Source organism: Puccinia triticina, chromosome 6A, assembly GCF_026914185.1.
Source record: "Puccinia triticina chromosome 6A, complete sequence".
NCBI classification, from domain to species: domain Eukaryota; kingdom Fungi; phylum Basidiomycota; class Pucciniomycetes; order Pucciniales; family Pucciniaceae; genus Puccinia; species Puccinia triticina.
The window spans coordinates 4365147-4436437 of NC_070563.1; the positions used below are offsets into that span (position 1 = coordinate 4365147).

The following is a 71291-nucleotide window of genomic DNA, read 5'->3' on the forward strand; positions in this document are numbered from 1 at the left end:
CCCCTATCCGCCAAAGACATGTATGATTTCTGCTATTGGGCTGGCCAGATTTTTGACTGCCAAGCTGCCCATAAAGTCTGGCAATATACCTGGCAGGCCTCCAAATGTGGCACACAATGCACAACACGCCCTACCCCTACAAGACCAAGAACAAAGTCTCCACCCTCCTGAAATCCTCTGCCTACATAGATGCGGAGCAGGCCTCAAATCCAAAGAAGAAATCCGTTCTCATCAGGTACCTGGTCATGCTCACTTCTGCTTGGATAAAGGGAACCAAGTTCCAGAAGGCACTCCTGGACCTATGCATGGTGGCTTTCTGGGGACTAGGCCGTCTAGGCGAGCTCACATACAACAACAAGTCAAGCCCACTCCGCAAATTGGTGTCAGTCCTATTCAGTGACGCTCAGTTCCAGAACGTCAGTCTCAAGAGAAGAGCCACCCTCACAATCAGAGGGGCCAAGACTTCCTATTGAGGCACTTAGCCGTGCGGGTGCTTGGGCACGTGACTGCGGACCAAACCTAGTTGATGATAGTTCTTAAACCTAACTGCGTTGTATATAGTCCATTCTTGTTTCACTTCATTGTACTCTATTCATCTCAGTTAGTTCTTTGGTCATCAACTCATCATCATTCCTCACTTGGACTTTGCCCGCAGGTATGCCTCTTTCATTTCTCTCATAGCGTTGTACCTGTCTTCTTATCACACCAGTGTTGTCTTCATTAGGTGTGCCTCCACCTGTGCTCAGTCTCTTAGTTTGCGTAGCTCACAGCACCATCACTGTCTCTCCAGGTTAGTATAGTTTTCATCATACTTCGTTGTATTTCATCATTCATCTCAGTTAGTTCTTTGGTCATCAACTCATCATCATTCCTCACTTGGTCTTTGCCCACAGGTGTGCCTCCACCTGTGCTCAGTCTCGTAGTTCGCGTAGCTCACAGCACCATTGCTGTCTCTCCAGGTGTGCCTCCACCTGTTCTCAGTCTCTTAGTTTGCGTAGCTCACAGCACCATTGCTGTCTCTCCAGTGTCCCACAGCTTGTTGTCCATTAGGTTATGAGCCCAGAGGTGTTACCAGTGTGGTGTGCCAAATCTGTTTCAAGTATCAAATTACATAAAGTGATGGTTGAATACATGAGAAGGAGATATATTCTTAGATTTATTATTGCATAATTAGATTCTGAAGGTCATTTAACCCCTAGCCACTCACTTGAACCACTAGGATAGCTCCACTCAGTCAAAAGTTATTTTGGTTAAATGGTTTGTGACAGAACATAATCAAATACTATAGAATTATATTTGGTAGTACATAGTATAGAATCAGGTACAAGTAAATAGTTAGGGTGTAGTTTCTACAGGTGCACACATGTATCCCTGTATGGTCGCATGACATCATCAGTCACATATTGGATCACACGTTTATCAGAAGGCTCACTAGCTAAAATCCCTCAACAGAAGCTTCCATGCAGCAAAAATCCCTCACAGGAGAAGTCACACCAGCATAAATCCCTCAACTGACTTCCTCACCAGCAAAAATCCCTCACATTTTACTATATAAGGAGCCCTTTCTCCCCCCTCATTTGAATTGAGCATGTGAATAGCAGCCACCAAACAACCAGTCACTCATTCATTTAACAGTGTGATCTCAAACCTCCACTCACCCAACACCTGTGATCATAATGAGGTTCTTAAATAGCTTGTGTCATTGCACATCATCTGCATTGTTTGATCTAAGTCTGATAGAGACTACTACACATAGTGATCTCTATCAAGGTTTTGCCACAACAATAAATAAATTTTGTTGTCCGAATTGTTGTGTAGTACAATAGAGGGGCAGGTCCTTCAAACCACCCGTAACATAAATATTGCTTAACTGCAAATATCATATTTGTTATCTCCCCCTCACAGAACTGCCACCCATCCCAAAGGAGTTCTCACACCGGACACTTCACGAATCGCTACTAAACAAATCCTGCAGCATGTCCAAACACAAAAGTGTACTTCAGTCTCTTGAGAGCATCCCATTTCCTACCTGGAAAGTCCAAATGAAAGGGTATCTTCAAGTGCAGGGACTCAAGATGTACATCAACTCAACCATAGTCGCCCCCACCGATGCCACAGCTGCTCTAGCCCACAATCGTGACATGGGAAAGACTGCTGGTTATCTTTCACTCTATCTTGGACAGAAGTACCACACTCAATTTGTTAAACCGGACAACAAAAACAATCCCCGAGCTATCTGGCTCCTCATCAAAGAACACTTTGAGGCCAAAACAGGCAACAATCAAGCCAAGGTTGTACAAGAGTTTTTCTCAATTTCCTTCAAACGCAATGATGTTGACAGCTTCCTCACCGATGTCAACAATCATATCCGCAACATCGAGGCGGTTGGAGTCAAGATAGTTAAGGCTCCCGCAGAGTTCACACTCCACAAAACTTGGATGTCTGAGTTTTTACTTTCCAAACTTCCTACTTCTCTCAACATTCGCGACATTCTCCTCACCAAACGTCCTCTTACAATCGACATCCTCAAGGATCTGCTCAAAGGCAAACGCAGAGATCAAGCTTTGACCTCTCTGTCTTCATCAACTCCAGTCATCAAAAAAGAGTCGGCATTGGCAGCCGCGACTGAAGTTGACTACCCGGTTTGCTCAGATGGGGTCCAAAACCCAGCAACCCAGCATCCTGCGTCAAAGTGTCGTCAGCTCAAGAACAAAAAGAAAAAGCAAACGGCTAAGAAGGCGATGTTGTCCAAACCAGCACAGGAATCCACTCACTCCAATTCTTCATCCATCAGCACAACCAGCAGTGGACTGCTTTGTATCTGTCAAGCTCTCGCAGCGTCCAAGACTGAGGACTTCTGCTTTCTCGACAGCGGGGCAAGTAACCATATGTTCAGTGACAGGTCTCGTTTCACGGACTATTGGCCCAGGTCAACTCTCATATCACTGGCCGATGGGAACACCCTCAAGTCATCCGGCAAAGGCTTTGTTGCGATCATTGCAAATGATGGGACGTCTCTGAAACTGAAAGCTCTCCATGTCCCAGATCTAGCCGGAACACTCATCAGTTTTGGACGACTATTTGAGCGTGGTTGTGATGTGTTCCGGACCGGTCCAAAGACGTTTGATCTAGTCAGAAACAAGGCTGCCATCTTATCAGCTGCTGTCATCAGAGGCGTATGCAACATCAAGCTAGCTCCGGGTTCGCAAGGTCAGTCTTCAACTGCAATCGCTAAACAAGCAACTTCGACTGATATCAACTCACTTCACAGATCCGCAGGCCACCCAAACCTCAAGGCTCTGAAGAAAATGTTCCGGGCATTCATGCATCAAGAATTGATTGCGAGGCGTGTTCACTCTCAAAATCTCATTGGCTTCCCTTTCCCGGTTCACTTCCAGTAGCCTCTCGACCGCTTGAGTACGTCTTCATGGACCTCAGCGGTTGAATCAACCCAAGATCTTTTGGGGGGAAGGAATACTACTTCAAAATCACTGACTATTACACCAGATATCGTCACGTGTATCTACTTTCTGAAGTCCGAAACATTTTCTTTCTTTCTGCAATACTACCATGAAGTGACAAATCACCACTCTGCAAACATCAAGACCGTTATCTTTGACGGTGGGGGAGAATTCAATTTAAAGGAATTTCTTGACTTCCTCAAGAGCAAAGGGATCACTGTACAGGTCACGGCGCTGTACACCCCTCAACAAAACTTGGTTGCTGAAAAAGGTAATCACTCTACCTTGGAGAAAGCTCGATGTATGCTCAAGCAAGCAAAGCTCCCATTGGAGTACTGGGCGGAGGCGGTGTTGACTGCGGTTCTTCTGGAGAACATCACCCCCATGCGCAAGCTAAAGTGGGATACACCCCACAACCGGTGGTTTGGATCTCCATTCAACGTATCCAGACTTAAACCGTTTGGATTTCAAGCCTATGTCAACATACCAAAACAGCTACGTGATGGCAAGTTTGGCGACACAGCCAAGAAAGGTCTTCTTGTGGGGTACCAGCTGGGGACGCACAACTGGCGCGTCCTCCTTCCAGGGGGGAAAGTGGAGCGCTGCCACAATGTAACTTTCAACGTGGCAGAATTCCCAGGAGTCTCCACCTTCTCCCCAGCTGACCCATCCTTTCAGTTTGACCTGCTCACGCCGCCTGAATTCGATAAGATCTTTGAGTCACCATTGGCTTCCAAACCTGCTTCCTGTAACTCCATGCAAGACGTTCTAGACTGGCGGTCAGCCGAGGACGAGCTCGATCTGGATACTCATCTCATCGACACCAACTCTTTCTTCGAAAATTCGGAGAATCATGATCAGCAAGACATCCCAGAGCCGGCCCTAACCTCTTCTTCCAATTTGTCTTGGCCTCGTCCCGGGTATGACATCCTTCTCACTTCTGACAAGGCTCCAAAAGACATCAGCTCGGCAATCGACACATCTCACATACTCCACACCAAAAGAAGGGCCAATCTTGCGATGGCTCTAGCAGCGTCTAACATTCCTCAAACCTACAGAGAGGCTATTTTATCAGCCGATTCTTTGTCCTGGACACTAGCGGTTGAATCCGAACTGGCAGCAATGGAGCATCTCAAGGTCTGGTCCATCGAGGTCATTCCAGGAGACAAATCACTTCTGGGCACGGTCTGGGTTTTCAGAAAGAAGAAGGACTCCGAGGGAGTTGTGGTAAAATTCAAAGCTCGTCTTTGTGCCCAGGGTTCTAAGCAGACTGGCAACTGCGGGTTCACGTATGCCCCCACCGGTTGTTCCACAAGTCTTCGGGCAGCTCTCATTGTCGGTTTGTCCCGCGGGTACGACATCCACCAGATGGACTCCAAGAACGCATTTCTAAATGGTAATCTAAAAGAAGCTGTTTATCTCCGTCCTCCTCCCGGCCTCGAAGTTCCCAAAGGTTACTGTTGTTGAGGTGTAGGTTTGTGTGTTTCTTTCCTTTTCTCCTTTTTTTTCTGCTTCCAACCTGTCATCTCTCTTTCACATTCTGTGACATGTATGTAGTGTAGTCACCTGAGCAGCAGACTCGTGGAAGGCTCTCTTCCTCATCCTTCCACGAACTCACCGCATCTGTGTTCTGCTGTTCAGGTGAGCTTTTTCTTTTCTCTCTTTGTTTTTCTTCCTTTGTTCTTTCCTCTCTTCTGTTTTGTTTCTGAAATGAATCATCCTTCCACGAACTCACCGCATCTGTGTTCTGCTGTTCAGAGGATGATTCATCTCATCAGGTTATGAGTCCCACTGCGCTACAGCTCTAGCACGTAAAATAACAGAAACTTGGTTCGTTACTCTCTCGAAGGATCAACTCAATCGCTCCATTTCTATAAATGTCGACTAGCGATCAAACACCGAAAGCTCCTCCACCACACATGGAGCTCTTTGCCCACCCGGCACTAAAAATCTCGGGCGTCGAAGCCCTCAAAGCCCCAGGAACCAACTCGAACTATCTGGACTGGGCAGTTCTCCTCGAAATCCATTTCAATGTCACTGGCGTCTCCTACATTATCAAGCCGCCCAGGTCTGGCGACAAAAGCCCCCGACGGGCAACTTTCGAGCAAGACAATATGGCAGTCTGCTCTGTCATCTCGCGCACCATTGAATCTGTCAACCTGCGCTACATCCGGTCGTTTATAGAGGATGCGAAAGGGATGTGGGACGCTCTGAAAGAGGCTCACCAGGACTCGTCGTCCGGTGGGCGCATGTACTGGCTTCGCAAGCTCACCACCGCACGAATGGCAAGCGACGACGTAGACGCTCACATCGACGAGCTTCATTCCTACGCCGAGCGCCTGAATGCAATTGTCACTCCGGATAAACCGCTTACCCCAGACGATATCCATGCGACATCCCTTCTCAACTCACTCCCGCCCGACTGGCTTCCCTGTGTATCAGCTATGATGAATGAGAGCCAAGTCTCATCGTTGAGGATTGTTTCAGCCCTTCGTCAAGAGTCTCTCCGTCGTAAAGCTCGTCTTGAAGAGTCCCAACTGGTCGAGTCGGTCGCACGAGCTCAAATTTCCGGCGACCGAAAGCCTCGACCCCCGCACAACCCCTCTCTTTTCTGCACGTTCTGCAATGTGAACGGGCATGAACTCTCGGTATGCGAAAACGCGGCCCGGATCCTGAACGAGCATAAGCAAGGTCGTCGATCTGACTCGTCTAGGTCGTATGACAAACCCAGGCGTCACGGATACCGTCGAGGCCGCCAAGGGTCGAAGCCACAAGCCAAGGCAGGAAAGACCTCGGTTGTCGAATTGGGGGGCGGAGAACAGGAGGAGGATTCTGATTACTCAGGATCCGAGCCTGACGATCACCAACATCCAGCCAGAGCCGGGAATGCGATCGCTCTTGCGGAACACTCAGCGAACTCCAGCACCACTCCGGTACGCGATGCCAACCTGGACTCAGGTTGCACCAACTGTATGACGCCATACCAGTCCGCAGTCTCAGACATACGTCCCGACAGCACTCCTGTGCGCCTCGCCAATCACTCTCTGGTGTCCGCTTCTCACCGCGGAAATGCTAAACTTCCTCTCTCATCTTCGATATCGGTCCCAACCTTGGTAGTCCCGAGTCTCCACGAACCGCTTCTCTCGATAGCGGCAATGTGTGACGCTGGCTTGACCTGTGTCTTCACCAAAGACCAGTGCGACATCTACAGGGCCTCGTCTATCACCACAACAGGGACCGTGGTTGGACAAGGGTATCGCAAAGGAAATCTTTACTACCTCCCATCCAATGAGGTAAAGTCCTCTTCATCCTCCAGTCTAGCGCTGTCCTCCGTTGACAGTTCGCTGCTCGGTTTTCATCGCCGTCTCTCACATATAGGCCTCAAGCCTTTAAAACAACTCCTGAAGACTCTGGACATCAAACCGACCCTGATGAATGAGGTCGATGTTCAACGATGTTCCATCTGCGTGCAATCAAAGATGCACCGCAAGTCCTTCAAATCCCGTTCGGCTTACCGATGCAAAAAACCCAGCCAACTCATACACTCAGACGTCGGTTCCTTTGAGGTCAAGTCACGCAAAGGTTATCATTACTTTGTCACTTTTATCGATGATCACTCCAAGTTTGTCTCTATCTACCCGATGAAATCCAAATCCCAAGTCTTCTCCTGTTTCAAAATCTTTCGCGCGCTTTTTGAGCAAGACGGGACCCACAAGATCTTGGCTTTGCGTTCCGATAACGGGGGAGAGTACCTGTCCAATGAGTTCAGGTCCTATCTGGAACATGCCGGCATCACCCATGAGCCCGGCCCACCGCACTCCCCTGAGTTGAATGGGGTTGCTGAACGTACCAACAGGACTGTAGGAAATCTGGTTAGGTGTTCTCTCCTTACCGCCGGACTCCCGAAGTTCTTCTGGGCCGACGCCCTTCGCCATGTTTCTTTTTCCCTCAACTCTGTGCCCTGTCGCACCCCAGCCGGCTTCAAAGCGCCAAATGAGATACTGGGTAAAACTCTGGTCGACCTTACCAGCCTCCATCCCTTTGGATGTCTGGTCTGGTACAAGGTCCCTGAAGCAAACTGGAAAAAGCTTGACGTGAAGGGACGATCATCCCTCCTCCTATCCTACCTCGGCGACGGAAACGGCTATAGGCTTTGGGACCTGGAAAAGCGGTCCGTTGTCAAGTCTAGAGATGTTCTCTTTGATGAACTATCTTTCCCCTATGGTTCGGAGCTGACAACCAAGCCGTCACCTGTATTGGTAGAACTCCCCTGGCCGCTGACTTTCTCTCCGACTCAGCCTGCCCCTCGTCAGCCGACTCCTTCGATTCTGGGACCATCAGCCTCAATCCCACGTCTCCCCCCGTTGGATATACCTTTGGAGCCACGTTTTGATCGCAGACTGACCGCATCAATACACGCCACTCCAATGACTCCACCCTCTCCGCCACCTCCTTCCCCACTCTCTCTTTCTGTTCCACCTCCGTCTCCCGCTTCCCCTATTTCCCCTCCCCCTGTCCCTCATCCTTCTCCCGTTTCTGCTCCTTCTTCACCCCCTCTGATTCCCCCGCCACCACCGTCCCCAGCTCCACCACCCTCGCGCCTCACAGTGCAATCTCCCGCCCAGGAACCCGACTCCACTGTCGCTCAGCCGCCTGCGTCTTCCAACTCGCCACCAACAGTCACCGCTCGTCCTCCTTCGCCGCCTGCTCGCCGCTCTGGTAGACAAAGACGTGCTCCTGACCGCTACGGATCATGGGCAAAGGCTGCCTGCGAAGATGACGATGTAGACACACCAAAGACCTGGAAACAGCTGCTCCGGTCACCTCACAAGAACCGGTGGCTCAAGGCAGCGGATGAAGAGTACCTGTCACTTCTTGGGATGGAGACCTGGCGCCTCGTCCCCCGGCCCTTAAAGCGGAAGATCATCAAGTCCAAGTGGGTTTTCAAGATAAAACGCCGACCTGACAATACCATTCAGAAGCTCAAGGCAAGACTAGTGGCGATGGGGTACACCCAAATTCAGGGTGTGGACTATGGCGAAGTCTTTGCCCCAACCCTCCGACTCGAAACTCTCCGGCTGATTCTCAGTTTGCTGGCCATCAAGAAATGGAAAGGTCGTCAGGTTGATTTCAAGACGGCTTTCCTCAATGGCCGCCTACAGGAACCTGTCTACATGGAACAACCGCCGGGTTTCGAAGACCCCCACCATCCGGATTGGGTCTGCGAGGTCCAGCGCTCAATCTACGGCCTCAAGCAATCCCCTCGTGAATGGAACATCGAGTTACATCGCGGTCTCCTGGACTCCGGTCTCACACAGTCCAGGTACGATCCAACACTTTACTATGCTGTGAAGAATGGATCTTTGGCGGGTGCTGTCACCGTCCATGTAGATGATCTGGCAATTGTGGGTGAGCCAGATTTCGTCGACCCGCTAATTGCATCTCTCGGAAAGCGTTTCAAGATCGGAGCGGACGAAGAGCTTCAACATTTCCTATCGATGAAGATCGAGCGGGATGTGGAGAAGAGCACACTCTACATCTCGCAGGCCCACTACATCTCTGCTCTACAGCAGCGCTTCATAACTGGAACTCCAATCACGGTCCGCACCCCCACTGACTCGGCATTCAAGGATCTAGTCCCTCGGCATGCGACTGACCCTCCATCGTCGGGCCCGTATCCGCAACTGATAGGAGCACTGCTGTGGGCCTCCCAGTGCACACGTCCTGACATTGCATTTGCAGTGAACAGGCTTTCCCAATTTCTGCGCGACCCCTCGGAGGCTCACTGGCAGGCGGCACTTCGTGTGCTCTTTTACCTGGCCTCAACTAAAGAACTTCGACTCCGTCTAGGCGGCTCCCTGACGTGTGCCGGTTTCTCCGACTCCGACTGGGCAGAGGACAGACATGACAGAAAGTCGACGTCTGCCTACACTTACCGTCTGGGCGATGGGGCCATCTCCTGGAAGTCCCGAAAGCAGGCCACCGTGTCTCTCTCAAGCACGGAGGCCGAATACAAAGCCCTCTCAGATGCGTGCAAGGAGGGCCTGTGGCTGAGGTACGTCCTGTCTGAACTCAAGCTTCGACCTCAGTCGGCCATTCCATTGCACGTCGACAATGCCGGGGCGGAGGCTCTGGCCAAAAACCCGGAACATCACACCCGAACTAAACACATTGACGCCCGGTACCATTTCTCTCGCGAATGCGTCAAGGACGGCAAGATTTCGGTCCTACACGTGTCAACGCGAGACATGTTAGCGGATATGCTCACAAAGCCGCTGTCTAGAGTTCTTCTTGAAGATCACCGGTCCTGTTTTGGCGTAGTCTGAATTTCCTTCTTTCTTTTATCTTCAATCCTCCTTTTTTTCTTTTTGTTTTTCTCTTTTCTTTTTCTCAGGTTCTCAGCAAGGGGGGGTGTTGAGGTGTAGGTTTGTGTGTTTCTTTCCTTTTCTCCTTTTTTTTCTGCTTCCAACCTGTCATCTCTCTTTCACATTCTGTGACATGTATGTAGTGTAGTCACCTGAGCAGCAGACTCGTGGAAGGCTCTCTTCCTCATCCTTCCACGAACTCACCGCATCTGTGTTCTGCTGTTCAGGTGAGCTTTTTCTTTTCTCTCTTTGTTTTTCTTCCTTTGTTCTTTCCTCTCTTCTGTTTTGTTTCTGAAATGAATCATCCTTCCACGAACTCACCGCATCTGTGTTCTGCTGTTCAGAGGATGATTCATCTCATCAACTGTCTCAAGCTCCAGAAGGCGATCTATGGTTTAAAACAAGCTCCCAGGGTATGGTACCCCGAACTCAAAACGTTCTTTGATTCCATCAAGTTTCGTCCAAGTCCGGCAGATCCGTGCCTATTCACATCACAAGTAGATGGCTGGGAGTGCTTTGTGCATGTCTACGTCGACAACATGATCATCATAAGTCATGACGTCAATTGGTTCAAGAAGCTCATCTCCGCGAGGTTCCGCATGGAGGACTTGGGTGAGGCAAAACATATCCTTGGTATCAAAATCACTCAACCGTCAAGAGCCAGCATTCTTCTGAGTCAGGAAGTCTACATGCAGTCAATTCTGGACAACTACGGCTTCAGGGATTGTCGCACTACATCCACTCCCATGCGGCAGAACACTCGTCTTGTCAAATGCTCCGACGCCGAGCATCAATCTTTCCTGCAATTGCAAGTCAACTACCGTGAAGCGCTCGGACTTCTCAACTATCTATCAGTTTCCACTCGACCTGACATTTCTTTCACGGTGTCCCAGTTATTGCAACACCTTGAAAAGCCGGGCATCACTCACTGGAAGGCTGTTCAGCATCTTCTTCGCTATCTAGCCGGAACCAAGTCGCACGGTATTTTGCTTCAAGGGACAAAAAATCTTGATGATATCTTGGTTTACACAGACGCAGACTTTGCTAATTGTACGGACAATCAACGGTCTTATTCAGGCTACATCACTTTACTTGGCGGTAATCTTCTCTCCTGGCGCTCCAAGAAACAGCAAACTGTCTCAACATCAACAACCAAGGCTGAATATCGAGCACTTTTTGAAGGTGTGCAAGAATCAGTCTGGCTCAAGTACCTCTTCTCCAGTCTATCGGTCCCAATCAAAAACAAGTTTGAAATCTTTGTTGACAACCAGAGCGCAATTGCTCTGGCAACAAATCCTATATTTCAACAACGGTCTAAACATATTGACATTATCTACCATTGGCTATGTGAAATACATGACACCGGCCTCATTCACATCAACTACGTATCTACTCACAAAATGAAGGCCGACATGTGCACAAAGGCACTGGGAAGACAAAAGCACAACAGTATCATCGCCAATCTCCGGGTTCAACGGCAATGAGAGAGGGGGGGTATTGAGGCACTTAGCCGTGCAGGTGCTCGGGCACGTGACTGCGGACCAAACCTAGTTGATGATAGTTCTTAAACCTAACTGCGTTGTATATAGTCCATTCTTGTTTCACTTCATTGTACTCTATTCATCTCAGTTAGTTCTTCGGTCATCAACTCATCATCATTCCTCACTTGGTCTTTGCCCGCAGGTATGCCTCTTTAATTTCTCTCATAGTGTTGTACCTGTATTCTTATCACACCAGTGCCGTCTTCATTAGGTGTGCCTCCACCTGTGCTCAGTCTCTTAGTTCGCGTAGCTCACAGCACCATCGCTGTCTCTCCAGGTTAGTATAGTTTTCATCATGCTTTGTTGTATTTCATCATTCATCTCAGTTAGTTCTTCGGTCATCAACTCATCATCATTCGTCACTTGGTCTTTGCCCGCAGGTGTGCCTCCACCTGTGCTCAGTCTCTTAGTTCACGTAGCTCACAGCACCATTGCTGTCTCTCCAGGTGTGCCTCCACCTGTGCTCAGTCTCTTAGTTCGCGTAGCTCACAGCACCATTGCTGTCTCTCCAGTGTCCCACACCTTGTCATCCATTACTTCCAGCCTTGGGGTAACCCAAGAGATCCGTCTATCCTCTGTGAAGTTCATGATATGCCCGATCCTGGCCCTCAAAAGACAAATCCGGGATGCTGCTGGGTAGTACACTTTGCTGTTTGGGTACTGGGACGCCAGGACAAGAGTCCACATCACCAAGTCCGCCGCAAACTGTGCTTTAACCCAGTTCTGGAACAAAAACGGCTGCACCGGGATCTCCGGGCATTCCTTTAGAGTAGGAGGGTCTTTCTTCCACGCAACCAGCGTCCGCAAGGAGGATCTCTGCTGGCTCGGCCGGTGGGAATCAGATTGCTACAAGTTGTACCTCAGAGAGTACTCCGACGAGGAAAACTTGGAGACTAGCAACGTCCTCCGGGAATTTCAGAGATGCTGGGCAACCTGATCTCCCCTCTCTGTTTGAAGCAATCTAATCCCCCCGTCAGCAATCTTGCTGTACCAACCACGCGCCACCAATTGGGTAGGAGCAGAATCCAGTTAGGCACCCCGCTCCAAGATCTCCCAAGCCGGAGTAATGGGTCTAGCGCCTTTACCCTCACACCCTCCGGGGCTTTCTGCTCCAGGAGGATCCGGTCCGCTGCCTTCTCCTCCCTTGGGGACTTCTCCCTGACAAATGATCGGGGATCATTTGATCAATCCTCCCCTGACCCACACACAAGATTCTGGGGAATTCACACCAGGAAAAAAAGTAGTCACTTGATGGCAAGTGAAATGATGCAGCTTTGTTTTCGGCTCCAACACTGCTCCAGTGCTGCTCCTCTCCACCAGCACATCTAGGGATCACATGACAGGTCTCAGGATCAAAGCACTCAATGTGAAAAAAGCAGATGATGCTCAGCTTTGGCCCTGGCCCAGCTGATGCTCAGCTTTTACCCTGACTCAGCTGATGCTCAGTTTTTTACCTGGCCCAGCTGATGCTCAGCTTTGGCACCAGCCACCTGATGCTCAGCTTTGGCACCAGCCACCTGATGATCATCTTTGGTAGAGATGTCCCCGGCAAAACCGTTGCAGGTACCTGCTATCCGCTGGCAGGTACCCGCCACGGCCGGCGGGTACCCGCCAGCGGGTGCGGGTGTCTGAGATTCCGGGAAAAAGTGGGCGGGTACCCGGATAATTCAACCCACACCCGCCCGCACCCGCCCACCGCTTCAACCGGAAGGCCTGATCCCTTCAACCGGAAGGCCTGATCCCTTCCGGTTGCCAAGGTTTTACAGCCTTGGCAGCCAGAAAAACCCACCTGGTCGCCGAGGACACACAACCTCATCTACCAGGAGGGATTCCTTCTGGTCACCGGGGCTGTATCTCGGCGACCAGAAGGAAAAAATCCACCCGGTCGCAGAGGTTACAAAACCTCGGCGACCAGGAGGATACTATCTTGGTCACAAAGTTTGTAAAACCTCGGCGACCAAGAGGAAATAGTCCTGGTCGCAGAGTTTAAATAACCTCAGCGCGCGACCAGCAGGTAACCTCCTGGTTGCAGAGGTTACCTCGCCGACCAGAAGGTAACCTCTTGGTCGCCAAGGTTACCTCGGCAAACAGAAGACAACCTCCTGGTCGCTGTACCTTGGCGACCAGAAGGAAACCTCCTGGTTTTCAAAGTTACCTTGGCAAACAGAAGAAAACCTCCTGGTTGCAGAGGTCTTATTGCAACCATAACAGCTTCCTTTTGGTCGCCGAGGTCATCCCTCTTCGACCGAAAGGGGCCCCTTCCGGTCGCCAAGATGAGTTTCAAGGAGCGGGTATCCGCGGATATCCGCGCAGGTACCCGCCCAGGCTGGCGGGTACCGGCCAACGAGTGCGGATGCGGGTACGGATGTCCGGATCCAGTCAAAACAGGCCGCGGGTACCTGGGTGTGACGGAGCCGTCTCTAATCTTTGGCCCTGGCACAGCTGATGCTCAGCCTTGTCAGTTGCTCAGCTGATGCTCAGCTTTGGCCCTAGCCTAGCTGAATTTCAGCTCTGGTCCTGTCCCAGCTGATTCCCATCTTTTTCCTTGGCCTGGCTCAGCTGATACTCAGCAAGCTGAGAATCAGCTGGCCAGCTGGCCCAGGAATGTTTCAAAGCTGAGCATAAGCTGGGACAGGACTAGGAAAAGGCTGAGCAAGGACTGTTACAAAGATGAGCATCAGCTGAGCCAGGAATATTACAAAGCTGAGCATCACCTGGGCAAGGATTGGTCAAAAGGCTTTATTCCAATTCTGAGAGTGAGATGCGTGAAAAAGCTGAGTATGAGCTGGGCAAAAAAGCTGAGTATGAGCTAGGTACCAAAGCTGAGTATCAGCTGGACAGAACTGAGGATCAGTTGGGCTCATCAAAAACTGAACAGGACCTCCTTGGTAAATTTTGGAAGTTGAGGAGATGGTTGGGAGATTGGGGTAGGTAGTGGATTGATATTGGATAGGTGGTGGGTAGCTGGCTGGAGCTGGTGTGATGTCACTTCTCATCAACTGACTATTTTATTTTCCTGGTGTCACTCCCTGACTTCTGGGGCTCTCTCTATGTGAGCAGTAAAACTGTGACAACTAGACAAAGCCAGGCAGGGACCCTGCGGGACCTGCCGCAGCTGCGGCCTGGCCCACCGCCTGGCGGCGAGGATGCGTGGAGAACCCTTGGGTGAACCCACACAGGCCCCCACAGCGGAGAACCCCTTCTCCTGCTAAACCTCCCCGCGGCGTCTAACTTAACAAAGTCCCTCTATTTGAGGGGGGACGCTGTCCCGCAGGGACCCTCCGAAGGAGGGACTTACACCCAATGTCCAAGTTTGGGCTGACAGAATCAGAATTATGTTGTTTTTCAAGCGTTTCTGGCTTCACCCTTTCCCATTGGGCAGCAAAGGTTTGGGGGAACAAAAGATTCCCAAGATCAAGGAGAATCTCCCCAAATTTTTCTGAATTTTTTGAGGCCTTCAGAACCCCTCAGATCTATTTTTTGTGACTATCTGTGGTCTGCTTCATCCTATATTACAAAGTTCACACCGTACAGAATCCAAAACTCATGATGTTACAAGGGACACTGCACATCAAGAAGACAGGTTGGGGATAGGTGGGTATAGTACATGGATAAAGAAGACTTTGGTCATCATGGAAATCCAAACAATAATGAAATTGGACAGGAAATGGATGGGTGAGAGCAGTTTTAAAGTCCCCACCAAAAAGCCAAATGCTGTCAGCCTGTAAGTCCGTTTAGCGCGTAAGTCCCTCCCTCCGGTCGGTGCAAGTTTTACCACTCCACCTGTAGGAGGGTGGGACTTAGTTAAGTTAGCCGCGGCGTCCAGGTTAAAAATGGACGCGGAAGTGGTTCGTGTCTCCAAGAATGCACGAAGAGCAGCCAGCACGATATTCCACGACCATCAGGGAGTACCCGGGCCCCTCATGCCGAGTGATGTGGATTGCTTTCAATCACTCGATAAAATCGAATAACGAACCTGATCATCGTAGGACATGAAGGGGCGCTGCGGTCAACCAGGCCCTCTAAACACGGGACCTTAATAGGCTTTAAATGGGTTGTCTTTGGCCGTCTTATGATATGCTCAAAAAAAAATTCAAACTTCATCTTGGAAATTGCGAAACGGGTCATCTGTACCACGATACAAAGTGATATTCCTTTGTATTTATGTGAATGTATGCACCCCAAACTGTGATTGATTTGGCCCTTTCAAAGTCAGAAGCTTTCGGATCTTCCCGGCTCTGAAGGGAGCACAGGAGTGGAGATGAGGTGGGCTTTTGGATATCAGCACCTTTGGGGTGTCGATGTACAAATTTGGCAAAAGGATGTTGTCTGAAGAGGTCGCGGGAGATCTCACCTTGTTGCAACAAGGATCAATGCAATCAGCCAGATGTGTGCCGATAAATTTGGCGACAGTTTGGTGAGGCTCACAGAGGCTCACCCCCCCCCCCCCCCCCCTTTAACCCTAATGCCCATATACGGGTTGCCCTTCGTTTCTTATAAGAACCCACATGCGGCATCAGTGCTAATTTGCTTTTCGAAGGCATCAAGTTCAGTAAGCCTTTGTCGATTAGATTGCTTTGAATTTTTGCAGACTTCATTCTTTGGTTGCGAATACCCCGGATACTTAATCGCCATGCAAGCTCAGACTAGACCAACTCGAAAACCCGCATACTCAGCTACGGCAACAGGTTCTGCAGAGCAGTGCTTCAGCTACTCAACGAGAGAATCGCCATTGACTAGTCACTCAGTTTCCACCCTTGCTAAGGATGCCTCTCAGGATAGATTGTCATTCACCCCGTTTTCTCAGCATTCCTGGTTAGATGAAAGCAAGCCACAGGCCGCAAAAGGTGCACATGATTGTCGAGCCGCGCGCCAACCTGTGGAGGCTGAGGAGGTTGCGCCCCCGTCTGACCACACGCAGTCTAAAAGGGCTTTTTCCGTCACGAGCTACGGAGGCAATGACAACTCTACGAGCTTTTTACCGAGGAACTTTCACATCCCCTCTTCGACTAGAACACTTTTTCAAGACCATACGCTAAGCGAAGCGAAGTACGCGACTCAATTCCCGGAGGAAAATCTTCCACCAGACGCAAACTGTAGCCCTTCTTGTCAGGGAAAAACAACCACTGAAGAGACCCGGAGACCAGAGAGACAACGCGTTAAACTTGGTGGCATGTCACTTCTTTCATCTATGTTTGGCTATCCGATCCTCGAACCTACCAAAATCCATACTGTCAACCTCACAGCTCGCAGCCTGGAAAACAGCTTTTGTTTTGGCTCACTACGGTCTAAAATGCTCCAAGACCAGCTAGAAGCAAGTCGCTTTTTATCAAGAGATTTTTCGAAAGCGCACTCTTTGGTGCAGCAAGGCCAAACCATCTGCATGCTCACGTTCGGGTCGATTCAATTCAATACCCTTCCTAGCCTCGACGAACTCAAGCAGGCCTTGCGAGATTTAGACGCGAGCATTCTGGAATGCAATTTCAAGCTAACAAACGAACAACAGTGCTCGGCGTAAGCATCTAATCCCTACTCAGTATCCCTTTCTTCGTAAGGCTGATTACGATTGTTACCCTGTAGAATTTGGACCAGATTAGAAGCGGTCCAAGACCAAGCAATTTCTGTGGTGGATTCCTTACTTGAATTCGGCAAACATCTATCAAAACTTCATTCATGGGTGTGTGAACGCCTAGTCCCAGCCTGTATTCGATTTTACTCGATGGTCCAGGACGTGGATCGCGATCAAGCGGGGAAAGTGAAAGAGAACATCCCAGGTGCCACGGAGTCGGGCTCAGCCTTGCTGCTTCTCAACGATGTCGTCGGAAAAATAACCACCGCCCAACTCTTGGTCACTTTCTACCACAGCTGTATATCGTCGTTTCTGTTATCTCTTGAAGAATTTCTCAACGCTATACCAGAGGGCGAAATGTCGATGGAAGAGCTCGTCACTTGGAGTCGGTTGTGCAGCTTCTCAGTGGGCGATGTCCGCAATGGACTTACCTCGTTCCGAAATATATCCGAAAAAATTGCTTCCGAGATGATGACACCGAGTCAGCCGCAAATCAATTAAATCTTCCTCCCCCAGAAAGAAGACACGACAGCATTTTCTCCTAAAGATCTGTGGATCAGTTCTGTCTGAGCTCCGCTTCCCTAAAATTGCCGATACCAGAAAAACGCATGAACAGGAAGACTACGCACTCCTATATGTTAAATCACCTCACTGTGTAAATGAAACGATCCTTTCTGCTAACTCTGGGACCCCTCCGCCCACATTTCTATTGTTGCAATGTATATATTGCGCATCAAATGTTCATATACGTGAAATCGCTATCTTTATCAGCCTCCTCCACCAGAACGTCAGCATTGGCTTGTTTCATTTTTTATTGTCTGTCATCCACCGCATTTTTTTTTTTTTGATGAACCTCAGATCCTGCATTTCAATGTATATAACCAAGTACTAGTGTAAATAAGACCACTTCAAGTATATTTTTGGTTCATCAATTCCTGTCGTATAATTGTCATTAGGTGTCTGCCAGTACTTATAGTCTTAGCCATCCTGGTCTGAGTGTCTCGGATTTTAGGAATCAAAGTCTTGACAACGGCATGAGTTTGGTATTACAGTGAAATTGTCAAGAAGATCATAATGATATCATACTTCATCTTTGAAAATCAAGAGAAGTTTTGGTATACATATGATCAGGAAAATCCATGTGAATAACAACAAAACACTTCATGAAGAAATCTTCGCATCATTTGTTTGGTAAAATTTGATGTGTACTTGAAAGTGAAGAGCTTCTTACCAAAATCACAAATCAGGAGGGGTGAGACTTGAGAGAATTGAGATTGGCCTGAAATCTATGCCTCCTTTCAAGACTTAAAAAAGACAAAAATGGAGGAAATCAAATTCTATTGAGGTATGATCCCAAATTTCAAAAACAGGGGCTTAAAATGAAAAATTTCAATGAGCAACTGTATCATTCAGGGATAGTGAAGCTGAATATATGTCATTTACTATTGAGCCATCCAGTTTGTATCCCAAACACTGCAAAAATAACTTGGTCAACTGCTTGCAGTTGACATGCAGGATACTCAAGCCATGCTGCCATTGTAACTCCACATGAATGCAGAAGTGGCTTTGTTGGCACAGTCACTGTGCAAGGTGCACAGTGACTGTGCATTGAAGCTTGGGTTGAGTCAAACCTTGAGTAAGACTGGTGTAACACCACAAGCTTCCTCAGAGTTGCCGCATGTCAACTGCTCACAGTTGACACAGTTTTTTTTGCAGTGAAAGAGATCCAAAATTTCCACACTAAGGACCCAATCTTTTTGCAAACCTTAATACATAAACCCAGTGTAATGAGAGAAGTCTCCTTGATTTTGAAAATTTTGTCAGAAAAATTTACCAGTTCAAACATCAACGAATGAATCTCTTGTTCTTGAAACCACATACTGTCAACTGCTTGAGTACCTATTAACCCATGCTCCTTGGTGGACCCATTTTACTATAGGATCATTGGATTATGGGTGAAGAGTACAAGTCTCTATTAATCCATGATTCAATATTTGGTTAATAATGACACCCTATTAAACCATAATATCAATATGAATGAGATGAAATAGAATTGTTTTTTTTTTGTGTACTGCTTTCTCAAACCCCCTTTAATATACCTAAGTTCTTCTAGGGCTTGAAAATAATATTGAAATGCATTCTTACTATAAAATAACAGGGTGATTAAAATATAAAAATTGAACTTTTCCCACTTACACATAATTTTTAAAGTTAGTGTTCACAGCTTTTCTTGAACACCAACTTGCAAAAAACATTTAGGAAGATCTGAGAGGCAAATTATAATGTGGCTTGCGTACACCTTTGAAACTCTGTGTTCAAGATATGACTTGAATTCCAACTTGCAAAAGTGCCTTAGAGATGCCATTTCATTTGTCACCCCTGCCCATCCTTCAGAAGGTACCCGTGTCCCCTTTGAGGTAACCATGGTCAGTGTGGAGCTACTTTCTTGAATTTTAACTAAAATAGAACACCCTGCACCCCACATGGGTACCTGCTGAAGGGCCCCAATGGGTGCCAAATGATCATCTCTAATTAGTGCATGCAACTTGCACCTGTCCCAATTTGAAACCCCCTAATTTGGCAATTACACACATGGTTCAAATCAGGAACCAAAAGATAAGAGGTAAGAATCCAGAATTGAGTTGAAATTTCCAGGTTGACATAATGCTGTGAGTGGTGTTTGTTGAGCAGTAGCAGTCAGGTAAGTGGCTTTGAGGAGGTTTAAATTGACAACACTAAGACATGACAGTTACAAAACAGATATTAAAGGGTACTTGGTCTTTGTTCCATCACAATCAGAAGATTGAGGCAAAGATTTTGTGGTGAAAAAAAAGTAGGACAGCGGTGAAAGCAAATATGTACAGTGGGTCATCTAATGTTTTTGGCATCACTTTTTTCAATGCAGAAGCTCAGGCCACAGACTTCAAGTCATCAAATTGGCTTCAGGGGTGGAAACAAAGTTCCCAAGAATGATTATGAAATAAAAAAAATAAAAATACGGATGTACTTTGCGCACTGCGAAAAACTCGTTGTGCACTGCAGGGGGCGTCCACTCGACATCCCGGCCACAGTGCACAGAAGTTCAAAACGCTTCGCGCACTGAAGAAAATAAACCTTGAAATTCTCATTGTTTTTCTACCAGCTGGCAGAGGGGATTTTTCTTGCCCCTCCTCCATTTTCTTGGGGTATTTGGAGCCCCCAGCATGACATAAAAAAAGGATGATAAAAAATTACAAAAAATAAGCGGAGCGCCTCCCCGGGGCGCACCCCTTGGGGATTTTCAACCTGCCAAAAAGCCATGGATCGTGTACACAGCCCCTTGAAAACAGAGTTCAAGGGGCAGAAGTACATACCCCATGACTTCGCCGTGCGGATGGCCGGCACGGGCTGGTCCCGGAGCAGAGTACATGCACACTCCCCCGATGACCAGCCAGCACGCATGTTGTGAGACTCCAAAAGCGGTTTGCACCTCTTATGGCTGAATTTAGAGAAGTATGTGTGGGGAAACCCCTGCTTCTCTGAAAGACAAAGACTGACAACACCCCCAGCTAGGCTGGAAGCAAGAAGACAGTGGTCTAGTGTAGTTGAATACTTTTCTCACAAGTGGCTCAACAATGGAATGTGTATTTCAAAATATAAAGCTAGTATTTTATTATGTGGCGGAGAGTGTGAGGGTGACAATTTATTTGAATCTTGTGGGGGGAATGATCTCCTTCTTTGGATTCCATTGGGGACAAAGGAGGAGAGAGCCTCTCCTTATATAGAAAAATGTGAGGCATTTATGCTGGTGGTCTATGTACATGAGGGGTTTTGGCTGGTGTGCCTTTACAAATGCTGTGCAAATACAGCTATGTACAGTGTGGCAGTGTAAACATGAGCAAATTTAGCTGGTGATCTAGTTACAAGTGGGGCTTACACAGCCCTCTGGTTGCTATGGAGTCTTCTCAAGTGACCTGCACAGCTTTCTGAATTGCTGTGTAGTCTGCTTGAGTGACTTGCACAGCCCCATGGTTACTATGCCGCTTTATTAATGTGGCTTGTGGTTGCTAGGTTACTGTAATAAGTGGCTTGTGGTTGCTACACAGCTGCATATGAGGCTGGCTGGTTGCTACGCAGCCACATATCTCCAACAGAGATTTCACAAAATTCTTAGAAAATTTCTGCAGCATTTTGCTTATCCCAAGGTTGAGGTACCAATGTGAGCCTTAAGCTCTGGAACCTCATTGGGAATAAACAAATTGGCTCAGGAGTGCCTCTATTTATACCCAAATCCTCACGGCCAATTGCTTTTTGTTCTGTTCCTCGCTTCTCCTTCTGCCTGGCAACAAAGACATCCTCCACTCCCAAAACCGGACTATTTTCTCGATACTGCCCGCCTCTCAGTCATGCAACAACTGAAAATTGTTCCAATACCTAAGTCGGACAAATAAATTTGCCCAAAATTGCGTTGGCTGCGTTATTGTTCCATGTTCCCTATTCTGCGTGCTCAAATTACCTCACCGGACCGCTCTTCCTCCACTCAACCCTGCACTGCAATTCCGCCGCACACTCATGTGACCTAAACCGGTTACACTGAGTACAATTCCAGTAAATGAAAATTGATTTATATTCCGGTTGTATGATCTCAAGGACCATTTTGCTAGCACTACCTGAATTATCTGCTCGGATCGGCCAGTCCGACGAGTCCTTGGACCGGTGTGTCCAAGCAGTTCTCGCACATGGCCTTCCAACAAGCTGTCGAAGAGGCTTGTCCGAGCAGTCACCAGGCGGGCTCTGCTTGGAAAGGGAAGTCCAACCTCTTGTCGGAGAGCCATGTCCAAAAACTGCTCGGACATGCCGGTCTGGGACTTGTTGGAACTGCCGTTCCGAGAATTTAATTGTTGCAGTGTAGCCCAAATTATGAGCCTTAAACGGGCCACACCAAGCCCTATTCCAGTAATTAGAATGGAATCATATCCAAGCTCCATGGTCACCAGTCTCTGTTCCTATTATGTCTATTGTTGTGATCCTGCGATGGCTTGTGATGACACCTTTTCCCTCCGCACTAGCCCACTGAATGAGACTTGCGCCTGTAGGCTGTAGCATTAAGCGACCGCTGCAAACAATATAAACCATAAAACAGATAGTACCTGGCCTAATTCCGGTAACTGAAATCGGATTTCTTATCCCGGTTGTATGGCCATGAGTGTCTTGCCACCAATATATCCAAAGCCGTGCTTTCCATGTTGAGATGGCTTGGGAAAAAATGTTAACTAGAAAAAACCTAATAGCCATTTCCGGCCAATCCACACCCCACACAGTAGTGCGTGTCACACACCCGGCTTCACTGAAACCGACGTCTCCATCGCCTACCAGAAAGAGTATGTATTTATATTTACGGAGGTATGCCTTGCACATCTACATATACCCCTGGTACACTACCCATCTTGTGATGTAACAAACACATTTAAGTAACGTCTCCCCAAGTTTGCTTCATCATATTCGGGGGCATACCTGGTCCACGAATGGCACTCTCATCCCAGGGCTGCGTGTGTAGTTGATGCAAAGCATCTACCATATTTAACACTGTGAGGTTTAGATGAGATCCTAATCCTGTGCCTCGGAGCAACCTTTCCCAATGCTCAATTGTTTCTTGACCCGCGCAGCGGACATCAGATGATGCAGAGCCCAGAGGCGACTCTGGAAATCACCCCAACACCTATATAAAGTCAATTTCCAGATGTTTCCCTTATGTCAGCCTGAGACAAAACCTACAAGATAAAATTTTATAGCTCCTTTCCAACATGACAAGATTGGGACTCTCATGCTCGGTGTTCCTGCCAGACAATTTTCACCCAGGGCAACTCAAGAATTTCAACCCTACGCTCCGGCCTACTCGGAATTCCAAGCCCAAGGAGCCCATTGACATACCAGCCGGTGCAAAAAGTCCCCACCAACTTCTTTATTCACATACACCATGCCCTAACATGTCACCTGATTCTTGATGCTGCTGACATCTACAGCGTCCAGGGCAATGAAATTTTCACTAGAACTTGAAAAAAATCCATAACCTCACCACATGGCCCTGGGTATGGAGGAGGGTGTTCACATTGATTTTTTTTTCTAGTGTAATTTTGCCTTGAGCATTGCACACCATGAATATTCAAGCATCTGAGTAAAGTAGAATAGAGAACAAGAATATTTGCCTTAGAGATATTGATAAAATCAGGAGAGCACGTGGTAACAGTATAGCTAATCAGAGAGAAGTGAGAAAATAGAAAATAGAAAAAATAGAATAAATTAAATAGATAAATGAACAAAAATACAAGAGTTTGCAAGGGATCAGTCCAAGAAATGAAATTGGCCCAACTTCATCATGAATTCAATCATCAGGCTACATCCACCTTAACCAACAAATTACTATTAATAAGAATGTTTGTATTCAAGTAATAACATTTTCATTGTTTGTCCAATACCATTATGATATCAGAGATCATGATCCTCAGTGGCACTGAGTAAAATTTCTTTACTACAGCACAATTGAGGCAGTGAGAAACCCAATGTCCAATTTGCAAATCATCAGACCTTGGCAAAAGTACCCAAAGACATAGTAAAACCTTGGCAACAGTACCCAATGACATAGTACATGGTGTTTTGGCTGACAGAAGAGATTTTTTTGGAGTCCTCAAGAACATTCCTGTGGTCAATGCAGTTTGCTTTTAGCTACCACATGTTTTCATAACACTTAAAGACACTGATTAATGAAGCCTTTGATTTGAGCACCACAGTGCCATGTTGCCTGCTAAGAAATCAGATGTCACAAATCAAACATTGATTGAATCAAAAAACAACCTGAATTTTGCCCTTTTCCAGACATCTTCATGACCCAATCTCCATCTTGTCCATTTCCAGGTACGTCTTTGCATGTTACATCATCTCCAAGCCAGACACATAATGAAATATCACATTGCACAACCATAGTTATGGTGTTCAAAGTTGGTTTGCATAATTTTATGAATGTATAAATCATAAAATCATAAAAACATTTTGGTGAGGAAATTTTGTATCACATAATCAGACAGTCATATCCCCTGCAAAAATGATTTCATGATTTTATGATTTATCCATGCATAAAATTATGCAAACCAACTTTGAACACCATAAGTACTATGTCTACTTTGCCAAACCACAATTTCACATCCCAATTCCCTCTCTAACTAATGTAAAAGTAATGTCTAAAAATTGCAAATCAACAGCCGAGTCTATGTTTTGGGTGTGGTTGGTGAAGTAGCCAAGAAAATTATCTCTCTTGAAGTAAGCCAGCTTTACTCCTTGGCCCAGAGACCTGATATGACTCTGTCTCATAGCCAGAGCTTATTAGCCACACCCAACCTCATTTGCCTGGCATTCAGAACTAATGTAGATTTGACCAGACAAATACTGATAAATTCTCACAAATTGCACCCAATATTAGTACACACAACACTGTGTAATTAAACTACCAGTAATGGTAGCGTAATGGTAACGTAACAATTTTTTGACTATTATCATTACTGTTATCTGTAATGGACAATTTTTACTTTATAATTATCCATTTGCACTATTTTTTTGTTTAAATTACGTTATCCTGTCGGCGGGAGGGGATTTTTTGCCCGCTGCTACGTTACTGAAGTGCAGGAACAGATTAAATTACTTGTAATATTATGGATAATTTAGTTAAAAATAAATATTATTATTGTTTTTGAGGGGAGGATCACCTTCAATGCCTTCCCAGCCTCCACAAATTCCCCAGTCAAAGGGATATCCTCGCGAAGCCACATCAGGCTACTAACACAGTGCGCCATGGTTGAGGGGAGTAGGCTCCCACAGCGACTGCTACAAACATCTGACACTGCCAAGAATAATCTCTCAACAGCGCAGGAGCTCCCAGATAAGCGCAAAGATTTGTGACTAAGGATGTGGCTGGGATTTTTTTGAAGGCAAACAGTTGCCCCTGGACCAATACAATTACTGTGTGTGCTAGAGCTTGCAAAAAATATCATTGGGTTAGGGCTGTTTCACCCCTGGGAATTGAGATAACACATTATCCAGGGGTGAAGTGCTATATAAGCATATTATCCAGGAGCGGAGCACCGTACAGCATCTGCTTCACAGCAATAACGCACTATCCTGGAAAATTATCATTACATTATCTGTTTCAGGATGCAAAAACAAAAACACGCACACAATTATGTTACGGGCGCGTCAGGAAATCACAAATTCCAGATAGCAGTAACGTAGCTGGGCGGCAACTGAAACCATTACATTACTGAGATAACGTGGATAACATAGGGTAACGTATTTACCCAGTGTTGGTACACAGCCATGAAACTATCTTGCCTGTAAAAGTTACATTTTTCATGTCCCTATTTACCATACCTGTGACCTAGGTTTTTGAAATGTACACCCCTTGACAATAACATGTTTGAAACCATTTTTATCTCATCTCCAGAACCATTCCTTTCCAGAAATGATTTTCAATGGGAATGAGGTCCCATTCTAATGCCAAGGTTTTGTTGCACAAGATTATTGATTTGAATGCTTGTCAACAGTTGGGTGGTACTCATCCAGAATCTGTGTTTAGCCAATGACCTTGCCAATTGAACCAAGATGCTAATCCAAGACATTCAACCAAGAGTACTCAAAGTTCTGATCCTGTCAGGTCCAATTTGGATGCTTACCCCAAGTTAAGCTAATACACAAGCCAAGAATTGAATTTGGTTCTGCCTTTTCTCAATTTCAGTTCCCAATAGTTGCTGCATTTGCAATTTCAATTAATAATAGCCAGTGAAACTTGCTTTCAACTGTGGGAGTATCCCTACCAAGGCCAATATTTGCCCACAGGCAATTTTACATTGCTCTGTCCAGATTAACCTTGGTGTTGGAAATGTGTGTGGGAATTGTTACTGATGAAGAGCAAAAGTTCTCAATTTACCCCTGCTCAGGTCATATTTAGAAGACAATAAAATCCATCTGAATTTTGATTGTAATGATTCAGAGGTTTTCTATTTATTTTTTGTTAGAAATCTGTATATCTGCTTTTAATTATGTTGTGTAGTACAGTATAGTTGGTCTTGATTGTTATCTTTATATTTCTGCTGTTTTCATTTGCTCCTCTGATCTACTTCCATGCGGCTTATATTTGTACCATTGCTTGGGCTCAATCCCTTTATCTCAAAAAAATATATTTACATTTGTTTTTTAATTATGGGAGGTTCGAGTGTCATGTTTGATTTTTCTTAGCTTATTTGCCGTGGCGCAGCCACAATTTCCCTAGTATATGTAAAAGCAACGAAGGGTAGTTATGTTACGTTGCATTATCCGCGCAATTTTGGTAACGTAACTACCCCCGTTATCCGGGGCCCCCTGTTACTTTACTAGTAACGGGGTCATTTCAGGCCCCGCGCGTAACGTAACAGGCCTGATTTTTGAGGCCCGTTATCGCGTTATCCCCCGGATAACGCGATAACGGACCATTTAAGGCTTTTTAGCCTCATTTTTTGCCTGTTCTCAAGGGCTCTGCGCGCCCAGATAACGCAACGAGTATAAAAAAAACCGGCTCAGCGTGTTGCGATAACGTAATCGCACTGCCGTTACGCGTAACGCGTAGATAACGACAAAAATTTTGTTACGTTACCGTTATCTACGCGTTACGCATAGCATAACTACCCTTTGTTGGTAAAAGGGTAGTATGTAAGCTATATACATGCAGTTTCGTCGCATTCCTCTTGATGACCGGAACAGTCCCGGTTATTGAGAGGAGTAAACACACCTCTTGATGACCGGAACAGTCCCGGTCATCGAGAGATTAAGCATTCCTCTCGATGACCGGAACAGTCCCGGTCATTGAGAGATTAAGCATTCCTGTTGATGACCGGAACAGTCCCGGTCATCGAGAGGAGTAAACACTGCTCCTCTCAACAACTGGAACAGACCCGGTCATCAAGAGTGTTCCTCCTCTTGATGACCGGGACTGTTCCGGTCATCAAGAGGAATGCTTAATCTCTTGATGGCCGGGAATGTTCCGGTCATCAAGAGGAATGCTTAATCTCTTGATGACCGGGACTGTTCCGGTCATCAAGAGGAATGCTTAATCTCTCGATGACTGGGACTGTTCCGGTCATCAAGAGGAATGCTTAATCTCTTGATGACCGGGACTGTTCCGGTCATCAAGAGGAATGCTTATGTCTTGATGACCGGGACTGTTCCGGTCATCAAACTGAATGCTTAATCTCTTGATTACCGGGACTGTTCCATTCATCGAGATGAATGCTTAATCTCTTGATGACCGGGACTGTTCCGGTCATTGAGAGGTGTGTTTACTCCTCTCAATACCTGGGACCGTTCCGGTCATTGAGAGGAATGCGTAATCCCCTCGATGACTGGTGATTTGCACTCCACGTGCGTGCTAGCCGGTCATTGGGGGAGTGTGCATGTACTCCGCTTCGGGACCAGCCCGTGCCGGCCATCCGCACGGCGAAGTCATGGGGTATGTACTTCTGCCCCTTGAACTCTGTTTTCGAGGGGCTGTGTACCCAATCCATGGCTTTTTAGCAGGTTGAAAATCCCCGGGGGGTGCGCCCTGGGGAGATGCTCCGCTTATTTTTTGTATTTTTTATCATCCTTTTTTTATGTCATGCTGGGGGCTCCAAATGCCCCAAGAAAAGCAAGAAAAATCCCCTCTGCCGGCTGGCAGAAAAAAAAATGAGAATTTGATGGTTTATTTTCTGAAGTGCGCGAAGCGTTTTGAGCTTCCGCGCACTGTGGCCGGGACGTCAAGTGGACGCCCCCTGCATTGCGCGACAAGTTTTTTGCAGTGTGCGAAGTACATCCATAAAAATAAAGAAATGAAAAATGTGGAAAATTTCTAATTTCTTGCCAATTTCTAATCAGAATGTTCATTGCCGTTCAAACCAAGGAGGCAAAATTGGAGAGCACAGTATGGCATGCAACAGCTGCAATGAAAAAAATAAAATAAAATAAAAATAAAAAAATGAAAAATTTTGAAACCATTGCCAATGATTTTTTGGTTGGATGGGTTATCCACCAATTTCAAATTTAACTCAGGGACTGCAGCCCAAATCACCACCAATTGGACTCAATTTATTTGATACAATAAGAATCATTGTCAATGGATTCAAAATTGTTCATTTTTTATCATTCCTGTTGCATGCCATACTGTGCTCTACAATTTCCCCTCTGTGGTTTGAACCGCAATGAAAATTCTGAGAAATTGGCAAGAAATTAGAAATTTTCCACATTTTTCTATTTTTACTTTTTTTATTTCACTAGAGGCCAAGGCGGCTTCGCCGCTGCACTCCCAGGTCCCAGTATTTAAGGTTTATGGAATATTTGTGGTACTCATGGAGTACTCTCTGGATTGTCTATTTATTATGATGCCACAATTATACCCCTAGCCTAAGTCTGAAAATCAAAATCCTCTTCCTCAGGATATACATACATACTTTGGAAAGAGATTAATTGAATTAGACATTGATCTGACCAGATTACTGTTTTCAAAGTTTTTAATCCACAAGGAGGTGGAATATATTTCTATGATTGAGATCCCCAAGTTCTCTTAGGCTGGTCTTTAGGCTGTACAGTTGCACGCAGCATTCCACTGTACAAGGTTTTTGTCTGGTCCCAAATGTTGGGGTCCAAAACCTAAAAAATACAGTTTTTTCACATATTTTTGGGCGGCTGGGACATGGTATGGTGTCCTAGCTATGGTCTTACACCCACCAGATACTCCTCAAAGCACTGCATTACAGTTTCTGCCTTCATGTGTGGATTTAGTGCCCAACCAGAAGGCATAAGTATGGGTTTAGGAGCCCATACATATGTACTTATGCCTGTATTTGGGAGGTGGATCCCAAAATATGGGCTGTGAGCAAGAAAAAATTGGCTGGACCAAATTGGTTGCCACTTTAGATTTGGAATTCACACACTCTTTATACTCTGTTAGAGTGCTGGACCCCCAACCCAGTTGGGGTTTCAATTTTTGCGGGTAGCTCTGTACAGTAGAATGTTGCGCGTAACTGTAGATGTACCTTTGAATTGATATCAAATTAATATTCTCTGAATTAAAAGTAGGATAAGCCTAAATGTACTCCAAACTTGTACTAATTTCTGGTTTTGGGGGAGGTGGGTTAGGAAGATGGTACTCCAAAAATCTGGAGGGCCTATTTTACTCTTAACTCCATGTTTGTTGGAGCACATGCCTTGGCACTCCAAAATACACCAAAATGGGATGCACTCCACCCTGATTTTGGCTTTGCACTCCAGTGTGCAAATATGAACCGGAGTGCCCACAGTAGTCATCTAGCAGGGCACACCCCACTTGATGACCAGTTAATGTGCAAGTCTTCTCAATGAGCAGTACAGACCAGTCATTGAGAGGTGTGAGACCCCTCAATGGCTGGTACAGATCAGTCTTTAGGAGGTGCGAGACCTCAATGGCCGGTCCAACCGGTCATTGGGAGGTGAGAGATCAATGGCCGGCACGCGACCGGTCATTGTACTGCGGAGCCCCCCTGATGACCCCTTAATGGCCGGTCTGACCGGTCATCAAGAGGTGTGAGACCCCTTGATGACCGGTACCAACCGGCCATCAAGAGGTATGAGACCCCTCGATGGCTGGTCCGACGGCTCATTGGGAGGTGAGGGACCCCTTGATGGCCGGCACCGATCTGTCATTGAGGTGTACTGTACTGCGGAGTCCCCTCAATGACCGGTACCGACCGGCCATCGAGAGGTATGAGACCCCTTGATGGCCGGTCCAACCAGTCATTGAGAGATATGAGACCCCTCGATGGCCGGTCCGACCAGTCATCGAGAGGTGTGAGACCCCTCAATGGCCGGTCCAACCGTTCATCGGGAGGTGAGTGACCCCTCAATGACCGGTCGGACCGACCATTGAGGGGTAATGTACTGTGGAGTCCCCTCAATGACCGGTACAGACCGGCCATCGAGAGGTATGAATCTCCTCAATGCCGGGCTGTTCCGGTCATCAAGAGGTGTTACCTCCCTCAATGACCGCACAGACCAGTCATCAAGAGCTATGAATCCTCACAATGACCGGCACAGACCAGTCATTGGAGAGGAGGAGAATCTGCTCAAAGCCGGTCTGCACCGGTCATCGAGGGGACTCCACAGTGCATTACCCCTTGATGGTTGTGTGAATCCCCCCGATACCACTACAGATTGGCATTGAGACGAGATGGAGACCTCGGGGAGGATGCCTCCCCGGCAAGTTTCCTTGGATCCGGGACATGTCTCGATGACCCTGACTGGTCATCTTGAGGATTCAAGCTCTCAAGCTGACCTGTAAACACTCAGATGAGTGTGTAAAGGCCAGCATTGTGTCTGCCCAGGTGCAGGGCCCTGACAACCAAAAGTTTTGGTTTGAAGGATGTCAGGGCCCTGTGAGCTTGGTCGGATACTTAAAGGGCTGGGGGGGAGCTGTTTGTCCCCCCAGGGGATCTGGTTTTGTCCACCCCCTCCCTGAAGGCCCCCTATTTCATTTGAGTAGGCCCCTTCTTGATTTCAAAAAACAAAAATTCCAAACCCAAACAAAACTTTAACAATTTAAACTTTAAACTCACACAAAACAAGAAAATTTAAACTTTGAACTCACACAACACAAAAACATTTAAACTGTGAACTCACACAAAACAAAAACATTTGAACACAATCAAAACACACAAAAACAATAATTATATAAACTCTGTACATACTGAAAAAAAACTTAAACTTTTTAAACTTAAGGAACACAAATTTCAAACTTTTAATTTCTTCTGCCTGCAATTTCAATGAAATGCAGCATGAACCCATGAAGTCAGTTTCTGTGAAACTGTGGTTTTAATAAACTTGGATAATCATTCTTGGGAACTTTGTTTCCACCCCTGAAGCCAATTTCATGACTTGAAGATTGTGGCCTGAGCTTCTGCATTGAAAAATGTGATACCAGAAACATTAGATGACCCACTGTACCAGCTTGTGGACATGGGTATTGGACCAAACGCCATTGGAGAAAGGAAATGCGGCAAGGCTTAGTGAGAAAAGAGAGATGGAAATTTTACACAAGAGACTCCCAAAATAATCACTTTTTCATCAGAAGATTGAATATTGAGACCAAGGTTAGCCAACTAGACTTATTGCATCTTAATTCTCCTAAAGTAACACCTCATGAATTCCATGTTGGGCCTTGGCTGTAGGTGGCTTTGCAGTAACACTACACTTACACATGCAGGCCTCAAAACCCTGGCCACTGCTTACAGCAAATTTTGACAGGTATTTGCTACCTTGAACAGGAAACCACTATCATGGTACCAGCACTGCAGTACCAGAGCTCATAAATATGTGCTACTATACTACCACTTTTTTGAAAGGGGTGTGTACAGTGGGTCATCTAATGTTTTTGGCACCACATTTTTGAATGCAGAAGCTCAGGACACAGCCTTCAAGTCATGAGATTGTCTACAGGGGTGGAAAATAAGTTCCAAAGAATGATTATGAAATAAATAAAAAAGTAAAAATAAAAAAATGAAAAATGTGGAATTTTTTTAATTTCTAGCAAATTTCTCAGAATGCTCATTACTGTTCAAACCAAGGGGGGAAAATTAGAGAGCACAGTATGGCATGCAACAAGAATGATAAAAAATGAAAATTTTTGAAACCATTGCCAATGATTTTTATTGGAGAAAATAAATTGAGTCAAATTAGTGGTGATTTGGGCTACAGTCCCTGAGTTCAAATGAAATTGGTTGATAACCCATCCACCCAAAAAATCATTGAAAATGGTTTCAAATTTTTTCATTTTTTATCATTCTTGTTGTATGCCACACTTAGCTCTCCAATTTTCCCTCCTTGGTTTGAACAGTGGAGGACTTCCCTTTGATTTACACGGTTGTGTAAAGTCAGATCTGGCACTTGTAAAGCCAGATCTGACTCACCTTGTATTTTTTAGCTTTAGAAGCTTTTCCGCAGGCTTGAGATGCCAGAATACCTGCCAGATTTACAACCCCAGCAACTTGGGCCTCATCCCTCATTTGTTAACCCCATTGAGAGTACACAAACCAAGTCTTGATGGCCGGGCACCACCCTCTCAATGTCAGATTTGTGCCGGTTGTCAAGAGGACACAACCCTCTTGATGGCCGGTACAGACCGGTAATTGAGAGTACACAACCCTCTCAATGGCCGGTACAGACCGCTCATTGAGAGTACAGACCCCTCTCAATGGCCGGTACGGACCGGTCATTGAGAGGGTACAGTGTCCTCTCGATGCCCGGTACAGATGTGTCCTCTGTACCAGTCATCAAGAGGACACATGCCTCTCGATGACCGGTGGGTAGGACATCAAGAGGACACAACGCCGGTCATCGAGAGGACTCAAGCCTCTCAATAGCCGGTACAGATGTACCCCCTCGATGACCGGTCTGTGCCGGCCATCAAGAGGGTTGTGTCCTCTTCATGACCAGCACAGATCTGCCAGGGGGTGGTGCCCTCTCTCTCAATGGTTGGTCTGTACCGGCCATTGAGAGGGATGTGTCCTCTCAAGGTACTGGCCGGTCATTGAGTGGGCTATGTCCTCGCAATGACCAGTCTATACCGGCCATTGAGAGGGTTGTATGGCCGGTCTATACCGGGCATTGAGAGGGTTGAATCCTCTCAATGACCGGTACAGACCAGGCATAAAGTTTGCGTACTCTCAATGGCCGGTCTGTACCGGGCATTGGGAGGGTTGAGTTCCCTCAACAATCGGTCTGTACCGGGCATCAAGAGGGTTGTGTACTCTGGATGGCCGGTACAGACCAGCTATCGGGAGGGTTGTGTACTCTTGATGACCGGTCTGTACCGGCCATTGAGAGGGATGTTCTGGTTTGATCTAGCCACTGAAAAGTGCGTGTAAAACCAGGGTGTAAAAATCTGGCTTTACAAGTGCCAAATCTGACTTTACACGGCCGTGTAAATCAAAGGGAAGTCCTCCAATGAACATTCTGAGAAATTTGCAAGAAATTAAAAAAAAAATCCACATTTTTCATTTTTTGATTTTTACTTTTTTTTATTTCATAATCATTCTTAGGAACTTATTTTCCACCCCTGCAGCCAATGTCATGAGACTTAAAGGCTGTGGCCTGAGCTTCTGCATTCAAAAATGTGGTGCCAAAAACATTAGATGACCCACTGTACATAGCACACCAGCCTCTTTTGAGACACTGATACATACCACAACACATCTCACAACATTCACATATAATGGTATTGACATACATACATGCATACACAAATTAAGACTGCAAAAATTTAAGAAAGTCATGTCAATTACCTCGCCCAGAACCTACAATAAAAATGGCACAAACAACAGAACACTTTTTTATGTTGATTTCAATATGTGAAAAGAAGGAATGAATATGTGCACAAGAAAGAGCTAAGCAGGAGAAGGGGACCCAAGTCAAGGAAAGATAGATTGGAATATTCAATGATGTGGAATAGAGATAGGAAATTCTTATCAGAAGTAGTAGTGTACATACACACATGAAACGGGTGTCTATGAAAGTCACACAGGCTGGGTCCTTTCTATCAAGTGTTTTGTTGTGGTAAGCAGAGAAAAAGGAGGTAATGTGAATATATATATCTATGGGTGGATATACATGGATGAATGATACATGTAAGAAAAGTAAAATCAATCAAAGAAAGAGAAGATGCGAATAAACATTGTATATTCCGCTTTGTTGATCTGATCTGCGGCGATGGACGAGGAGGGGGACGAAAGATGGAGATGAGCAACAGGGGCAAGGAATAGCGGGGGGTTTAGCGAGGCAAGTCCTGATAGGATGTGTTATTGGAAGGAAGGTTAGGATGGAGATGGTCGTCGAGGTCGTCGGTAGGCACGGGCTGGAACTGGGCTTCGCGGACGGGCCGACGGGCAGGCGTGGGGGGAGAGGAGGGATGGTGTTTGAGGATGATTTCGTTTTCCTCGGGGAGGTGAGCGAAGTCGCCCTGGCCGTTTCTGCGCAAGCGTCTGCGGACAAAGAAGATGAGGCCGACGACGAGGCCGACGAGGCCGAGGAAGACCATTGCGGAGGAGGCGTTGTAGTAGTTCTCGTCATGCACCGGGCCCTTGGTCGCCGCCAGCCCCGTCCCTGCTCCGCCCTGCGCTAGCTTCGTCTCGTTTAGTAACACCCGGTTCACCGTCGTCGCCGACTCCTTCCCGATCCGACTCGTGATCTGCGCCGCTGGGCCCGCTGCCGTCATCACATCGATCTCCAGGAACCGGACCCTGTTCATCACCCACAGTTTTCTCCCGTCATTAGTCTTTGGACTCTCGGATCACCAGGCTAAGAGATGTCTCTTACAGCATGTCTTGAGTCACATAGGGGACATCGTACGGGGCCATGTGAGACTGGTTTACGAACAAAATGTTTTAGTAATCAGCTCGTGCATGTTGCCCTACATCCTTGCGTGATCATAAAACGAGACCAGAACACTCACTGCATTGGCTACGAGGACATAGGTCAGGTTTCGTTCTTCCCTCCAGAGACCTGCATAGCTTCCATTGACCTTCCACTGCTGATTGCTGGCTTTGTCCTGCCATAGAAATAACATGAAAAGACGGGTCATGCGGCTGGTCAGTTACGGCGGCTCGAGGAATTCCTGCGCGGGATACAGGCAACGGGAGTGGTCACTCAAACGATCCATCCTTGATGTCCACCCCACGTCAAATGATCAATCATTCGCTCGGTACCCGTATGGCAACAAATCCTGGCAAATGAAAAGAAGGGCAGCCAATCAATGCAAGTTTTCGTAGTAATACAAGGATCGAAAGAAAGAGCGGATAAAGCGGAAGGGAAGCGAACAGGTCTTGATCGCCGGAGAACAGCAAGATTTTGATTTTGTCCAAGAGTTTAGGGAACAGGGTGATCGAGGGTTGGGAGGTTTTGGCCCAGAAGTTGTTGCCCACTTTGGCCTCGCATTCGACCCAGTCGGCCGAATGGTCTTGGGCATGGAGCGCCTTCTTGACATCCGTCCGCGAGAGGTAAGGGGTGATGTCCGCGAGATCCGGCGGCCAGGTTAGGCCACATGCTGGATACGTATCCACGAGTCGAACGTCGTACATGTTCAGACACATCTTCTGTGAATTCACACTGGAACCCCTCCACCAAGCAGGCAAAAAACGTCAACGGCGAGGGAGAGAGAGGAGAAGTGAAGAAGAAGACGAGTGGGGACGACATACGTTTGGACGGTGGAGTCGGTGATGGTGCCCAGGATGCCCTCGCACGCCTCGATGTGGATGGGGGTGGTAGTGTTATTAGACTCGATCCATTCGGTGCATTTCTTGTGCTCCGCCTTGACCTGCTCGGCCGCTTTTGAGGACGGGTTGACGAGCCCGACCTTGAAGGCAAAGTCTGGATAGGCCAGGTATTGGTTGATCGGGTCGACCCATCCGTTGCCTATCATGATTCCTTTCAGTGGGGCACTGATGATGTTGGTATCTAGAATCGCTTGAGCTGTTGGTTGGTGGGTCCATAATTACTGCAGATGTGTTAGTGTTAAAAGCTCTTGTGAGTGTGAGATAAAAAACACGGACCGAGGTAAGGGATGTATTGTCCAGCAAAGCTTTCTCCACAGATGTAGAGATCCATTTTCTGATACTCTGGGAAGATTTTGTAGAAGCGGGCGAGAAGGTTGACCAAGTTAGCGGAGCTGACGTCGAGTTCGTGGACGTAGTTAGGTTTAGGGCCGTAGCTGTAGCCCGTGCCGGTAGGCTGGTCGATGAAGAGCATGTTGGCATACTCGTTCCAGGCGGCATCGACCTCCTTGAGGGCCCCTTCGCCCTTGAGGACCATCCGGAGCGGGCCGACCTCCATCAACGAGCCGTCGAAGGACGAGCAGCCTGGCCCGCCGTTCAGCCATACCAACAGCACCGGTCGATTGGCTATGTGCCGCGCCTTGTTGAGGAAGAAGAACCCGTAGGAATCCTTCTCGGGCTCGATCGTCGACTCGGGCGGCGAGAATGAGAGGTGTCCTGCATATAGTATCAGCTGGGAGTCCTTCGGTTGGCCCGGCAGTGACGGCACATAAAAGTCGGAGGCATTGGGCGGTGGCTTCTTGCTCTTTCCGCCGTTTGGATTTGTGTTTGATGAGGAGGAGGATTCTGAGGGGGTTGAGCGGCGCAAGCGGCGGATGAATTGGGATTGGGTTTCAGGTTTCATGTTCCGTCGATGCAGGCCTTCGCGGGTGGATGATGGGCTCGGGGATGAAACCATTCTTTCGCCGGGGAGTACGGCCAATAAGAGCGCTTTCTGGATATAGACAATGCACCGTTCAGCCATCGATTGATTGGGTTGGATGAGCTCACTCACACTTTGAACAGAGGCTCGGCAGTATTGGGATCCAGGTTCGATTGACGCTGCTCGATCGCTTCCGTCGAGGCTGGTAGTTTTCAGGAGAACTGGGGTGACGAGGGCGGCTGTTGTGCTCCTATTGTCTTCCTGTTGACCAAACATCGACAGACCCGGGCTGCCGCACGGTCCACCCCGATTCCCGCGCCCAAATAGAACCCAACAGAGCAACACCCAACAGTCACTGGGTTCCCCCAATCGAGACAACCGAGAGCCACACACGATTATGTACAATTTCTTCGCGCCACTTCAATCGGCCGGCAGCTGGTCCATCAACGAATAACAGCCTTCCATCCACGCTTGCCTCGATGACCCCTGATCAAAACAATCGGACTCCCAAAAAATCCGATCGACCAAACGAGTGATCACACTCCAGATCTGTCTCCGGAACCCCCAAGCTACTCAGCAAAAGGAGTCTCGCTTCATCAGACTCCCGCCGGCAATACATTTGTGCTTACATAATGTGAAAAGGAGTAGATGATGGACTGTGGGAGCTTTGTTGTGCACGTATCTGTGCAGGAAAGCCCTCAAGTTCCAAACCATGGACGAGTTGAGAGGGGAAGCAGTCATCCAGCGGATTGACTTCTCCCCTAGAGGCTACATAGACCTGTGCGCGGTGTCCAGACTCAGTGGAGCTAATTGAACTTTTGCTGAAATCTCATCTCACATACAATTTTTGGGACCATTTGGCATTTTTCGGTTGCCTACTTTCACGAGCGGTTTGCAAGGCCCTACAATGCCGTTTCTTCCCCACCTGATATCTGTGTGTTTCTTTTTAACCTGGCGCATCGTACTGGGAATCATTTGGGATCAATTGGCCCTGCCCTGGAGCACTTTTTTTTTCTTTTGGATCCAGAATTTTGATGAATAGTTCTTTGAAATTTTGCTTTACGCGGACAAAGAAAATGAAAACTGAGTCTATGGACATGAATAGATACAACAGGTGATAATTCAAATATACATAGTTCACAGGAATTAAAACACACAATAACAAGATGAGAGACAGCCTTATTTTCTTTGCGCTGATGGCGCAACAGATCGCCACTTTTGTGTTCTCTTACATAAATAATAAGTTAGGAAGTGTCATCAAGACTTATAAAATGCTGGGGACGAGAGCTGGAAACCGAAGATGCGAGAGAGCGGGTGGAGAATCGCTGCAAGAAGAGACGGCGACGATTTACGCGAGTTTGTTGTCTGATGGAGCACTAAGTTTGGCGGCGTGGGGGGGAGGCGCGACGCGGACGGAGCTGGGCACCTTGTGGTCCTCGAACGAGGGCCCGCAAATCTCGCTGATCAGGTGGACGGCGGAGTCGGGCTTGTAGTCGAATCGGATCCCCAAGGGGTCTTGGCGGATCGCATCGATCATCGTCGCCGATCTCGTCACGATCGCATGGCCACACGGGGTGCAGTACGTCTCCTTCAAAGCACCAGAAGAAAAATCGCCCGTCAGTTCCTTCTTCTCTCGAAGACATCCAGAGATTTTTTTTTTTTTTTTAGAAATGTATTTACCTTCGAAACAGACAGGAAGGCTCGGTCTGCCCGCGTCAGTTTTCCCGCGATCAAGGAGACGACTTCTCCGAGCGTGATTTTCTCGCCGCTTTGCGCCTCCACAGCGCCCAAGACGGAGGGAAGACAGAACGTAGAATTGTGTGTGTATTGAGAGCAAAACATGTCCCTGAGAAAACGGCAGCGGGAAGGGTTAATACGGCGCAGAGTGGGTGGAGGTGGGGGAGGGCAAGCTCACCTGGTGACGTCGTAGTGTGTGAGGATGCTGTACATGGCCACAGCGGCAATCGAGCCTTCTTGCAAATCGCTCGCGCATCCGGTCTTGATCATGTGACTGGCAGCAGCGAGCCCTTCTTTGGAGCAAGGGGCGGACGCACACGCAGCGGAGACCCAATGCTACACGGAGAGGAACAGGGTAAGCGGGAGGCGAGCGCAGGGGGCCGATGTGGATGGGGGTGTTCGGCTTACGTTGATGGGAGAGACGAGGGAGTCCTTGGCCTCGAAGCTCGACACCAGGCCGAGGATGTTGGCGCAGCTGCCGAACTCGCCGCCCAGCAGGCTCGAGGCAGCCATCTGACACGCCGGCGAAAGCTTGGCTGCACTCCGGGCCGCGGCCGTGCCCTGCGGAACCATCGCCCGGGCGGCCGGCGAGCCCGAAGGGTGCCCAATCGTCGCGCGAAAGCTCGTCGCGCACAGCATCATGACCATCGAGATCATCTGGATTGAGAAAGCCATTGAGATAATTTGGTAGGAGGAGGCGCGAGCTCTTGGCTTTGATGGCGCAGTCTGTAAGATCAGGTCGGATGCAACAGCCTAGGCGGGTAGAGTAAGAGCCGCTTTGGGGATGGGACAAAGGTACTCTTTGGTGTGTGAGGTTGAGGGCGATGAACTAGGTATACTGAGAACTATATATGGGGGAAAGCAGTTGCAGAGAATAGAGCGTGTGTGGGATTGATTGGTCCTCCGAGAAGCTGAGCGTAAGATGCTGATGATAAGATAGGTACAAGGAAAGATACACAGAACAGAATGATGAGGTGGAGTGAAGGAGGATGGTCTGGGGCCGTGTTTTATAGGCATGAGGAAAGACGAAGATGGGTTCGAAAGGCGATGGTAGGATGGGGTTGCTGGGTGGGTTGTCGACGTGGGATTGGAGCTGGCCCGGCAGTAAGACCGCCTCGCGTGTTCCGAACCAACCAGCGTGCCAAGGGGGAGAGGCATCTGCAACAGATGCTGATAGCTTTGGACACTCCCCAGTTCTCCATCGGAGACTGAGATGCCGCCACGGTCGAGGAAGAGAACGCCCCCCTCGGCGGGATGCGTTGCGGTCTCGGGGGAACCGGCGTGTTTCGTCGGTCGACTGCTCCTGGGTGGAACCAGTGGCTTGGCCATCGATGGCCTCGAATCCCACCGAGGAGGGTCCGCAACCGCATCAAGGGTCGAGTGACTCGAGGATTGGGTTGGTTGTGTTTTCGCCTTCTTGTTCGGCGATAGTAATACTGTTGCAGGATGTGGTGGACCAAGATCTCTATCGAATGATAGGGGTTCAAGCCAAGCTCCGTATGCCACAATCTTACAAGTCCCATGGACTCCCGGGAGACATCCACACACAACCACCCTCTCACTTTGACACTGGGATTGGCTCCAATTCGTTGGCTGCACAAGGCTCAATAGCGCTGGTTGACTCCAGCCATCTCGCCGGTTTGGGCCTCCATCGCCACAAAGCAAAGACCGCCCGAGGCGCGAGGGAGGAAAGAAGAAAGCGCCCAACGTGGGGCTCGAACCCACGACAATTCGATGTCAACCGGCACGTGACCACGTGCTTGAAGAAACTCTGGTGTAAGAGTCGAATGCTCTACCAACTGAGCTAGCCGGGCGGCCAAAGAGGGGGATGAAAACTGAAGGCGCAGAGCGGCTATATATCCCAACAGCATGATAATGGGAAAAGAGGTGCGGACGGTGCGCGACTGACGCGCGTCGCTGCGCCGCAATTTTTCCACAGCCGACCACTGGCCAGACTGGAACGCCAGTTCCACGTGTCTTAAGGGTGACAAAGCTAGCCGCTGCGACCTTCGGATACTGATTTGTTATCTAAAGACATTCGAACAAAGGTGAGTGAGTACCAGAGCATACTTGATGCGAACCATTGGCAGTTGATTGAAATGAGATCGACCGCATCCTTCCTCTAGGCTCGCCCATCCCAGGACTGCACCGCCATCGCGTTTATACCTATACCTCATATTCCCCCAAACCAGGCCTCGATCTAAAAACAGGTGTGCATGTCTGACTGTCCTTGTTGTTAGGCGCTATCAGTCTAAGTGACGTGTTGGTCCTTCGGCAGCTTTTCAGCTTGTCAATCGTCATCATCATCGCCGGAATCCATCCTTTCTGCCAACGATTCTCCGTCGGAAAACAAACACAAGCGAGACCTACCAACCGGGTAAGCTGTCCGATTCTTTTGTGAATCGATATTTTCGAGTCTAACTATCACATGCTTTTCGCCCGGCCTCGCAGCAAAACGAGCGCGCCGTGATGTCTAAGCTACAAATTACCGAGACGTCCAGCGTGGACGCGATCCAGTCGATCATCAAAGACCCGTCCATCAAGCCATCAGATGAAGCAATCAAGGTGCTCTTCAGCAGTATCTCCTCCTCGAACGGATCGGTGCGTGCCCAGGCTTTGGAGGCACTAGGTTTAGTCTTATCTCGCCAAGAAAGCCACGGAACGGCTTGGTTTGAAAGCGCGCTAAAATCTCTCATGCATTCCACCGAAGCTCTCGAGGTCTGCAACGGCCTCGCTGCTCTTGCCGCTATCTGGTCGATTTCTCAAGACCACGCCCTCCGCTTCATTCAATCCGAAGGCTTTTTTTCGCGTCTCGCCAACTCGGTCGTTAAGCTTGCCGCGCTTGATCAGAGCCGACCAGAAGAGGCCGACGTGAGCAAATTCTTTTCCGAATTTCTTGCGTGTTGCCTAGACCACAAATCACTCTGCGTGAAAATTCAGTCGGAGTGGCCCGAATGTTCGGATTGGTTAACTGGGATCTCTCGAGGCACCAGTCCCACCTCGGTCTCTATTCCTGCCCGCTGTGGCGCAATTCTGGCGTTACTGAAATTGCGAAGATCAACGGATCTCCAATCCGCGCCGAAACCTTCATCTGATCAGCTTGTCGACATTCTGATGATAAGCTTCTTGGGAAACAAGAATCCTCCAAACTCGGCCATCGAAAGTTTGGCGCTTCTCAGCGAGGACGAATCCGTCCGAAAAACCTTGAGAGGGAGGTCCGAAGCTTTCTTTCAAACTGCCAAATCTCTCACACAAAGTGATCGGGATCACGAGGCCGGCCAAATCAAGTTTACACCCTCTCGATCTTTAGCCTTTGGACTAGCGACCGTCGTCCTCCATCTTGTATCTTTCAAGGTGCTTACAAACGAATTTCCAGCTGATGATAAAGCTCGAGAGAAGCAGGAACACAGAAGACACCGTATGCTACTAGCGGAAAGAGATTATTATGGCTTCCATGCCCCCCAGGAGGATAGAGAGAACGAAAAATATGACAGGGGGGTGTTGCCTTGGCTTCGGTCTACACTCGAACGTAATTCCGACTTCATCCAAACCTTGGCTTGGCTTTCGAAGACTGGCGATGCAAGTCCACAACTCAAAGCCACTATTACCAAAGTGTGGCTGAACCTTGTTGAATATGACAACTGCGCGACGCTTGCATCGGAATCTGGGGGCCTAGAGATTGTGTTGGATATCCTCAACACCCCCAAATTCTCTGGTTATCTCTCGCAACAGCAGTCACCTGGCACACCAGCTTCAGAGACGAACGCAATGTCAACTCTCGGCAGTCTTGTCCTTGATCCACACGAGCTCGAGATGATCCAAGTATTGGCCAAATTGAATGCTTTTTACAGTTCAGACGAGGATCACCAGCGAACAATGGTCAAGCTACTCACTATTCTGTTCCTTCACCCGTCTTCGACCAAGTTTCAGACTTACCTGGCTCTTACAGCCCTTTCTAGTGTTATCCGATCTGAGGGTGCAACGGCCGAAGTGCTTGGATGCTCTCAACTTCTGGATCGATTGGACCAACTCGTGGTATCTGAGTTTTCTCGAGAAATTCTTGAAGTCATCGATAGCCTCATCGCCCAACCAGCCTACTTCAAGAGATTTGCGCCGCCGTCGCCAGCAGACTCAAATCAAACCGATATCACCTATATCACTAGGCTTCAAGATTTAATCAGTTTAATCAACCATAAAGAGGTCAAAGTTTCTTGTCAGGCTGCTAGCGTGTTCCACATCCTTGTTCAAGCATCCCCGGAAGTTGGTCAAGCAATCGTATCCGATCACTCTTTGACTGAGAGTTTGTTGAAGACCTTCAAAATTTGGGCTAATGGCGATCGCGATTCGGACGGCTATTACTTGTCGACGAGTGAGAACATGCGTGCAGCATTTCAGGCAATCTACGATAACCTGCCCTGCCCCTCAGAGGGCGATCCTCCTGCGCTCTTTGTCGACGACCGTTTGCATTATGGGCTCATGCAAATCGACGACTTTTGCGATCAGGGCATGGAACACGGAGATTACAAGGATTGTCGGGATCTCCGAGTGGATATCGCAAGCCTCTCCAAATGCATCGTCGAGCAATTTCACTCACGAAAAAAATTCGAACACTTTGATCTACACAAGTGGAAAGAAGAAGGCGATGAAGATGATGAAGATGATGACGACAATGATGAAGATGAAGACGACAATGATGAAGATGAAGACGACAATGATGAAGATGGAGACGACAATGATGAAGATGAAGACAAAGAATAGGAGGACTTTAGACAACGGAGAGAGACATACTGCGGGGAGGACAGCAAGGATGAAGATGAAGCTGAAAGCAGATGAACATGAAAATGATTGGCCGAACCAGAAGACTGATTATCCCACCCCCCCTCCATATTGTCACATCTTGTCTCACCTTTTGTCCCTTTAGTTGACCAAATGTCCATGTTTTGCTTCTCATTTATTTTGCTTTAAAACACATTATGCAATTTTGATCATTTATTTTCCTTGAAAACACATTTGACACATTTACACAACAAAGGTTCGTCATGCTACGAACAACAGCAACACAAGGGTTTCTTGGCCATTATTCTTATAATTATGTGGCAGTGCATTACATTACTGCACCAACATATAAAGAGCAATTTTTTTTATTTTATGGGTGCATGCGGAGCACCAGATAAATAAGTGTAGTTCCTGTCTGCAAGCCCCACAGATGCAGTTTGTAGTGATATTTTTGTTGATGTTCCTAGTGCACAAGTTAGCTTGAGAATCCGGGAAGACAATGGCCAAAGCTTTTTGTAAGGCAGATTCCGGGTCAGTGAGAAAGACTTGTGGTACGTGTTGTAGTTGTCAGATGTGCTTTCGCAAAGCATTCACTGCCCAGAGCCTGAGGTAATTTTCATCATCCTTGTACTTCATAAAGCAGAAGCCGATTGAGAAAGAGCGGTTGCTTGCCGCCTGACCATGTAGAAGAGGAAAGCCGTAGCGGTTGGTCTTGTACACCAAATCCAAGAGAGCAACGTGATGATTGATACAGGCCAAATAAATTGAACCCAGGTGTGCAAAGAAAAGGTGGAGAACGGCACCACTTGAGTTCACCTTTACTTTGTGGGCCCAGTTAGATTCCTTCAGGACAGCCAATAGAGCCTCCATTGGTGTCTGGCCATGTAGATCCTCACGGCAAATCTTCTGAAGGGTGTTGCTAATTATCACGTTGGTTGCATAAGTCTTGTTATCCAAATTTTGCAGTTGTAACAAGGTCTGCACCGGCTTGAGGAGCTTGGGAGAACTTCTGGATCTCCTCAAACTGCTCATGTATTAGCCGTTTGTGTGCGGAATGACTTGAGGCACTGTTTCACAGTCATGGTTGTGTGTTCCATGTTAAACTTTGAGCATCCAAAACTTTTCATTCATCTTCTTACTAGTAGTAATTGAGTCTTTCATGTGAAAAGGAAAGTTTATCTTGGTGGAGGCAGTTTTACAACCAGACTTATTCAAGATTGTGCATCAGAATCAACCGGATCAATCACACTTGATCTAGAAATTTTTCCTGGGTTGCAAGTTAGCTTTGAAAATTGTGTATCCGTGATTCTTTGCCCATGATTGACAGAAGCCAACCAAGTCATCCATGGAGGCAAACTGAGCACAAGGGGGAGCGTCCAATGGCCCTATGTTGACACAATATCAGCACAATAGCCAAATTTAATATCAGATGAGTTCAAAAACACACCACTGGTGGAAAAGTCATACTGTTTAATATCAGTGATGATTTCTGGGACATCAGCATCCAAGACTTATTTGAGTGATGGGAAATTGAGTGTCTCCATCTGAAGCTGAAATGATGGAGTGGTTATCAGCAGGAAGATGTTCATTGTTAACCAGATTGTTGTTGTTGAACTCCTCTTTCTGGACATGCAGTGTGGTAGATGGAAAAGTGGAAAAATGAAAAGTTTCTTCTATGCCACACAATTACTCATACTACAGTTGTGCAAGGCATCCTACCGTACAGCCTTGCCCGCAACAAGACATTTCAAACGTGGGCCGGATCTACGGCTCCACATATGAGCACTATGTCATGTAAATGACATTTTTGAGCTCTTTGGAGGCTGTAGATTCCAGTTCTAGTTTTGAGTAGGATTGTGGACTGTTGTCAAAAAGAACTTCCTAGCAATTGATACGAGATGAGGTTCCAAGTAAAGATGTATCAGGATATTTGGGATTATTTCTCAAAAACCAATATACACTTGCCGCTTTACAAAATCAAGCGGGAAACTCCCGTGGCAAGCGGGGTAGGTTCATCTTTGGGAACAGGCAGTCAATACACGTGTGCAAGCCCTGTTTACCAAGGCAAGCAGACCATCAACCAAACCATCAAAAACTGTCTTTTGAGCATATCATCCAAATGCCCCATCATTATATCAGGGGATGTTTCAACCAGGAGAGCACAGGATCTCAACAACCAGCACTTCTTACAACTGCTTTCTCCATATGGAGCCAGCTCAGTGGTGTAAGAGCAGCTCTCATGAATGTAGAAGTTCATGGGTTCAAATCCCACAATACACAATTCTCTTTACCTGAGTAATTTCAACACACTAGAGTTTAAGGTGGCTACGTCACTTCACTTTCAAGAATGCAGTGCCATCTCTTACTCTCCCTCTCCTTCCCCAAAATACATGTTGTATCTGGTTTGTCTTCCACTGGTTTTGTCATCAATTATGTTTCCTCACTCACTTTCCTTGTCTTCTTTGTTTGTCTTGCAGTGTGTGCTCCATACTTGTTGGCTAACACATATTGCTTGTCTAAAATCAGACATTGTTTCTACCACTGCACCCGGCAGAGACATCACACTTGTTGGCGGGCAGTCTTCTGTCTCCACAGCAACAACAGGAAAAGAAGCAGATGCATGGGCAGCCTTGGAAAATAAAGGGGCCAATGGCAACCCTGCTCTGTGATTTAAAGTTAGCACAGCAAGATGGTTGTTGAGAGAGACCTGGCGTGGATTGGACAACATCCAAGGTTTCATCTTTGGTTCTTGTTCAGGGCCAAATCTTGGGTTGAAGTAGTATCAATATGGGTGGGGTTGTCAACATTTGCGTCAGCCTTAGGTCTTGCAAAAACAGAGCCCAAGACAGCTACAAGCCCACAGGAGACACTTCACCCAGTGGTGGTTGCTCTTTGGTAGCTGTTACAGGCAATGTGATGGCAAGTGCATTGGACACCCCAGTCTGGATAACAAGGCCAAGATGTACAATCCGTGTTTCTCAGGAGAAGAAGGGGAAGGGGTCAAGATGCTGTCAACAATGTGGATAAAAACAAACCAGTGGCTCTTTGAGGCTCTTCTCCATCCTGCCACATGCAAAGCTCCTGGGGTCTAGCGTCCGATGAAACCTGTGTTGTCTCCACAAAACCGCACCCACATCAGCAAAAAAGAGCAAGCAAAGGGTGTGTATAACATGCCCTTGATCATCTTTGTCTCCCGTGTGAGCCCTTGTACTGGCAGCTTGTCTCAGTTGCTCCTCGCCGCAGCCCAACTTGAGGAAAAGGAGGGAGAATGTAAAAAGGTACCCGGTACCGCCCGCACCTGCCCCGCACCCGCCCAGCAGTGCCGGATGCGGTGCTGGGTGCCCTTTTTTTGGCAAAAAGCGGCTCTAACCCTCACCCCAACTCTTAACTTTAACACGCGACATGGTTTGAAATCTTTTTACTTATAGTTTCAACTTCCTAACTTTAAAGTTTAAACTTCATGTTTCAAAAGTTAGGGTTTTATGTTTCAAAGTTCAAATCCAAAAGTACCAGTGTATGTATATATGTGAGTTACTTGGTGCACATGATACATGTTTTCAAATCCGGCCTACCAGCTTGTATTACAAGGTTTAATATAGTGTATATTGTAATGTAGCATCAAACCTGTTGCACTGATGGTGAGAGCGCTGTGGCTGGCAGCAAAGCCGCCCCTCCCGCAGGGAGGGACTTGCGCATTATCCCAAATTTTATGCAGGAGCAGAAAGTTCATTTGGCTGAGAGGTTTTTAAAAATGTTATAGCTACTCCCCCAGCCCCTCCACCAATATGCCCTATCTGTACCCTATGCTACTTTTCTTTCTCTACAATTTGGTCTACTCAGATTTTTTCTATCACAATATGTTGACCTTTTCAAAAGATCAAAAATGCACAAGTCTTCCAAATGAGGCTTCACTTGTTTGGGACTCCAGGAGTTGTTTTTCTGGCTACAAGATAGATAAGTGGCTCAAATTCCTTGCAAGAACAGAACCTACAACTCTGTGTATTCAGTTTTTTTATATTAGTTGGGATTTTTAGTGTAGCTGATCCTTTCTGCTCCTGATTAAATCAAGAAATAACTCATAAGCCTCTTCTGCAGAGAGCCCTCCGGGCAGGGTCCCCCAGACCCTCCGCCCAAGAGGCTTTGTTAAGCTAGGGGTGTGCCATGTCAGCGTTGGCCCTGTCTGGACTAGCCAATGGCTGACATGCGCAGACATGATACATGATGCACGGGCATGATACATGATGCGCGGGCATGATACATGATGTGCGTCATGACACATGATGCGCAGACATGATGCATGATGCGGGGATATGATATGTGATGCATGGATGTGTTAAAAGGTGCGTGCACACACTTTAAAGAGTGCGTGGACATGTAAAAGGTGAGCGGACATGTAAAAGGGTGCGCCGTGCGCGCAAACATTCTAAAGAGTCCATGGACATTGAAAGGGGTCCAAAGGGTGTGCGCGCACATTTTAAAGAGCACACTGACATGAAGCATGATTCAGCACATATGTCAAAGGGTACACAGACATTTAAAAGGGTACGCAGACATGTAAAAGGGTACACAGACATGTAAAAGGGTGGTTGCACATGTTACAGGGTGCACCCACACGTTACAGGGTGCACCCACACGTTACAGGGTGCACCCACACGCTACAGGGTGCACCCACACATTTTAAAGAGTGTGCAAACATGTAAAGTGGTGCACGTACATGTAAAAGGGTGCACACATGTATGTAACATGTCTGTACATCATGTATCATGTCTGTGCACCCTTTAACATTTATGCAGGCGCCCTGCAACATGTCCAAAAATCTTATATCATGTCTGCGCACCCTGCAGCATGTCTGCACATCACATACCACGTGTGATTTGGTGTTGAGATACAACAAAATAGCTGTATCTCAGTGTAATCTGCCTTTGGTGGCTGGTGAGATCGCTGATCCAAGATTTTTGCCAGATTTTTGGGCAACCAAACACTTTTTGGGAATCTCACAAAAATCTCATGTCGCAAGGTTCTGAATCTTGCCAGAATCTCATGTCGCAAGATTCTGAATCTTGCCAGAATCTCAATTTTGCAGGGGACCACAAGTTCAGAGTGAGATTCCGCCACGCGGCCAAACGGGCCTTAATTACCCTTAGAAATGACTGAGTTTTCTCAGCTAGCCACACAATTAATTAAGCCAATAAGGTCTTAGGCCCTGTTTGGAGCCAATATAATTGTGCAATATAATCTGGAATTTTGTGACATCTGGGATGTCAGGCAAAAAACTCACATATTGCCCGGATTATATTGGCTCCAAACAGGGCCTTATTTGTTTTTCAAATCCGGTCAATAGCCCAGAGCCTGGGTGAACATGATCTATCTCTGAGGTCCCTTGCACTACAAGAAAAACTCTAGAAACTGCCAGCAGTTGACATGTGGCATACTCCAGTGTGATTGCCATTGTAACTCCACATAATTACACCACACCCTTTTGTGCACAGTCACTGTGCAATATGCACAGTGACTGTACTGCATTAAACCTTGGTTGAAATAACCTTTGAGAAAAGCTGGAGTATCACCTTAAGGTTCCTTTGCACTTTGGCATCTCAACTGCCAGCAGTTTCTACAGTTTTTCTTGTAGTTTTGGGAGAAAATAAAACTTGCCACCAGGTCTGCATCGAGCAGGGCTGGCAAGCCCTGGCCCTGTTGCAACCCCCCGCCGACCCATTCTCTCCTGCAGAGGGGTGGATAGATTGAGCCAGGGAATACTTCCCACTCATTTTGATGAAAGCAATTTTTTGGGGTCTAATGCTCAGAGTCAGCTGACCATGATTAGAATGTGGCGTAATTGAATCAAGTGTCACAGTTGCAGAAATAGCCCTGCTCATAGCGGGAAATTCAACACACCTAGCTTTCCTGATGCTGATCATAAACTACATAAACAAAAAAAATTAAGATCACACAGAATGGTTGGGGGTGGGGTGGGTTGGATTTTTTATGAAAATTTTGATTATCAGCATCAGTAAGCTTGCGTTGAATGTATGTGAACAGGGCTATATCTGCTGGATGCCCTCTGAAGCCCTAGCTTAGCTAATTCCCTCCTTGGGGGAGCAAAGCAACCTCCGAAGGAGGAAGCCCTATGTGGACCCTGCGGCCTGAGAGAATTATGACTTGGGTCAATCTAAATGCACGCCAATTTTTGACTAGATGCACGCCAAAAAAGTGGCGTGCACGCCTGTACGCCAAAATAAATGGCGTACAGGAGCAGTGCACGCCATTTGTTTGGCGTGCGTAGCCCTGAACGCCAAAAATACTCCTTTTTGGAAGAATTTTGGCGTGCACAAACCCTCCACGCCATTTTTTTTGGCGTACAGGCGTTGCACGCCACTTTTTTGGCGTGCATATAGTCAAAAGTTGGCGTGCACCGTTTTACATGCAGTTTTTTTGGCGGCACAGTTGGCCACTGCGCCCCAGCGGCATGATGAATAGTGCCTCCGCCACTATGAATAGTGCCAGGATGAATAGTTTTCATAGTGGCCGAGCTTGGCGGAGTCACTATTTATAGTGGCGGGGCTTGGCAGAGGCACTATTCATAGTGGTGGAGCTTGGCGGAGGCACTATTCATAGTGGTGGAGCTTGGCGGAGGCACTATTCATAGTGGTGGAGCTTGGCGGAGGCACTATTCATTGGCGGAGCTTGGCAGAGGCACTGTTCATAGTGCAGAGCTTGGCGCAGGCACTATTCATAGTGCAGAGCTTGGCGGAGGCACTATGAATAGTACATGAAATATGTCATTGGGCCGCAGTGGTCACACCCTATTTTGTTGTGCGCAACTGTTCCTGCCAAAAAAATTGCATTCAACATGGTGCACGCCACTTTTTGACTAGATGCACGCCAAAAAAGTGGCGTGCAAAGCCTGTACGCCAAAAAAATGGCGTGGAGGGTTTGTGCACGCCAAAATTCTTCCAAAAAAGAGTATTTTTGGCGTTCAGGGCTACGCACGCCAAACAAATGGCGTGCACTGCTCCTGCACGCCATTTATTTTGGCGTACAGGCGCGCACGCCACTTTTTTGGCGTGCATCTAGTCAAAAAGTGGCGTGCATTTAGATTGACCCTTATGACTTTTGGTGGGGACTTTTTTAGAATCACTCTCCCTCATGAGCCTCTGCACCATTTTTGAAATTGTTTACATTTCTGGCATGGCCCAAGCTGTCCCTATCTTTCTACTATTTTTTCCCATCCTCAGAACCTCTTGTTGAGCTGTAATCAGAGTTGTAACATTATGGATTACAGATTCTGTACAGTGCAACATGTGTGATACGGGATATAGCCAACTAGATGAAGTTGCAAAAAAAGGCATTTGAATGTCATTACATATCCCTAAAAACAGGACAATAGGTGGAAAGATTCTCCTTGATGTTCTGCATCTTTTGTTCCCCTACAACTCAATCACATAATGTGATGTGATGAAGCTACACCGGATTGAAAAAGGCCAAGTTCCTGATTCTCTCAGGCTGCGGGGTCCACTTAGTGTATAAGTCCCTCCTTCGGAGGGTCCCTGCGGGACGGCGTCCCCCCTCCACAAGGAGAGGGACTTAGTTAAGTTAGTCTGAAGCCACTTTGTTGTGGAAAAGGGACACCGGACGCACTGGCCAGTCAAGCACAGTCCGCTGCTGTGACCGGCGGTAAGCCGATGACCAGCCGCCGGCGGAATGAAAAACTGGAAGCCATGTATCAGATTTTTTCAGTGACAGATGGCAGGATATCCGAGCTGTCGACTCCGGGGCCATTTCAGTCGCGAACGTCCCCGGCGAAGCCTCAGGCGAGGCAGTTCGCGTCATAGTACCACACATCATAAAGCAATGCTTCCTTAGTCACTCCCTCGGGCCTCATCACAATCTCCAACACCAGTACACTCCACCCAAAACGTTGCTCTGCAGTAATGATTATGGTAATCAAAAGAGACAAGTAAACAAAACGCGAGACGACGATTTTGCGAGACCGATTAAATCAGAGACTTTTTTTTTCCGTGGTAGAAACAACAACAGCAGCAGAGCAATCTATGAAAATGATGAGGAAGAGAGAGATGGATGCTGTATATACATTGCAGTCCCTAGCAGAACCAACCGTACAAAAAAAAAGGAAAAAAAAAGAAACAGAAACAGAAAATCTGAAGATGGTACACAAGAGTCTACCACGAAGCACTCTATACACCAACACTAAATCCGAGTATTTATCCCCTAGAAAGCGCAAAGAACGGAGCGAAGAAAGGATGAAGTCAGGACCGCCAAGCAGAGGAAGCAAGAGAAGAGTGGGGGGGATGACGGACAGATAATCCAGCGGCTCGCCGGTGCCGCGCAACAAGACCCGTCTCCATTCGAGGACCAATCGGAACATGTATGCGGCCTACAGGGACCGACCAACAAAGCCCAATGATTAATTGGCCGGAAACAAAAGGAGCTGAAAGAGGCAAGAACGTACCATATCCGTCCGTCGCCAATGTTCGGCAGCCCAGCGTTTTCCCTGGGTCGCGATCTTCTCGGCCAGATGGTCGTGGCCTTTAGATGTCCCAACGGGCGCCCTCCGTGCCCGGTCCGTCCGGGCCTCCCTCGTCGTCCGACTGTGCTGCGGGATCCGCGGACCGTCGGGCTTCGTTGGCGGGGGGGATGGGCCGGCATTCTCCTCGTCGTCGTCACCTTTAAAGAAGACCATCACATCGTACAGACTTTTCTTCCCACCCAGCCAGCACCCTCATCAGCAGCCGGGACATAAAAGGCGATTGGAGAACTGGTGACGTACTCCGAGTAGTCCACTTTAATCGGAACATAACTACAAAAAGAAAAGGCATTTCAAGATCCGACTTGAAACAGGGGAGAGTGGAGAGACGCACTGGACCCAGGGCTGAATCCTGTCCGAATACCATTCGGGAAAGATCGTCGACTTGAGCACGAGGGACTTCGTGGACATCAGTCGATGGTAGCGGCCTGACCATCCATTCTGCATACCAAACACACACCAAAAAGACCCCTATCAACTATCACACAGTCAAGAGAAAGAGAGTGGGCTCTTACGCCGTCCACATCGATCAAATATTTGTACTAAATAAAAAAAGAACATCAGAAAACGCGACAAAAAAGCAAGGACAGGGCAGGATGGAGGGGAAAGCGCGGACCTGATAGCTTTCGTCCAAGCCCATCGTGCCCGCGAACTTGAGGTTCTTAGCCATGTATTCGCAAGTGGTGGGGTCGCATTGAACGGGACCACCGGAGAGAGAGACGTCGAGGAGCTTCTCATTAAGCTTGCCTATGTCTTTAGTAGCCACGCGAGTGAGCGAGTCGTCGGGGGAGAGGATGTGGACGGGGTGGTTGGCCTCGTGGGCCATGATGTGCAGCCGGGCCCGTTGGCTGTCTTTCCAGTTCACATCCGTCCGGAACTCCGCCCCCGTCGTCGACCCTCGCCATAGCAGCTTGGCGATCTTCTTCTGCGCCCAATCCGGGTCGTTGCCGATGTACGTGTCGCTGTATTGCTCCAACGGGGTCACCAACACATCGCTCTGCGTCCTGTATTGAGGGCCACCACCTGTGTTCAGCGGCCTGAGCTCATGTACATATCTGTGTGGGATGCAGAGCACTGACGTGGTCTTTGCAAACGTGAACAGCGGCACCAGTTCCACGTTGTCCGTCCCCGCCGCACTCGTGAATCCATGCAACTTCATGCTCTCCGGATGCGCGCAGATCTCCATGGCTTTTGGATGGTCGAAGATGAACGACTTTCCCCCACCCGCGCTGCTCATCCGGGCCTCGGCAGCATCGAGCGGGGGGAGACCTGACTCGTTCCTGTATAGCGCCGAGCTCGGCGGACACGCGTTCGCCCAATTACTCAGCTTCGGATTCGTCGGTCTGATGTAATCCGACGGCGAGAAATCTGCAACCAAGACCCCGCCTCAGGTTCCTAAGTTAGCACAAACAAAAAGACCTGTGTTTGTGTACTCACATTCGCCCGCATCGGCCATCTCGATCATTTTCTGTTTCCGAGCCCAGGTCATTTGGACCGCGGGTTGGTCGTGTTTAGTGAAGGTGAGATTGAAGATATTAGCGGGGTCGGAGGAGGAGGGGGGGAGGAGGTGGGCAAAGAGGTTGATGAGTTTAGCGAGGTCTTTAGCGCGGGCGAGATGGCCTTCTTTTCCGGAGATTTGGACGGGGTTGGTCGAGTTGATAGTGAGGGTGAACGTTTCGGGGCGTTCGTTAGCCATGACCCAGGCGCGATGATGGAGGTCGGAGGGCTCGATGGCCAGGAAAGGCTTGATGTCGCTCGCGATCTGGTCGTATTCGTCCTTCAAGATCACGCCCTCCTTGGCCGCATATTCCCACCACTTCTCGAAGCCGAACGGCGGGGGCTGGTGGTATCGTCTGCGGTATTCGGCCACCGCCTCGGCCAGACTCTGCGAGCTTCCGGCCAGCTTCTTGGCCCACGCCTTCTCGCCATTCTCGATCAGATTGAGGATTGGATGGCGCTCGAATGGCGGGGGCTGGTTGAGATAGTAGAGCCCGTTGGGATGGTAGTTCGAGAGTGGCTGGGCAGCTTGGCCGGACGGATGGCTACTGATGGTCTGCGCAGACTGGTTGAGATGGGGCTGCTGTTGGTGGGTGGGGATGAGACTGTCTTCGAGTCGGACGGCGTCAGAGGTGGCCCAGTTGGACCACTTGAATGGCTTGGGCACGTAGGTCTTGAGAGTCTCCCGGTTGGGCAGGTATCCCTTGAGTCCGTTCTGGATCCTGTCCTGGATGGCGAGCGATGCGTTGTTGGGAGTGGTGGTGGTCGAGTAGAAGATGAGGAGGGTGGTGAGGGAGAGGAGGAGGATGGTAAACAGCAGCAGTCGTCGCAGCCCAGCCATCGTCGTTCGCGCTCGAGATGGCCAGTCGCACCACTCTGACGTCATCGCCTGCAGTACCTTCCCCCGGGCCCCGAACACTCTACCGGGGGAAATCACAAGATGTATGAGGTGTTTTGCATTTCATTCAACACATATTTAGGTACAAACATAGATCTTCACAGCCAAATAAATAGATAGGCCAAGCAAACTAACCCAAGAATTGGCCATTACACAACTCGCAAAACCACCAAGATAGGAGAGTGGATGTGTGTGCAAATATATTACGCAGATGAAGGAGGCCATCAGTCCAGAAAGAAAACGGAGGAATATTGCTGAGTGTGTTTCAAGATATGTGTATGAGTGTATGCAGGCTGATCACAGCTGTCAAAGCTGCTGGGACTGGTGTTGGTGCAACAACTGAATAATCAACATGATCCTGAAACCCCCTGCAATATTACAGAGTGTGCTTTGGCACACTCCTGATAACAGTGTCACCCTATGTGATGCCAAGGGCTGTAACCTTCTAGCTACACGTGGTGCAAAGCAAGATATTAGAGTATCAAACTCTAAGACAAAAGTGCAAGGGATAATTCCAATGTAAATATTGGGAATTATGGTGTAGAAATAGGGCAAAAAGGGCCAATTATATGACTAAAATTAATATAATTAATTTTAAGAGGGGCCTGGTAAATCAAGGGTGTTTAATCCCTCAAAGGTATTGTGTCAAAGCAGAGGATTTAGCTACCTGGTACACACTGGGGCCTGCAAACAGGGATGGTTTAAATCCCAGCAAGAAATTGTGGAGAATCTCAAGAAAAGGGGCTTAAATTAACGGAATTACTTCATGCACTGTGAAAAACACTTCGCGCACTGCACAGTGTGCGGATTCCCCAACACTTTGTGCACTGCGGGTAAAATATGCAACTCTTTGAAGAGTTTTTGTGACCAATCAATAGAAAGGCTTCCCATTGGCCTCTCTGAATTGTTTGGGAGTTTTTCAAAGCATTCTTCTATGTTAAAGAAATCATTAAAACCAAGAAGAAATGTAGGATTTGGGCACCTAAAAAACAAGGTTCTCATAGCCCCAAAATTCCAAATCATTTATTGAGTAATGAAACATGTAAGAACACCTACTTCAGAAGCTTTTAGCCACTTTTTGCAAGGATACAGGTCTGAAAAATGAGGATAATTTAGATGCAATGTGCTAATATGTGGTGAAGTTTCTTATTTTTCAGACCTGTGTGCTTGCAAAAAGGTCTGAAAATTTTTGAAGTAGCTATTCTTACATGTTTTATTGCTCAATAAATTATTTAAAATTTTTGATGGGAAACTTGTTTATTAGGCACCAAATCCTACATTTCTTCTGGTTTTTAATGATTTTTTCAAACATAGAAGAATACTTTGAAAAACTCCCAAAATATTCAGAGAGGCCATTGGGAAGCCTGTCTATTGATTGGTCAAGAAAAATTTTCAAAAAGTTGTGTATCCCCAAGTGCGCGAAGTGTTTGGGAATCCGTGCACTGTGCAGTGTGTGAAGTGTTTTTTGCAGTGCACAAAGTAAGTCCGTAAAAATAAAGTGGAAACTAATAGTAATTTTCAGTGTTGTAGTTGTAGTCCATATCATCTTGAAAATCACTTCCAGTATTGCCATAATCACCAGATTCAGATTGTTGATAGTTGTATTGATTGTTGGCTGGGGCATCTTGATGATTATCAAGATCAGAATTGTAATCTTCAGAGTGGTCAGAGTTATTGTCTTCATGATAGTGTTCAGGGTGATCTTGTTGAAAATTATCAGGTTGATGATTTTGATCAGAGTGATTGTTGACTACATCTGGATTTTCTGGTTGGGGAAGAGGTGGTGGCAGATAATGATGGGGAAAAGGGTAGATTGGGATTGGGAAAGATGGAGATGGAGGAGCGTTTGGCCGGGATTCTGAGACATGCTGGTGTGAGATTTCAGTTGGCTGATAGATATTGTGACAATACAGGTGAGGAAATGGAGCATGCTGGTAGGGAATCAGCATGGGGTGAAATAGAATTGGAACAGGCGGAGAAGTGATTTGAGCTGGCTGGTATGGAATTGAATTCAACTTTATCATAGTTCTGGTGTTGGTAGTGGCAGTGGTATCAATAAGATTGGAACGGTTGCTGTTGTTTATATCATCTTGCGCACAATCTAAGGAAGTAGTTTTGGGGTCTGACAGTGTTGTTGGTGTGAGGTTTGGTTGAAAGTGAGTTGTATCAACAAGTTCAGATTCATTGATGTTGAAGTAATCACTTTCATCTTGATTGGTAGCGTACAAAACAGAGGGTTCTTCAGCATCAGAACGAGTGTTTTCAACAAAATTAGACTGGATATCCTCATTGTTTTTTTCAATACATGACTGAGCTGGATATAATTTGAGTTCCATCGGTGCCATGAACATTGAGATTGGATTATCACTTGCTGGGCCTAGAATCAGATCAACGTCCAAATCTGAGCCACAACCTTTGTCCTGAGATTCCTCCGGCAAGCAATGGTCATGTTTGCAAGGGTCTTTGACAGCGGGATGTAGATCAATACCATCAAGTCTATGATTGAAATTGGGCTGGCATTGCTTCACCAAGGGAGCAGACAACGGGGTCGGATGAGTATTTTGGGATCTGCGTGGACGGGGTTTTGAGTGTGTTTCCTTCCATGATTGTGAACAAAGAGTTGGTTGCTTGCGCAATTGGTGCTCATTGAAAACACCAAGGTGGAAATTTTCAGACATTCTTGCTTGATTGAAAGTCAGAGCGGGCCTGTAGGGGTACAGAGGCGTCAAACTTCCCAGAACACAATTCAAGTCGGTCATGAAAAGTTGAATCCAACCATGAGCGCCGTACCAATAGGGATCCATTGGGAGGCAATGAAGTTTTGCAGGGAGAATAAAAAATTCAATAACAGTTCGGTATTTTTGTCAGGATTGAAATAAGAGGGTGAAAAAGCCGGTATTCTTCATTGGGATTGAAATAAGAGGGTTAAAAAGCCGGTATTCTTCGTTGGGAAGATTTTTCTTCAGCTGCTGGCTGGTATTGGGGGCGAGACACCCTTAAGGGCTCATAACCTGTTGTGATGTGAGCAATGGATAGAGTTATAGTATTCCACTGGTGCCCAGTCGGAGGGGAAGTTCCTTCTCCTCCGGGCTGAGCCGCAGCTGAGTAGGCTATGTGACATATGTCACAACAGTCCCTACTTCAGAAGGTCCCTGCAGGACGGTGTCCCCCCTTCAATAGAGGGACTTAGTTAAGGTAGGCTAAATATACTCCTTTAAAAGTTGTAACCACAACTCGCTACCAGTTTCATCATCTTCCTCCGGCCAAAGGCTAGCCGCAGAGCGTCTACAGTTATCATTTTCATTATAACTTTGTCTGCTTTAGCTCCATTATCATCTAGATCTTTGCAATATTATCTTTCCTTGACACTCAACCTGGCTAGTCGTGGGGCGTTTACATTTATCACTTTCTTTATAGACGTGACCGCTCGATAGGGAGCAATACAGAACAATTTCTAATTTGGGAATAGAGGGAAACTTCCAACCAAACTAACTTGGCCGTTTCGCAGTTGACTCGAGAAAAAGAGATGGTCATCACCTCGGGCTATGAGAGTTAATCAGACTTGAATGTTGGGGAAACATTGTTCAAAAGTGTTTTTGACATGTTTGTTTGATGCGTGGTCCCGGAGCACCGTTGGCATCGTCGCAATAAATTGTCCCTTGCAAATGTTACATTGAGCTTTAGGCTTTTCAGGCTTCTTGGGGATTCCTTTGTGGAAGTGAGTTCAAGTAGATGCCGGGAACGCTTTGAGTTAGCCACGACAGGGATTTCGATGAATGTTTATGATAGGGATGAGAATCGTACCTCCGGCATTGGTCTCTACTTTTGTTCCAGCCTGCACAATATTTGATGATGTGAGCAAGGAATCAGATTTTGACGACGCAATAAGCAGAAGGTTACTGACCAGTTCTTTTTTCCTAGATTCTTGCGATCGCAGCTAGAATCGTTAGATCCGTGGAGGAAGTCAGTTCGGGCAATCACCTACTCCAAGAAGAGCTAAATTTCCATACCGTTTTCTTCGAAGCAGGCCTATTATGCGCAAATTAATGGAGGTCAGCTTGTTGGTTTGAAGGAAGTTGAAAGTCACCAGCGGAACCTTACATATTGAGGTTGGACAATCAGAGAGACGGGTAAATGAGGAACGAAGGTTATAGGACCAAGTCGATGCTATCCGGTTTTCTTTCTGATGAAGCCCAGTGGTTCGGTGGAGGTGGTCGGGATCTACGATTCAGGATGGGGATGAGGCAGACGAGGAATTGCGCGAGGTGTTTTCCGGCTTTGACGGATCGTTTCGGGTGGTTGCTAGTGGTTGCCAAGGGTTCGGGGGACTTGAGGTCCAAAACCTTCATATGCTTATGGAGCTATGCATAAATAGGGTAAACATGACCCCAGTATGTAGACCCCTCGGCCGACCGGGCCGGCTGAAACATCCCGAGTAGGGCTGGATCCCACGGGGTACCCGGCCACTTTGAGCTAGCGCGGCGCCCGTCCCGCGGGTATACACCCGTCACTCGGGTACCAAAATCAAGCAGCCCGAGCCTTACCCGCGGGTATCGTGAACGGGAACAGGGTACCCGCGGGGCGGCCGAGCTACGGGTATACCCGCCAGCCCACGGGTATACCCGTAACCCGTTCCCGATTCCCGCGGGTAAGGCCCGCAAAGGCCCAGACCTACTGCACCCACTTTGCACCCATGAGCCATGAGGGCCCCAGCCCGGGCTGAGGGACCTTTGTACTTTTGATATGTGCATTTTTTTTTGCTCACTTCCTCCACACGGGTGCAGATTGGTAGCCACAGCGCACCTGAACATGACCTGCCTAATACCTGATATACCCACGGGTATTTCTGAGGCTGCCCATGGACTGTACCCGCCGAGTAGGCCAGGTACGGTCCAGGCAAAGAGGCGTCCCGGAGCACTATACCCACGGGGCAGACCGCTGGTATACCTGGTGTCAGCCTTAGAGTCAACACAGTTGACCTAAAACTGCCTTTTATCTCCATTTTATAACTAAATGTGCTCATATCTTTTTAACCTTAAGACATAAGGTTGTTTTGACTTCAGATTCTGATTTCTCATGCAATTTTGACCCCAGTGTTCACTGATCACTTTACAATATCTCTACTCCTTCATAGAGTTTGTGGTTTGTGACACACATGCGCAGCAACGCCGTGTAGTCGCGCCTGAGCGCTCCCAACCACATGTACATGTGTGATTATGTCATCCAACTTTGAAAATTTTTGAAGTCAGGATCCCCCATGCAGCTGGAGGATCCACAGACTTCAGCACACCAGAACCACCACCCAGATAACCTCAGGATCACCACCAAAGAGTTTACAACACTCCCAGTATACCTACCGTCACAGGTGCCTAGGATATTGACAGTAAGTAACCTCTTTCTCTGAACCTTGTTTATCTCAGAGGTACAACTCTGTGTCTTGCTTGATCTGCTCTTTTCTGTTGGTTTTTATCTTCTTCTTGATCACAGGGCTGTCCCTCCAAATCTACTGGCCTTTGCCTCAATCTTGATCACAGGGCTGTCCCTTCTTATCAGTTGGCCTTTGCCTCAAATCTAGGTTACAGGGCTGTCCCTCAGGTTTCCCTTTAAGAACCTAGACTATCCAGAAGGAAGCTAAAAAATTGTGGCTGGATTAAACTTATCTAATCCAGATACCCTCCTGAGAGGAAGCTGTAGCTTTTTTCTAGCACAGATTAGCAGCACTCTTCTAGTAGCATTGCCAGTGGACGTGCATTCCCACTAGATTAACCTAGTACTTCTCTTTATCCTGATCCTGCTCTGTTTCTCTCTCTTTCTCTCTTTCTCTTATAGTTGTATTTTCTTTATCCAAAGAAATCCAACTATTGCCGCCCCATTTCTTGTGTCCTGCTGTCACTATAGAGACTCAGGCTCACACCTGGAGAGGCCAGCAACGGGGGCCAGCCCTAATTCCAAGCACCCAGCGCCGGTTGACCAGTACTGCCATGCATTGGTGTATTGAGGCCCATAGCGGGAAACACCGCCAAAGCATTCTGCTGCAGAGCAGACCTAGTGATGATACAGTAGAAACCTAATCTTGATGTACTTAGTTCAACTTACCTTCACACATTGTACCTTATTCATCTTTATTTGTTTCCTACTTGTAAACTCACTCCATCTTCACTCGACTCCTCACAGGTATGCCTCAAGGATTTTTCTCTCATCACCGCCTCTATGATCCTATCTCACCTTGTTCATCACTCTCATCAGGTGTGCCTCCACCGTGCTGCTCTTGTCCCTTGTTTGCGTTGCTCACAGTGTTACTGCTGTCATCACAGGTATGTATTGTGTTTTCATTCATTCATCTTTATTTGTTTCCTACTTGTAAACTCACTCTGTCTTCACTTGACTCCTTGCAGGTGTACCTCCACCGTGCTGCTCTCACTGCTCACAGCGTTACTGCTGTCATCACAGGTGTGCCTTCACCCTGCTGCTCTTGTCCCTTGTTCGCGTTCCTCAAGTCACAGTGTTACTGCTGTCATCACAGCTGTTGTTGTTGTCCCCAGCTTGTTGCCCATTGCGGCCGGTCCACAATTTTACCGGTTCAGTACACAGTCTCACTGGCCGGAAAATCTCAATCATGAAGACTTTGCAGTCTTGATTGGCTAAGAGGATTTCTTCATGGACATCCAGACTGCAAAAAACACCGCTGATTACTACAGAGTGTGCTTTGGCACACTCTGTAATGCTTTGGCACACTCCTATTACGGAGTGTGCTTTGGCACACTCCTACTACAGAGTGTGCTTTGGCACACTGAACAAGCGCCATTGGAATGGCTGTTGATTATATCAGCTTCTGGAACCTCCACTCCCCCAATCCAATTCCGTGGGCCCAATGGCGAACCAATAAAGAGGCCTACAGGATGCCCACCAAGGTGACACCATCAATGATGATATACCTCAACGCATTGGACAACACCCAGCAATCTACTTGGGCAGTGTGGGGTCAATGAACCAAACGATCCTGCTTCTTGTGCTCAACCTCCATGTCCCAGTAACTCAGAGACCAACCTCCTTATGCCAACAATGGGAAGTTACTTACGTTACGTTATCCAGCGGGATTTTCGTAACATAACTTCCCACCGTTACCAGATAACGCGTTATCGTTATCTGTTGAAATATTCCAAAAAATAACGCCGATAACGCGCTAACCGCGTTATCTGGCGTAAAAGCACCGTAAAATAGGCAAAAAACCCGCGTTATCCGCACGTTATCCTCCTCAGATTGCGGGGATAACGTAACGGGTCTAATAAAACAGAAAAAAAATCAAAAAATAACGTAACTAAAACAATGCTGCCGTTAGTGCAAGGATAACGGCACCAATTTAGTTACGTTATCCGTTACTTTTCGTTACGGATAATGTAACTTCCCATTGTTGCTTATGCTTGTGATCCAAAAACTTGTTGAAGAAGTAGAACTCCCCCCTCCCTCTCCACTCATTGGCCAGTTGTGCTCAACAAGCCCAACTGATGGATGCACTGACAACCATCCCGACACCAAAGATTTTGTTTTCATGGAGGTCAACTCAACAATGGATGCACTATTTGGTATTGACATGGGTAATCAGCACATCACTGGTGGAGAGGCTGGACTAAAGATGGTAATGTCCTGGCTGGATGAGGCCAGAAAACACCATGCATGGAAACCATGCAATGACATATTACTCAATATAAAGCTTGAGCAAATCTTTGCAGGCCTCAAATCATTCTTGTAAATCTTAAAATTAACTAAATTTCAATAGGGAGTGTGCTTTGGCACACTCCTATTACGGAGTGTGCTTTGGCACACTCCTATTACGGAGTGTGCTTTGGCACACTCCTATTACGGAGTGTGCTTTGGCACACTCCTATTACGGAGTGTGCTTTGGCACACTCCTATTACGGAGTGTGCTTTGGCACACTCCTATTACGGAGTGTGCTTGCTTTGGCACACTCCTATTACGGAGTGTGCTTTGGCACACTCCTATTACGGAGTGTGCTTTGGCACACTCCTATTACGGAGTGTGCTTTGGCACACTCCTATTACGGAGTGTGCTTTGGCACACTCCTATTACGGAGTGTGCTTTGGCACACTCCTATTACGGAGTGTGCTTTGGCACACTCCTATTACGGAGTGTGCTTTGGCACACTCCTATTACGGAGTGTGCTTTGGCACACTCCTATTACGGAGTGTGCTTTGGCACACTCCTATTACGGAGTGTGCTTTGGCACACTCCTATTACGGAGTGTGCTTTGGCACACTCCTATTACGGAGTGTGCTTTGGCACACTCCTATTACGGAGTGTGCTTTGGCACACTCCTATTACGGAGTGTGCTTTGGCACACTCCTATTACGGAGTGTGCTTTGGCACACTCCTATTACGGAGTGTGCTTTGGCACACTCCTATTACGGAGTGTGCTTTGGCACACTCCTATTACGGAGTGTGCTTTGGCACACTCCTATTACGGAGTGTGCTTTGGCACACTCCTATTACGGAGTGTGCTTTGGCACACTCCTATTACGGAGTGTGCTTTGGCACACTCCTATTACGGAGTGTGCTTTGGCACACTCCTATTACGGAGTGTGCTTTGGCACACTCCTATTACGGAGTGTGCTTTGGCACACTCCTATTACGGAGTGTGCTTTGGCACACTCCTATTACGGAGTGTGCTTTGGCACACTCCTATTACGGAGTGTGCTTTGGCACACTCCTATTACGGAGTGTGCTTTGGCACACTCCTATTACGGAGTGTGCTTTGGCACACTCCTATTACGGAGTGTGCTTTGGCACACTCCTATTACGGAGTGTGCTTTGGCACACTCCTATTACGGAGTGTGCTTTGGCACACTCCCATTACGGAGTGTGCTTTGGCACACTCCTATTACGGAGTGTGCTTTGGCACACTCCCATTACGGAGTGTGCTTTGGCACACTCCCATTACGGAATGTGCTATGGCACACTCCTATCTATTCCTATCTATTACGGAGTGTGCTTCTGGATACATGGTATCCTGGATTTCTTACTGGATATTCCACTCAGGATATCTGGTAGTGGTTGAAGTGCTTCACCTTGACCAAGCCACGCCACGCCACGATCCCGCCAAAAACAAAACGATTTGTAGACCAGCCGCACCCAATCGACGGATCCAAACATCTGCACCCACAGTACACTGTAAGTCCTCCCTGCCACCACATTCTGACGCAGTGTCAGAAGGGGCCCATCTTCCCTTCCCTCATCAAGCCCCGTGCTTTGCCACACTCCTATTACGGAATGTGCTTTGGCACACTCCTATAACGGATTGCTGAAACTTACAGAAGGATTAAACTCAGGTTTTGGTGACCAGGTCTCAAGATAGATGTAAACAAGTGGGTCCAGTCTTGTGAAGATAGGAGCTCAAAATTGCCAATGGAACCCAAGAAAACTACTGGAGCAGCAATAATCTTTGGAAGAGTCAGTTTGGATACAGTTCACATCAAAGCTGTCAAATGGAAATACCTGGTAATTGCAAGAGATGACCTTTCTGGATGGGTAGAAGCAGTTGGACTGGAAAAGATACAGGCAAAGAAAATCTCTCAGTGGTTCTTGGACAATTGGATCTACAGATATGGAGCTCCTTGGTCAGTCACAGTGGATGGAGGCTCTGAATTTGGACAACAGTTTCAAAAATCCCTTCTGGAATCTGGAATGAAAGTCAAGGTCACCACTCCTTATTATCCTGAAGCAAATGGAATGGTAGAAAGTGGACATCAGTTAATTAAGGATAATTTGGTCAAACTCTGGAAAAGAAGGCAAGAAGTGGAGGAATTATTTACATTTGGTTTTATTTGCAGATAGAATTTCCACCAAAAGATCAACTGGTTACTCACCTTATGAACTAGTTCTTGGACAGCCCCCCATTTTACCCATTGACCTGGAACTGGAAACCTTCTTTGGAGTGGATTGGTCTAATGTAGAAACAACTCAGGATCTTCTATTGGCCAGGACCCAGCAGCTTGAAAACATGGACACCATTTTGCAGCAAGCACATCAGCAGCTTATGGACTCTAGGAAGAACTCTGTGGATTACTGGAACAGAAAGAAAACATCAAGGCAAACACTAAAGAAAGGTCAATTAGTAGCAGTGTATAACTAGAGGCCAAGGCGGCTGCGCCGCTGCAGAGCCCAGATGCCCAGCTCCACTATTCTTCAACCACCAACAGTACTTTTTGTACTCAGCAACATTAATGTTTGTATTCAGCAGCCTTGGTTTCTTTACTCAGTAGTGGTATTTTATGTTTCCATGTTTTTGAATGCTAAATGTACACATTTTTTGAGGTGATATGTTGTAATCTCACAGTTTAATTTTTCTGTTGGGCAAAAAATGAATGCCTTGGAAAATATTTGAAGTGATAAATTGTACAACACACTCAACCACTTGGATGAGGTTATGTATAACCCCAACCAATAACCTCACTGATCTCATAATTTCATCAGCTTGAGCCTATATGGATTGTGTGACCCACCAAGAAGGATATCCAGATCTTTCAGATTACAGGAAGTAGATCTATCTGAATGATAGTGAATTTTATCACTTCAAATATTTTCCAAGGCATTCATTTTTTGCCCAACAGAAAAATTAAACTGTGAGATTACAACATATCACCTCAAAAAATGTGTGCATTTAGCATTCAAAAACATGAAAACATAAAATACCACTGCTGAGTAAAGAAACTAAGGCTGCTGAGTACAAACATTACTGTTGCTGAGTACAAAAAGTACTGTTGCTGGCTGAAGAATAGTGGAGCTGGGCATCTGGGCTCTGCAGCGGCACAGCCGCCTTGGCCTCTAGTGTTCTTTAAATTTCAATGCTAGAACATAATCTATCCAAGTTCTAGTGTTGCTTTGGCAGAGGTCTTAATTTAGGAGTTAGAGGAGCATCTAGAGCTCTCTAAATGCTGACGGGAAGTCCTCCATTGTTAGAAAAGTGCTACCAGTTCACTTATGCACCAATCTGCAGCCAAATTGGCTTGAACATGTCAGCAAGATCTCCCAGTTACACATTGACTCTAACTGCATACTTGCATGAGGGGAATAACCTCTCAGACATCCTAGTTTGTAACCACCAGAAAACACTGGGTCAGCTACGCTAACATCAGGGTTAGTTTAACATACATAGCACAGCAGGAAAGCGCTAGAAACCCAGATAAGATGATGTTAGCTGTCAGCGTCAAAGCTCAATCATTGGGCAGCGCAGCATTTGCTACAATGCGCTACACCACTGTTCAGCGTGTTTTTCTTTTAAAAGCCGCGTAGCACAGTGGAGTGGAGTGTAGCAATGCTAACAGTCCGCTAGCGCTAAGGCATGAGTATTCCTATCTTGCGGCTGCTAGGCTACATAAATACATATTCTTGGCCAAATAGTGTGCCTTGGCATAGCAACCCAGTGTTGCACAAGGTTTTCATTTGGGCCTCCAGGCTCCAGTGAACCCTCCCAACCACACAGCCTGCCAAACTGCATAATAAATTCTGTCCACCAAGACGTATGAGGTTAGAGAGGGTTGGCTGTCCATGAAAAGGCTTGTTTGTATCTTCTTGTTTTGCAGCGTGTGCAACACCATAACCGCTTGAGTATGTTGTAGACTCTGAGACCCGTGAGTCCATAGTTGGCTGTGCACATTCCCCAGAAGCAGCCAGGAAAAAATCCCCATTTTCTCTGGAACAATGTGGAGGCAAAACAGCAGAGATGTATTTCTGACTGATCTGCATATCGACTGGTGCCGATTGAGCAGCTTTTAAAGCAACCAGCTTATCCAGCCCGTCTTGACGCCCCTCAACGCCTCCTGAGCCCGCCTTGCAAACCTCACTCACAAAGAACCAAAAAAGCAAAGGTATTTCCATTGACATGAACACACGCACACACAAGAAGGTTGAGTGTGTGTGAGTGAGAAAGAAGACACAAAAAACAGAAAGAATTCTGCAACAGGAAAGCAGACAGAGCGCTGATCTGATCACAAGCGAGAGTGTGTGTGGAAGGGGGGGCAGGGGATGATTTTAACCAAGCATGTGACATAAATGTAGGGCAGGGTGGGGGGAAAGGAGTGTTACTCTTTCTTGCCGGTGTTGACGGCTGCTGCGTTGGCAGTGGATGCCGATCCAAGGGCGCCAAAGCCGGCAGAGAACGGATGGGTGACGGCAGGCTTGGCATGGTCGGCAGGCTGAGAGGGGTTATTGAAGCCAGCAGACAAGCGATGGTTTTGTTTGAGATGGTAGTTGGGGTTGTAGTTTGGATGGTGGGCCTTGATTGGGCCTTGCTGCTGCTGGTAGTGTTGGTGGTGGTGATGATGGCTGCTGTTGTTGTTGATGCTGTTGTTGTTATTGTTGTTGTTGTAGGGGTTCTGTTGGATATTCTGGGCAATTGTCGTCATGCTAACTGCAACGTTCGACGAGAGACAGTCGGCGTTGAGCTTGTAGACCAGGTGGCAATTCAAGGGCAGCTGCAAGACTGTTTGGAGTGACAATCTGACAACAACGGTGTTAGTGGGATGAGGCAAGGGGCTGAGTGTGTGGAGGAGGACTGAACTTGACTTGTTTGGCCATCTTGCCGTCGCCCCCGACGTCGGGAGCGCCGGTTCTATGCCAGACGGCCAGGATGTCCTTGTCTCTTCTGATGCTGAGCACGGCCCCACAGATCTCCTTGTGTTTGCGGGCGGGTGATTTGTTGTCGTTGGAGAGGCTGTCCGGGTTGGCGATGAGCTTCTTGAGCCCGCCGCCGACGAGGCTGAAGATCAGCGTCTCCCAGAGCCGGTTTGCCAGCCCCTTCTTCAGCCGTATCGTCCACTTCCCCCCTTCTACGTTCAGCGGGTCCTCCCATGCAGGCTTGATTGAATCCACAAAGATGTGCAGGTCCGAGATTGGGAGGTGGTTCGAGGGCCGCTTTATGTGCAAATACAATGAATAAAACGTCTCCACCTATCTGAAAAAAAAAAAAAAACAGCGGGCGTGGTCAATCGGAGCTATAAGTCTAGGAGCAGAGAGACTGGTCACACGTACAGTGTCACAGGCGCCTAACCGTCTCATTGCTTTCCCGTACTCTTCCTCCGAGATTTTTTTGGACGGGGGACGGTGCAAGAGCCAGAAGACCCATTTGGATCTGAGCTTATGTTGGGCGAGCGAGCTGTCAAGGGTGGGATGGGTCAGATCTGACGCATGCTCCGACTGCTCCTCTATCTCATTCTCATCCAAATCATCTTTGAGTGCGCCCGTTGCTCTTGAGATTGGACTGTTTGTTGCCGACGTGATGGCTGCCAACAAATTGAACGATCCTAATTTTCTTGGACAGTTTGCTGTTTGTGGTCGTCCGCTTGAACTGCGAACCTTGAAGAATGAATGCAATGTTTCTCCGACATATAATCAACCCGTTCTTTCTTTCCAATGTGCATGGTGGAGGGAGGGGGGAAATGGAGAAGAATACAAGTTTAATAGTACTTGCGAGGTGGGTTGGCAGGGGTACGTTGTTATATCAATGGTAAAGTTCACCAAGTCAGGCAGGAGGGTGCATTCGTGGCGCGGGCGAGTCAGCTGATTGATTCACTAATGTCGGAAAAAGTACAACAAAATGTGTCAGCTGCAAAGGGGCAGTGATGTGGGCTGAGAAGTGACAACGGGGCCAGGAGCAAAGGGTGTGAACCTTTGAACTGTGGTTATGGAGACACGTGCAGGGTGAGAATGACAATGTGTTTTGGGGTGTGTCGGAAGATTTGGTGAGGGGTTCATGGGCGATGCTCCTGGAAATGCGGCTGGGCTTGGTGGCGACATGGTTCCGTGGAGCTGAATGGATTAGTGATTTTGGGACAAAGGCAAGGGCAAACTTAGTCAGTCCTCCCTTCTGAGTTGGCAGGCTGGCACCCCTCGCGCAAAGCGCGAGCCTCCGAAGGAGGGACTTGGGAGTAAGAGCATCTTCACCCGGGGTGGTAAACCGGGTTGCTATCCTGCGTTTACCAACCCAAACCCAAAAAACACCACCCACCAGGGGTGCCAAACAAGTTTCTATTTTGGCTCGGGAGCTAAAAATCTCAATCGGGTTGCTATGTATGGCAACCCACTAGCAACTCAATAGCAACTTCCCCAAGCTCATCCCCCCCTCCCTACCCACCATCAGAAGTGCCTGCACCTACCCTAGAACAACTACAAATATGTACCCTCCACCAAACTGGTCATCGAGAGCACTGCAAGCTATTGATGACTGGCTGTCCTGCTAACTGTCTGCCCGGTAATTGAGAGCATCAAAAGCAATCAATGACCGGCTACACATATGACCAACCATTGAGAATATTGCAAGGTCTCAATGACTGGCTATACTGGTGATCAAGAGCTCTCTTGATGACTGGGTATACCGGTCATTGAGAGCCCTCTCAATAACTGGTCATTGAGAGCCCTCTCGATGACTGGTCATCCAGAGCTCTCTCAATTGGTATATACCGGTCATTGAGAGTGTTCTCGATGACTGACTATACCGTTCATTGAGAGAGCTCTTGATGACTGACTATACCGTTCATCAAGAGCTCTCTTGATGACTGGATATACAGTCATTGAGCTCTCTCAATTGGCTATACCAAGGGTCAGCCTAAATGCACTCCAAAAAAATCCCAAAAGCACTCCAAAAGTGAGTGTATGGAGTGTGCACTCCAATGATTGTTGGAGTACAGACTAGAGTACTCCAATTCAATTGGAGTGCAGAACCAGGGACTCAAGACTCTTTGGAGTGCACCACGAAGAACTCCAGTGGCCAGGAAATGTAATGAGTGCCCATGAGTCTCACTCCATCAGATTGGAGTGCATTCCCCCAGCACTCCATTCCTGATATTTCTCCTCCTCAAAAGGGGAGTGCAGTACTGTGCACTCCAGCCAGAGCTGGAGTGCCTACAACTTCAACCGGGCTATGTACAAACACACCCCACTTGATCCTCTTGATATCCATGACCGGTACAGACTGGCATTGAGCGGATTAACATCTCCTCTCAATGACCAGTCTGTACCGGACCACCGGTCATTGAGGGAAATCACAGAAATCACACCTCTTGATGACCAGTCTGTGCCGGTCATCAAGGGGAGTAACATCTCCTCTCGATGACCGGTCTGTGCCGGTCACCGAGGGGACTCACACCTCTCGATGACCGGCGCGGACCGGTCACACCTCCCGATGACCGGCACAGACCGGTCATCGAGGGGACTCACACCTCGATAATCGGTCACACCGGTCATCGAGGCTAATAACACCTCCTCTCGATGACCGGTCATCACCAGTCATCGAGGTGAGTCACATCTCTCGATGACCGGTCAGACCGGTCATCGAGGGTAATAACACCTCTCGATGACCGGTGATGACCGGTCATCGAGGTGAGTCACATCCCTCGATGACCGGTCAGACCGGTCATCGAGGGGAATAACACCTCCTCTGGATGACCGGTGTGCACCAGTCATCGAGGGGAGGTGCTACTCTCAATGACCGGTTGGTCTGACCGGTCATTGAGAGGAGGTGCTGCTCCCCTCGGTGACCGGCACAGACCGGTCATCGAAGAGACTCACACCTCTCGATGCTCCCGATGACCGGTCGGTCATCGAGAGGGCTCACACCTCTCACACCACTCGATGACCGGTCAGACCGGTCATCGAGGGTAATAACACTCGATGACCGGTGATGACCGGTCATCGAGGTGAGTCACATCTCTCGATGACCGGTCTGTGCCGGTCATCGAGGGGAGTAACATCTCCTCTCGGTGACCGGTCAGACCAACCGGTCATCGAGAGTAGCACCTCCCCTCGATGACTGGTACACACCGGTCATCCAGAGGAGGTGTTATTCCCCTCGATGACCGGTCTGACCGGTCATCGAGGGATGTGACTCACCTCGATGACCGGTCATCACCGGTCATCGAGAGGTGTGAGTCCCCTCGATGACCGGTCTGACCGGTCATCGAGAGGTGTGAGTCCTCTCAATGACCGGTCTGACCGGTCATCGAGAGGTGTGAGTCCTCTCAATGACCGGTCTGTGCCGGTCATCGGGAGGTGTGACTGATGACCGGTCCGCGCCGGTCATCGAGAGGTGGGAGTCCCCTCGATGACCGGTAAAGACCGGTCATCGAGAGTAGCACCTCCCCTCGTTGACCGGTACACACCGGTCATCGAGAGGTGTGACTGATGACCGGTCCGCGCTGGTCATCGAGAGGTATGAGTCCTCTGGATGACCGGTCGTGTGAGTCCCCTCAATGACCGGTCCAGACCGGTCATCGAGAGGTGTGATTGCTGTGGGCACTCCAAAGAAAAGGAGACTTGGAGTGCAACCCAATGCAATCCATTTGGTATTTGCTAGCTGGAGTGCAAAGCCAAAATCCTTCACTGAAAAGGTGGAGTGCTTGGGCTTGCACTCCATTTTTTGTGGAGTGCATCTAGCTGCACTCCCCTATTTTGGTCAATTTTGGAGTACCCAGTTGTGTACTCCAAGAAACATGGAGTGCCCATCTGGGGACTCCATGTTTTGGGAGTACAAAATCAAGGCACTCCAACTTTTTTGGAGTCCTGGCCCCCTAAAGCCAAAAATGTGGAGTGCATGAAGTAAAAGTTTGGAGTGCATTTAGGCTGACCCTATACCAATTGAGAGCCTTGAAAGCTCGAGCTTTGAAAGCTATCAATGACTGGCGATGTATTCCGGTCATCAAGAGCTTTGCAGCAAGCCATTGACAACCGGCTATACCAGTCATTGAGAGCTTGGCAAGCCATTGATGACCGGCTATACCGGTCCTAGGGACCTTCGCAAGCTATCACCAATCAGTGACTGGCTGTATTGTTCATGAGGTTTGTTCATTTGATTGCTTGGTCATCTTGGAGTGCTTCTGGATTATAGCAACCACGGGTGTGTGCCAGAGACGCGCGGGTTGCTATATGCAAAAATTGAGTTGCCATCCCGGGGTTTTAGCAACCCGCTTTTACCTCCCCGGGTGGAGTTGCTCTAAGCGGGGTATAAGACACTCAAAAAGAGTGAATGCAAATCTGACAACAAGAGATGCATCACGGTAGGGTCAGCCTTGCTTGGTATTGGATCCACTCTTGGTAAGGTGTATTGCACATACCTGACGACAAGAGATGTGTCACGGTAGGGTCAGCCTTGCTTGGTATTGGATCCACTCTTGGTGAGGAAAGAGGGAATCCGGTACCGCGTGGGTTGAGCTAGACTAAGTACAGGCGTAGCCGCAGCATGTATATACAATGTTTTGGATACATGCTTTGGATGAATAAACTTGTTTATGGACTAAGTTTACCACCTTGGCCACCCCGGCCTCTAACACGGGGAAATTTGGCGTGAGCGCTGAGGACCACCTCCAACCATTTGGCTGGTGTCAAACTTCAACACCACACTAAATTTGCCTCCTGCGGGCCAATCAGGCCGCCCTGGTGCCAGATTGAAGGCCTGCGTCTCGCCTTCAATCCTACATAGATCACATGTCATTAACTCAAACGGTCTTGAAGTTACAAAGCTTGTAACTTTATCTTACCAAGATTCTTGGATTGTCCGCACCTTTGTACATGCCAGGCAAGTACATAAGAGCTAAATACACATGCCAAATTGTACAGTTATGGTGGCTTCTGTACTATGTTTTTG

At 47.7% G+C, this 71291-nt stretch overlaps 7 protein-coding genes across 7 annotated transcripts; 2 read left to right on the plus strand and 5 right to left on the minus strand.

Moving 5' to 3' along the window:
• Positions 1 to 16000: 16000 nt before the first annotated feature.
• PtA15_6A523 (uncharacterized protein) lies at positions 16001 to 17437 on the plus strand (the record flags this gene model as incomplete). The annotated part of the gene is made up of 2 exons (XM_053170238.1): positions 16001 to 16881; positions 16948 to 17437. The coding sequence occupies 2 exons, from the start codon at positions 16001 to 16003 to the stop codon at positions 17435 to 17437; spliced, it is 1371 nt and encodes a 456-aa protein (XP_053021449.1).
• A 16330-nt stretch (positions 17438 to 33767) lies between these two features.
• Positions 33768 to 36463, minus strand: PtA15_6A524 (uncharacterized protein; the record flags this gene model as incomplete). Its single annotated transcript, XM_053170239.1, has 8 exons — positions 33768 to 34236; positions 34313 to 34359; positions 34449 to 34544; positions 34649 to 34718; positions 34814 to 35101; positions 35191 to 35464; positions 35545 to 36259; positions 36320 to 36463. The coding sequence occupies 8 exons, from the start codon at positions 36461 to 36463 to the stop codon at positions 33768 to 33770; spliced, it is 2103 nt and encodes a 700-aa protein (XP_053021450.1).
• Positions 36464 to 37535: 1072 nt separating this feature from the next.
• PtA15_6A525 (uncharacterized protein) lies at positions 37536 to 38599 on the minus strand (the record flags this gene model as incomplete). The annotated part of the gene is made up of 4 exons (XM_053170240.1): positions 37536 to 37775; positions 37868 to 38033; positions 38103 to 38260; positions 38333 to 38599. 4 exons carry the CDS (start codon positions 38597 to 38599, stop codon positions 37536 to 37538), a joined length of 831 nt encoding a protein of 276 aa, XP_053021451.1.
• An 824-nt stretch (positions 38600 to 39423) lies between these two features.
• PtA15_6A526 (uncharacterized protein) lies at positions 39424 to 42849 on the plus strand (the record flags this gene model as incomplete). Its single annotated transcript, XM_053170241.1, has 7 exons — positions 39424 to 39680; positions 39959 to 39972; positions 40051 to 40134; positions 40165 to 40301; positions 40376 to 40795; positions 40865 to 42549; positions 42846 to 42849. The coding sequence occupies 7 exons, from the start codon at positions 39424 to 39426 to the stop codon at positions 42847 to 42849; spliced, it is 2601 nt and encodes an 866-aa protein (XP_053021452.1).
• An 8059-nt stretch (positions 42850 to 50908) lies between these two features.
• Positions 50909 to 53583, minus strand: PtA15_6A527 (uncharacterized protein; the record flags this gene model as incomplete). The annotated part of the gene is made up of 9 exons (XM_053170242.1): positions 50909 to 50929; positions 51015 to 51095; positions 51171 to 51414; positions 51489 to 51518; positions 51580 to 51686; positions 51761 to 51787; positions 51862 to 52249; positions 52325 to 52613; positions 52683 to 53583. 9 exons carry the CDS (start codon positions 53581 to 53583, stop codon positions 50909 to 50911), a joined length of 2088 nt encoding a protein of 695 aa, XP_053021453.1.
• A 3974-nt stretch (positions 53584 to 57557) lies between these two features.
• Positions 57558 to 57989, minus strand: PtA15_6A528 (uncharacterized protein; the record flags this gene model as incomplete). The annotated part of the gene is made up of 3 exons (XM_053170243.1): positions 57558 to 57577; positions 57651 to 57669; positions 57798 to 57989. The coding sequence occupies 3 exons, from the start codon at positions 57987 to 57989 to the stop codon at positions 57558 to 57560; spliced, it is 231 nt and encodes a 76-aa protein (XP_053021454.1).
• A 7747-nt stretch (positions 57990 to 65736) lies between these two features.
• PtA15_6A529 (uncharacterized protein) lies at positions 65737 to 67074 on the minus strand (the record flags this gene model as incomplete). Its single annotated transcript, XM_053170244.1, has 4 exons — positions 65737 to 66154; positions 66216 to 66604; positions 66686 to 66914; positions 67010 to 67074. 4 exons carry the CDS (start codon positions 67072 to 67074, stop codon positions 65737 to 65739), a joined length of 1101 nt encoding a protein of 366 aa, XP_053021455.1.
• Positions 67075 to 71291: the final 4217 nt, after the last annotated feature.